The following is a 72089-nucleotide window of genomic DNA, read 5'->3' as shown; positions in this document are numbered from 1 at the left end:
CAGTGCTGTCAGCAGAACACAAATTGTCCTCCTGCTTCTGCTCCTTCCTTCCTGCCACAGACCACACATCTCCCCAGGTCTCTCTGAATCCCCCTCATTTACCATCTTTTAGTTCAAGTCAATAATCACTTAGGAATTGACTGCTCCTTGCCAAGCACTGTGCTAACCCCTTGGGAATGCAGAGAAAGGTTAAAAAAATAACCTCCCCTGCCCTCCATGCGTTCACAGTCTAATTGGGAGAAAACATCTCATCAGCTGTGTCCAAACCAGCTCTCTACAGTATGGAAGGGAGGCACCTGAGAGGGAAGGCTCTGGCATTTTCCTAACCTGGAAAAGCTTGTTTTCTGAAGGTGAGATTTTAGATGAGATGTGAAGGAAGCCAGGAGGCTCAGGTGAAGAGAGAGGATGAGAGACAGCCATTGGAAAGCCACAGACAAAGGAAGGTCAAGGATCAGCCAGGAGGCCAGTGTCCCTGGTCAGAGTGGAAAAGAGGACCAAAGTGTAAGAGAATGGAGGTTTGAGGCTGCTTTTATGGTGTCTGCTGTCTGCCAGGCACCATATAATTATTATCTCATTAGATCCTGTTGGGAGCATTTCCTCAGGATCCTTGCTAGGGACAGCCAGAATAAGGGAGCATGGTTACAGACAGGCAGTAAACTGTGGTTTATTTATCCACTCAATAGCGTGACACTCTTTAGACAGAAGTATGTATCTCCGAGTTCCACAGAGGACACAGAGACAGTCTCTCCTCCTGAGCTACATGACTCATACTTTGACGTCTTGTAGGCAAGTTTACAAAGAAATTTTGGGTTAGATCAGGTTGGAGAACAGAGGCAGAGAAAGGCATATTTGCATGTGTAGGTATGTGTATGTTTGTGTTTGTGTATATACACACATACACATACACACATCCATATAGACAGATGTAGAGACAGATTTATGCATGTGTATAAAAAATTATTTTATTATTAATATTATTATATTAATTAATTTTAAATATATTAACAATTTAATAATATTTTTCACCAATTATGCATCCAGACTATTTTCAGCATTTTATTTTACCAGAATTTGAGTTCCACATTTCTGTCTGTCCTTCATGCCCTCCACTCTTCCTAAAATGGGAAGCCATTTGATATAGGTTGTATAAGTGCTATCATGTAAAACATATTTCCATATTAATCACAGTTGTGAAAGAAAGAACAGATCAAAGGGGAAAAAAATACAAAAAAATAGAATAAAGTAAGTGCAAGAAGTATTCTTGGATCTGCACTCAGAGTCCATGAGTCCTTCATCTGCCTGTGGACAGGATTTTCCTTCTGGGGTCCTTTGTAGTTGCCTTAGATCACTGCGTTGCTGAGAAGAGCTGATATTCATCATTGGAAATCACACAATTTTGCTGACAGTGCGTACAGTGTTTTCCTGGTTCTTCTCATTTCACTTTGCATCAGTTTATACAAATCTTTCCAGGTTTTTCTGAAATCTGACTGTTCATCACATCTTATTGCATAAAAGTATTCCATTACATTTACATGCCACAGCATGTTCAGCCATTCCCCAGTTGATGGACATCTAAATTTCCAATATTTTGCCAACCACAAAAAGGGTTGCTCTAAAGATTTTGCCATATGCATGTCCTTTTCCTTTTTTTATGATCTCCTTGGAATACAGTCCTAGTAGTGTTATTGCTGGATCAAAGGGTATGCATGAGTTGGTTGCCTTCAGAAATAATTTCAAATCGTTCTCCAGCAGTGTTGGATCAATTCACAACTCCACCAACAGTGTACTAGTATTTCAATTTTCTCACATTCTACCCAACATTTATCATTTTCCTTTTTTTTAGTTATATTAGACCATCTGATAGGGGTGAGGTGGTACCTCAGAAAAGTTTTTATTTGGATTTCTTTCATCAGAAGTGATTTAGAGCATTTCTTCATGTGCCCATGGATGATTTTGAGTTCTTCATCTGAAAACTGCCTGTTCGTATCCTTTGACCATTTACCAACATGGGAATGACTTGTTGTAAATTTGACTCACTTCTCTATGTATTTGAGAAATGAGGTCTTTTTCAGAGACACTTGCCACAAAGATTGATTTGCACCTTTCTGCTTTCGTTGAAAGATATATTTTTAACAAAAGCAAAAAAAAAAAAAAGTGAATTTAGAATTATAGTTAGAAAGATCTGTTACAAAGGCCTTAAGCACAGTTACTTATACTAGTCTGAAGAAAACTGTAGCTGCTTGATTAATTAGGTAGTTAAGCAGCATTTGCTAAGCCCTTTGTGCCTTTTTAGAATAACAGGACAGGAAGGGAGTCCTATGGGTTTTCTCAAAGAGATTGAGAGGGTGTGGCATAAAAGTAACCAGGAAGTTGCAGCCAGGGGATAAGGGTTGGGCTGGTTGAGAGATCTCCCCAGATGGGATAGTCAGGCCTCTGGGTCAGCACCAACTCAAAGGGTTACTTCTTTCAACCAGGAGGTCTAGCAGGAGGAGGAGTCCAAGGCAGAACTTGCCCAGAAAGGTACAGTATGTGGAAAGCAGAAGAAGCCCCAAGAGCCTCAGCGGGTCGGCCCTTTTCTGGGAAGGTTCAAGAACTGCTCTCTGTCTCAGTCCTGAGACCCTAGGATCATTCTGTTCCTCCATTCAACTCTGATGGCCAGAAACTACAAGCCCTGCCTTCCTCTTTGCCCCTATTCCTGGTCTCCACCAAATGTAATGCCAGGGCATGGGATTGACCCTTCTTCTGCTTTGACCTTGTCCTGGTTTACCAACTTAAACCCCAGGGATCAAATTCTACCTGGGCTAAAATGGAAAATGTTGGTTTCCACTCAGAGTTCCTCCTCCCTCTTCTGTCTATCCACTTCCACTCCCCCTCTTTCATCCTACTGAGGGAGTGTATCCATAAAAGCTGGTTGCATCTTGAATTCCTTGCCGACCTAAGGTGATGAAGTACTCAATGTGTTTCTACATTGACAAAGTATAAATACCACCTTTTAATTCTCCTTGTCCTGAGTTTTGCCTTTTTAATGAAGGTGAAAGCCTGAATGGAGACTTTACCAGCTCCTAGGTACTTTTCTCAAAGAGTAAATTACCCTACATTTTAAAGCAAAATATACCCAGTTAAATAGAGAACAGTGTGGAAACATCATATCCACCCTCTTACAGCTTGTCACAAATTCACAGCATTCAGATAAAAAGAAAATTATGTTTTCTAATGGTACAATTAATTGCATATCCCTTTAAAATTTTTTTTTTCAAATTAAAAACATATGCAATGGTTCCCCAACTGAGAAAAGTTTGGAGCATAATAACAACATAAAAGATGGTACAATGCTAACATACGAAACAAAATCGCCAGTCAAATAACATCAATTCATCTGATTATCTTAGTTAGAATTATCTTAAATAGGAAAACCACTTTGCCCAATTATGCGTTTGACCCTCTAGGTTTGGTACATTCAGGGAGGAGCAAAGGGTAATTCTGATCCAGTTACATTGAATTCTTATTCTTTCAGCTCCCAAACACATTCCTTTAAATGCCATTTTTTTTTTTATTTTTAGTGTTCTACAAGCACTACCATAAAACTTAGATTTCTTTTCCTTTACCTACCCCATACCTCCCCTCTCCCTCCCCGAGATGGCATACAATTCTATGTAGGATCTACACATACTTTCCCACTAAATACATTTTCACTATAGTCATGCTGTGTAGAACAACTAAAATGAATGGGAGAAATCATATAACAAACCAAAACATAATACACACAAAAAAATGATCTGCTCCATTCTGCGTTTGACTTCCATAGTTCTTTCTCTGGATGTGGAGGGCATTTTGCCTTAGAAGACCATTATGAATTTTTTTAGGTCCTTGCACTGCTGTGAAGTTCCAAGTCTACCAGAAAAAACTCACACACTGTGGTTGTTGCTGTGCACAAAGTTCTCCTGGTTCTACTCCTTTCACTCAGCATGAGATCATATAAGTCTTTTCAGGCTTTCCAGGGACAACTCTACACCCCTTGCCAGCAGGAAAAAGTTTTAGAAACTGAGACCTTCGCCCCTTACCACAAAAGAATTTGGGTCTAATGTGTTTGAGGGGGGAATGATAACGTACAAGCCCAAGCCAAGACTTTTTTCCCTTGGGATCAGAAGGGCTTTTGTCCCATTAGTCTGAAAAAGGCCCCCAGAAAGTCTGGCCTTTGTGGGGGTGGCTCCTTGGATTCCCCTTCCGCTTGTGCCAGTGATGGTGTTCAGACTCTGGAAACCACTTTGAACTCCCTTTGAAGCTCCCCACCTGGCCTTTGCACATAGGTTCCCCCTGAATCTTGCCACTTAGCCTGACCTTTCATACTCAGATTTGCAGATAGGATCCCCCCTAATTTTGCCACTTAACCTGGCCTTTCATACTGACATTTGTAGCCAGTTCCTCCTGAATCTTTCACATTCAAATCGATTTCCCTTGGCTTAGCCAGGCCTTCCATTGTCTGTTACCTCTGGATTGCCCCACCTACATCCCACCCAAGCACGTCACTAGTCACCCCAGTCTCCTCAAGACCCTCCCTAAAGCCCTCCTCCCATCACTCAAGACTACCAGACCACCCCCCAAATCCCTCCTACACTCTTTTCTGTATTTAAGGTCCATGTTGCCTCCATGAAGGCACTCAGATTCAATCCACCTCAGACTCTGTCTAGTTAAGATTCTATCTGGCTGGCTTGTATTCCTCAAGCTGTACAAATGCTTACATTCCTTAAGAGAAAACCTAAGGTGGGAAATCTTTAGTAAACTTTATTTTCTTTGGCTTTAAGAAGACTTGTGTGGAATTCATTCAAGCAGGACCCGGCGTACCCCTCAACCTCATCACTAACACATGCTCTTAAATGCCGAATTGTAAGTCTACTTCACATTAAGGGTGGATCTGCCCTTGGCTGGTCAAATATCCCAATTGTCCTGCTGGGATCTGACTTGAAATGAGCCACATTCTAATTCAAACTAGGAGAAAGTACCAATCAAACTGCTGGCATTTGGTGAACAACCTCTATTCTCAAACTAAGTTCAGTTTGGCTGGGAATCCCTTGCTCACCTGGAAATCTCCAGCTTGCCTCTACCTTGTTCTCCCACTCTCAACGCCTAAAGTCCTGAATCTTACCTCCAATAAGAAATAAGGTGTGAGGGTCATGGGGGAGGAGGAGCCCTCAGAGAAGACCAGCCTGGGGGGTGGTGGTCCAGTTGGAACAGGAACTCTGGGGTGGAGTTTGGAGGCCTGGGGGGAGTCTAGGGCAGAAGAGGGATCATCCCAGTGGTCTAGGCTGTCCAGGTGTCAGAGGGCAGGTCTTTCCCCTTCTTTGTTATGCGCGGAGCGCACCTGGCTCTAGAGCAAACAGTGGCTGGAGGCTGAGTGGATTAGGAAGGCCTTTAGCATATGAGTACCTTACAACAAGACTTCATTCACACAGAAATCTGCAGCTAGCACAACTGACAAAGGGAGGCATCAAATAAAACAAAGATGAAACTAAATGGCTGAGTTACAACTGGGGAAGTGCAATCAACTAAAATCCCAAAGCATATTTTAAGAGAAGCAGGTGGTGTAGGCGCCTTACACCACCACTCCCTTAATCTTGCAAATAGATCTATACAGGTGGAAAATTGGTCACCTCCTCCCCACCCAAGTGTCCTGGGTTTGTGATATCAAAGTCCTCATTCAGCTGGCGAAAAAAGGATGCCTAGATGGGAAACTGTCAGCAGCAGTGTCTGCGGTTGTGATGAGGGCTGCCGCCTCTCTGGGCAGCAAGGTTAAAGCTGTCAGCAGCAGGCTCAGGTGGTGTATGATCCTTCTCCGGGGTCTCTGGGCTCTCCGGGGTCTCCGCCTCCTGCGTCTCCGTCGTCTCCGACCTCGGTTCCCACCTACGGATCCTTCTAATGGGAATCCACGCATCACCTTTTCCTGTGGAGACACAAACATACCCTCGACCCCCTATTAGTATCTTAAAATGTCTCATAGCTGGAGTATTATGCGCGCTCCTTGAGACAGCTGTATCAAGCTCTGATTGTATTAGGCCTCTTGATCTTAGCTGATTGTATTAGGCGACCTTTTCCCCTTCTTTGTTTAGCGAGGATCGCCTTTAAGGTAAAATTGATAAGAATGCATAGTGGCTCTTTACTTAGGTATAGCTGCTGCCAGGTGCTTACAAATACTTCATTAACATCTGTAAGGAACCTGACTTTCCCAGATTTTTTCTTTTTAACAAACACAGGAGCATTCCAGGGTGCTAATTGCTCCTTAACCAATAGTTGTAGTGCCTGGAGTTTTTCTGGAGTCAAGGCCCAAATCGGGGTGTCTGACTTCCAATTCAAGGGTGGGGACTCCAGTGCAACTGCAATGGCCCTTACTAAAAATTTGATAACCTCATCCCGAGGCGGCTGAAAGCCATTCCGGCAATCAAGACATAATCGGAGGCTGAGTACTGTAATTGATTTCCTGTAGCCTCAAACTGCCCTGTTCCTGTAAATTGCTGATAAGCCTGGGGGGCCTGAGCCCCTAGCCCACCGGTAGTGCTCTTTAGCCTCTGAGAAAATTCTGATACCCAAATCACATTCTGCCCAGGGGTAAGGCAGGCTCTGGCTAAGCTCTTCCAGTCATTAGGAGTCAGAACGAACTGACCACTGAGAGTTTCAAGCATGGCTATGACAAAGGGTGAATTAGGGCCGTGCTTGGTACAAGCCTCTTTAAGAGTCGCCACTCTCTTCCACTCTATGGGTATGTGGCTCCTTTGAACGCCACCGGGAACACTGGGGTCCGCTATTTCTAACACAGGAAATGTCCCTACATCTTCTCCATTCTCTATAGCCTTTCTTATTCCTTTTTCCAAACTGGACTGTGGCCCTGAACTGTCTAACCAATGGAGCAGGTTATAAGGAGGCGCGGAGGGAAGGCACGGCGTATTCTCCCCTGCCTCGCCTTTTCCATCCGCTAGATGGAGCTCCGGGTCTATTTTTTCTTTACGCTCCTTAACTTTCCGCTTAACTTTCTGCTTGCCTGGGTCCTCCGTCCCTCCCGTGTTCTCCCCTCCCCTCTCTCCGCTTCCACTCTTATTCCAATCCCGCCCTGGCCTCTCCGGCCCTTCCTTACAAAATTCTCGGAGGTCGTTTAACTCTATTGTGACCCCCGCCTCCCTGCCTTCCCTGTGAAGTTTCTCAGCCCAGACCTCCTGTTCCTCTGGCTTTATTACTGGCAATTGATTCCTCATCCCTGCCCTTTTCCCAGGGGTTTGGGAAGCTTCTCTCCCCTTTCTCTCCTTCCGAATCTAGGATTCGGGACTCGCTTCTTTCACAGCCCCTTCCGGGTGTACCCCAAAAGCACCCAGGGTTATCTACGCTCCCAATCCCTGTTGGGACGCCAACTGCCAAGCCTAGAGGCCTGTATTGGGCTACCCGAGTCTTTCTTACCTGTCCAGGTCTTCGGCTGGCCACGCCGGATGCACATATGAGAGAAAGGACGTTCCAGAGTCAAACAGGGGTTGAGCTTTATTACAGGGTTTCGGTTACAAGTGCAGGGGGTCTTCTTTCTTAGGACGAAGAGGGGGAGATTTCCTAAGAAGGCTAAGCTTAAGGGAATGGAAGTAGAAGTACAAGCGGGGAGAGAGGGGGAGGGGAGAGAGGAAAGAAAAGAAGCGGAGCCCTACTTTTCTCTTTGGCTCCACACGTGCTAAGAGCGAGCTTTCTGGCTTCCTCAATCCTACTTAATCTTCAGCCACACAGTTTGCATCTCAATACCATGCTGTTAGGTAACTAGGTGTGCTCCAATCCGGGACGACCTCGAGGGCAGGGAGACTCCACCCATCAGGTATCTCCGGGGGAGAGGCGGAAATACCCGAGCTAGCCGAGCTAGCTCGGTCTGACCTTCTCGAACCCCTGCTGTTCATGGAGGGCCTCGTAAGACTCTAAGATTTAGAAGTCCCACTTTTACCTGCCCGAGACTGTCCACACGGAATTGAGCTTCCAGTCCCAACAGGTCTTGGAGAGGAAAGTGAGAAAGGGTCCTGAGTGCCTGATCCTGAATGTGATTGGAGGAAAGGGCCCTTCCTGGGGGCCTCAGAGGCTGGGAGAAGCCTCCCAAAGTGGGCTGGCTGAAAACTGGAACTTGCGCTGAGATTGTTCTGCATTCTACCCTTGGAATTGATGTCCCTCTGCCTTATTTCTTCAGATCTCCGATCACACTGTCTTCTCTTGGACCTGAGATCTCTGCCTTCTGGAGGTGATCTCTTTGGGTGTAGGTGCCAGGTAGGTCTGAGCCAGCCCCCCACAGATCTGCTGGCTCTTCATCCCATTGGGTCTCATCCTCCCCCTCTGACCCTGTGGTGAGTCTAGCTGCAGGTCCCCCTGGAGCAATCCTTTCTCCCCAGCCAGGTTTCTGGACAAGCTTCCACTTGCTAGCTCTTTTCCAGACTCCCAATCCCTTCTCAGGAATCTGGTGCTACCCCCTGAACACCACATTTGAGATTTTGTCACCTTTTCACAAAATTCCCCTCAGGAACCCAGGAATCCTGTCTTGAGTAAAACATAAGTGAAAGGCTTGAGTCACCCTGGAAATGCCCCTGTGAAGGCCTGGATCTGCCTCCAAGGAGTAGGGCCCCATCATGCCTTTTTTCATTCAGAGATGGAGTGATTGTGTTGCCAGTGGAGGAGGGTGAGATTGTTTTGTTTTTCAATCTGCCTATTTGGTGGGGTCGAGACTGACTTTTATAGGGAAAAAAGGTAAAGATGCTATGAAGATTAGGGATAGGTTTGAGGGGTGGCAAATTGCCTGTGGTGATCCTGAGGTATTGGAGAAGGGGCCTGGATGAAGGTTAATAGCCTGGGGTGATTCCAAAGTGACCCACAATGAAGGGCTGGGCTGGGTGGGGACCACCATGACTTGCTATTGCAGGGATTATTTTGTACATAGGTGGTGGTGTGGAGGAAAGTTCTGGAGCTGGGTTGCCCTTTCAGCTTCCTGGTCCCATAGCTAGTCAAAAGGAAATCTCTGATTCAGGAGCCACTGAGGCTCTGACTCCTCTTATCCCATGTGGGATCCGAAGCCCCTTCTGCCTCTTGGTGATCTGAATGAGAACTGAGGAGAGGAAAAGGCATGGGAGAGGGTGGGACCATCTTTTTCAACCTGACCCTACCTCTTGGCTTTATTCTCTCTCCTGAGGACAGGGCTTCATCTCAAGTAAATCCCCATAGCCCAGCCTCCTGCCCTGGAATCCTCTCTCCCCAGCTCACTCTGCAGAAGTCCAAAGCCTGGCCCAATCTGGGACTGTAGGTGGAGTCAGAAGGAATGGCCCTTGGCAGCTGCAGACCCTCACTCCAGGTGAGTGCACTGTGTCCACGGATTTGACCCCCAAAGAATCAGGTTCCATAGATAAAGAGGCTTGTCTGTGAGGCTGGCAATCTCCTCCCTGTGGATTGGTTCTTTACCCAAACAGGCAGGACATTGAAAACGGTACTAATAACACCATCCTCTTCTCTGTCCTTTGAATTAACCTATGGCATATTGGCATCACAATCCCTCATCCCCAGTGGCTGCCCTTCTAAGACCTCTTCACTCATTCCTCTCTGTTCTGTAGGGGTCTTGTCTTTGCTCCTGTATCCATGGCTACCACCCCTATCCCACATGTCCATAGGACTGCTCCCCCCTCCTCACCTTTGCCTCTTTGGCTAAGTTCTCCCTTGCAGACCTGGAAAACAGGATGCTCTGCTTATCCTCCATGGTCTGATCTGCACAAATAGTTCACCTGTCAGTTCCACACTGTCCTGTAGTCAGCATCATCAAGGGCACTGTGAGGGGGCAGTGAGGGGTAACAGGAGTAAATGCTATGCACAGATGCTGAGGTGTTCCTGGCCTCCTGCATACTCTGGTCCTGTTTTTCTGGAAAATGTGGAAGCCGAAGAAGACAGGTTAAGTTGACTTCGGGCTCACATTCCCATGTTCTAAGACCTTTACCAGAACGGTTTGGACCATGACAAAGAAAAGAAGGCCTTCATTAGCTGTCACTTAATTAGCATTTGTTAAGGGCCTAGCACTTCCCTTGTTAGAGAGGATATAGGAAAGGACTGAGTAAGGGAACTATTCAAAATTCTGGGAGTTACCTTTTCCAGTGGGGTAAAGAAAGGGCTGTCCTAAAGGAGACACTCAGTTCTTATCAAACAGGTCTCGGGCTCAAAAGCAGAGACCCAGGAGAGTGAATTACTTTCTCCCTCAAATCTGCTTTTAACCATCTTCACAACAGCCCTATAGCGTAGGTGCTCTTCTTATCTTTATTTCACAGTTCAGGAAACAGAGGCCAACAGATTCAGTGAGTTGCCAGCCAGGGTCACATAACTAGTCAGTGTCTGAAGCAGCATTTGAACTCTGATCTCCCTGATCTTCTCCCATTCCATAGCTCCATCCACAATGTGTTTGTGTGCCCAGCTTCCCACAGCTCCTCCAATACTGACTGGTGCTGTTGTCATTGCTGTCAGTTTTGCAGAGTGTGAGATGAATTCTCAGTGCTGTGGTTTTCTTTTCTTAGTTTGGAGCATTTTTTCATATGGCTGGGAATACTTGGCAGTTGCTTCTGATAAATGGTTAAATGATCTGAACAAAAAATTATCTATTGGGGAATGGCTGTTTGTTACTTTCCAGTTGTTTTAGTCTTGTCTGACTCTTTTCGATACATTGGGGTTTTCTTGGCAGAGATACTGGAGTGTTTCCCCATTTCTTTCTCCAGCACGTTTTACTTAGGAACTGAGAAAACAGGGGGAAGTGACTTGCCCAGGGTCACATTGCTAGAAAATGTCTGAGGCTAAATTTGCACTCAGATCCTCCTCACTCCAGGCCTGGCACTATCTACTGTGTCTCCTAGCTGCCTTTGGCTTTTAGTCTTTTTTGAAAAAATTTCATTTTTCCTAATTACATATAAAAATATTTTTATTCCTAAATTTTGAGGTCACAGTTTTGTACCTGCCTCCTTCCTCTTACCCCTCCTACATACAGTAAACAATCCAAAACAGGTTCTACAAATGCAGTCATGTAAAGCATTTTCATATTTGTCATTTCATGGAGGGGAAAATGAACGAAAAAGAAAGCAGGTGAAAACTAGTATGCTTTACATCTCTATTCTGAATCAGTTCTTTCTGTGGAGGGGGAGAGCATTTTTGATCATGAATCCTTCAGATTGTCTTAGTTTATTACATAGCTGAGAATAGCTAAGTTGTCACTATTGTTCATCATACAGTATTGCTGTTACTTTGTAAAATGTCATCCTGCATCAGTTTATTCTGCATCAGTTCATTTTAGTCTTTCTAGGTTTTTCTGGTTCATAATGTTATTGCTGGGTCAAAGGATATCCACTTTATATAGCATTTTGACTATAGTTCCATGATGGGTGGATCAGTTCACAAATCCAGCAACAGAACGTTAGTGCCTCAATTTTCTTATTTCCCTGCAATATTTATCATTTCCCTTTTCTGGTTTATTACTCACTTTAATAGGTATGAGTTTGGTTTTAATTTGAGAGTTGTTTTACGTTGCATTTTTCTAATCAATACTCCTTTAGAGAATTTTTATGTATGATTATAAATAGCTTTGATTTCTTTGTTTGAAAACTGCCTATTGATATCCTTTGACCATTTATCAATTGGTTTGTGATTTGCATTCTTATAAATTTTGACTCAGTACCTTATCTAAATATTTGATATATTTATCAATTTTTTTTCGCAGTTATCAACTTTCCCTGTAATCTTGGTTGTATTGATTTTATTTCTGAAAAAAAAGAACAAAACAACTTAAATTAGTACAATCAAAATTACCTGTTTCACATCTATTAATGCATTTTATGATTAATTGTATTCATATTTGTAGTTATGATACCTGTATATATCCCTCCATCCTATTTCCCATTCTCACTCTCTTTCTTTGACCTTTTCCCCTCTCTCCTCACCAGTGTTTTGCTTCTGACCAGTGCCTTCTCCAGTTTACCCTTCTATCAGTCTCTCCCCTCCCCCCTTATCCAAGTCCCTTTCTACATCCCTGTAGGATGAGTTAGATATCTGTACCCATCTCAGCATGTATGTTATTTCCTCTTTGAACCAATTTTGATAAGAGAAAGGCTCAAGCCCTCCATTCCCACCTCCCCTGTGTTCCCCTTCACTGTAATAGCTCTTCTTTGCTTCTTTTCTGTGAGATAATTCACCCCCATGTACCTTTCCCTTCCTTCTTCTTAGAGTGTCATTCTCTTTCTCACTCCTTAGTTTTGTTTTCTTCAATATCACCCTATCACAATTAATGTATACTCTCAACGTATACTCTGTCTAATTGCCCTAATAGTCATAAAGTTCTTCAGAGTTCCAGGTATCCTCTTCCAGTGTAAGAATATAAACAATTTCACCTCATGGAGACTTTTGTTTTATCTTTCCTCCTTACCTTTGGATGTTTCTCTTGGGTCTTGTATTTCCAGACCCAATTTTTGTTCAGCTCTGGTCATTTCTTTAAGAATGCTTGAATATCCTCTATTTATTGAATGTTCATTTTTTCTTTCCCCTGAAGGATTTTATTCACTTTTTCTGGGTATGTGATTCTTCGTCACCATCTTAGTTCTTTTGTCCTGCTGAATATCATATTCAATACTCTCTGATTTTTTTTTATGTAAAAGTTCCTCATTTTTGTGTTAGCCTGACTGTAGCTCCATGACATGTGAATTGCTTCTTTCTGGCTGATTATGCTCTTTTTTTCCTTGACCTGGGAGCTCTGGAATTTGTGTATAATATTCCTGGGCATTTTCATTTCACATCTTTTTTAGGACGTGATTGGTGGATTCTTTCAATTTCTGTTTTACCCTTTGGCTCTTAAGATACCAGGTCTGTGCCAAGAAAATACCACATGGGGTCATGGAGGGTCAGACATGACTGAAGCAACTGAGCAGTAACAATGGCATCCATATAGAATGTAGAGTATTATATGAGATGTTGGTCTAGTCCTAATTTCCTTCCTGACTGCTTTCTACTTTTCTCAGCAGTTTTTTTTTTTAACCAAATAAGGAGTTTTACCTTAATCAGTCTATTTTTCACTTTACCAAACATGGAGTTACTGAGTTCTAATGATTCTGAGTCTCCCTTGTTTAATCTGTTCCATTCATCTCTTTTTGTCTCTTCCCTCAACACCACATGGTGTTGATAACTGGAGCTGTATAATATAGTTTGGTGTCTGGAAGTGCTCTTCCTTCCATATTCTTACTTCTTTTCATCACCCCCTTTGATATTATAGTAGTTCTTTTATTTTTCCAGATAAATGTTGTTATTTTATTCAGTCCTGTGAAATATGTCCTTCATAATTTTGTTGTTATCATTACTGATATTTTTCAGCCATGTCCAAGTCTACGTGTCCCCATTTGAGGTTTTCCTGGCAATGAGGCTGCAGTGGTTTTTATTTCTTCAGCTCATTTTTCAGGTGAGGAAACTGAGGCAAACAGAATTAAATAACCTGCCTGGGATCACATAGCTAGTAAGAGCCTGAAGCTGAATTATTATAGAATGAAAGCCTATATTGGTAATTTCTGCCCTTTTATGTATATTTGCAGGGTCTTTCTTCTCTAGTCCACAGTTATTTTTTGCAAGAATTCCAGTGGGTGCAAAGAAACAAATAACGTCTTCAGTTCTGATTTTCTTTTTAAAGATATTTGACAGCTTTTTTTATCATTGAACATCATTGTCCCTCATTGCTAAGTTATTTGCAGAATAAATCTCCCTGGGCTGCATACTGAGCTTCATTGCTCTCTAGAACACATTGTTCCATTTCTTCCTCATATCTAATGGGTTTGGAATAGTCTTGCTTATTTCATTTTTGTTTTCATTGCATTTGAAAGTTTTTCTCCTGATGACTCTTAGGAGTCTCTTAGCCTCAAAGACCCAGCATTCTCACAGAAGATGACAACACACACACACACACACACACACACACACACACACACACACACACACACAAACACGCACAAATGATAACCGTTTTGGAGTGAGGTGAAGGTGCCCCAGTTCAGGAGCTCAGAGCTCAGTCCCAGAAATGTTGAGCTAGGTGAGAAATGAAAAATCTGAAATGGGCTTTCTACTTCAGTAGAGGTTTGGAGTTCATAACCCCATCCTGTGGTAGGGAGAGATGAATGTGGAAGACTTGCAAAGGACAGAGGGTTTGAAGAGCTTTTGTTGGGTGTTAGTTAGACAATCAGGGATCAGTTATTGATAAATAAGAGGGCTGTCTTCCTGAAGGGAAAGCCATATGGTGAATACTCTGCAATGAAGAAGAGTAACTCTAGAGACCCTAGTGAAAAACAAGGATTATAAACTCTTGGGAATCTCAAAGACCAATAAACACCTTAATTGTTCCAAAGAAAAATAATAAAGGAAGTAAAAGGTTATATTTAGGTTAAAAATAGACCATGAGTCAGGTGTTTTAAAGAAGAAAACACAATAATAAAATATAAAGGATAATTTGGATGGAGAATTATTCCCAAATGTCAGAATCTGTGATAAATTGAATCATATCTTTATATGGAAATTTAAGGCCAACAAATTCCAAACATGTTGACCAAACATTCACTGTGCATGAATCAGATTGGAAATAAAAAGAACTGTTCCCAAGTATCTAGGCATTATCAGATTTGGCTCATCTCTTCTGTATATAGTCTGTTCTTTTGGCTTTTGTCCTCTCAAGTTTCCAGAGTTTTAGAGGTGTGTTTAAATCCTTTATTTCTTTTGAGAAATTCACAGGAAATTGTGAATATCTTTCTGATGAATTAGTTGAAATGCAAACTATAATAATTAAATTTTGATTTTTTTACATGTATGATGGAACCCTCCACAATTACTTTGACTTCTATGCAAGTAAATAGCAGCATATGAGTCTATTCTTTGATGTTTGTGGTAATTTGCCCTGACAGTAAGAAGAAAATACGGGTTTACCAAATGGATGAGGTAATCAAGGGAATCAATAAAAATAAAAATGAAGGTGTTCTAATCATACCAGGTTTCATACTGTATTATAAAGCCATAATTATCAAAACAATGTGGTACTAGCTAAAAATAAGTGATGGATCGATGGAATACATTAAGTATAAAGCATCTTATATTACATGACCCCGCTAACCTGGTATATGATTAACCCAAACATCCAAGAGTTTGGGGAAAAAGAACCTCCATATTTCAAAAAACTGCTGGAAAAATGGGAAAACACCATAGAAGAAACTAGGTATAGACCCACATCGCACACTGTATACCAAAATAAGGATGCATGATTTACACGTGAAAGGTAATACCATAAGAAATTGGGAGACCATGGAATCATGTATCCCACATATGGGTAAGTGAAGAATTTATGACCATACAAGTTCTAGAGAATAATACAAAATATAAAATCCATGATTTTGTTCATATAAAATTAAAAAGTTTTAGCACAAATAAAATCAATGCAACAGAAATTATAAGGAAAGCACAGAACCATTTTTTTTCAGCAAGTATCCCTGATAAAGGCTTCATTTCATAAATATATAGATAACTGATCCTAATTTATAAAAATATAAGTCATTTCCCAATTGATAAATGCTTAAAGGAGATGAACAGGCAGTTTTGAGAATATTCAATCAAACCTATGTGTAATCATGAAAACAATTCTCTGAATTTGTGTTAGAGACATGCTAAGTTAAAACAGCTCTAAGGTACCAACTCATACCTATCAGATTGGCTAATATGATGAAAATGGAAAATGAGGGAGGTTGGAAGAGATGTGGAAAAACTGGGACACTAATGCTCTGTTGGTGGAGTTATGAACTGATCCAGCTGTTGTGGAGAACAATTTGGAACTGTGCCCAAAGAGTTATAAAACTGTGCATACCCTTTGATCCAACGACACCACTGTTAGGTTTATAGGTCAAAGACATCAAAATAATGAGGAAAGGACCTATATGTAACAAATATATTTTCAGCAGCTCTTACTGTGTTGGCTAGGAATGGCAAAACTGAAGAGATGCCCATCAATTGGAGAATGGCTAAAAAATCTCTGGTATATGATTGTAATGGTGTATTATTGTGCTATAAGAAATGATAAGGAGGATGATTTCAGATAAACCTAGGCTTAAATGTACTGATGCAAAATGAAGTGAAGAGAAGCGGCAGAACATTATATACAGTAACAGCAATATGGTTCAATGAAGAACTGAATAACTTAACTATTCTCAGCAATACAATGATCCAAGAAAATGCTCAAAGGACCAATGCCAAAATCTACTATCTGCCTCCAGAGAAAGAACTGATATTATTCCATACAGGCTGGAGCATGCTATTTGTCACCTTTTTTTCTTACATTCTTTTTCTTTTTTTCCAAGTCTTTTTGTGCAAAGTAACTAATACTTAAAGTTTCATATACTTGCACATGTATAACGTATATCTGGTTGCTTACTATCTAAATTATCGGGGAAGGAATAGAGGAAAAGACGGATAGAATTTGGAACTCAAAACTTAAAAAAAAACAACAAACATTAAAAAAATGTAGTAGGGGGAAATAATTTTTCAGAAAATGTAAAAAAAACCCCAAAAACCTAGAGATTCTCCACCATTCAGCATGGCACAATCCACTGACTGCAGCAAATGGGGAAACTGTGGATCTTCTTTCAATCCCATGTGAGTTGTCTTAAGGAGACTCTGAAGGTCATCTGGCATAGTACTGAACACTGAGGTCCTTTCTTAACTTAGATTGTCAGTCATTTACTTTCTACTGCAGAGAGCACAACTCTGTTGGACTGGCCATGCTGAAATGCCAAAAGTATGTTTGCCTAAAAGAATATTTCATGGAGAACACATGCAAAGAAGGCCCTGACAGTGTGGTCAGAAGACATAATATAAGGACATTCCCAAGGTCTCTCTGAAAGAATTTTGTAATCAATGGTGAAACGTGGAAGACACTGAAAAAGGACCACCCAGCATAGCTTATCAACATCAAAGAACATGCTGTGCTGTGCAAGTAAAGCAGAATTGCAGTATTTAAAAATAGTGAGGTATGCAAATTAAGAGGCATCTCCACCCCAAATATTAACATGGACTATTTGTTCCCAACCAGTGGTAGAGCCTTGCAGCTTCTATTAGTCTGATCTTCCATGGTCAGACACATTCTACTTTAACCCTTACATACTGATGTCCTTTTGGTCTGCTTTGAATGCAAAGAACAACACAAATGAACAACTCTATAACTAAATAGTTTAATAATGAAATGATATATTATTGACAGATGAAAGCAGTCACAAAGAGAAGGCATAAGATGTTTTGGCCATGAAAGGTTATACCCAGGGCAGCTTCAAGACTCAATGTAATAACAGATAATTCTCCTTCACTTGGAAGTCTCATCTCAGTTCAGTCCAGATTGTCATTAGTATATCTTATCCTTTTCATGTTTTATCTAGATAACGTTGTTTTGGGTTGTCAGGAAATTAACTAGATATTTTTTCTTCTTCTCTTTTCTGTAATCAAACATCCTGCCCCTCACAGTCCAGAATGCATTGTAGTTGCCAGCTTCTCACAAATCTGACATGATATTATATATAACATTACTTTTATCAGTTCAAATAAGGAAGAAATTTCACACTTTTCTCCTTTTTCTCTTGAGATCCTTTAAAGTCACAGACAAAATGCACACATTGTCCCACATTCCCTAGAAACATTCCAGAGTAAATCATTCCTCAACTTTATTCCAACTGATCATATCAAATACTTTTCTCAATTTTTCAGTGAACTTTTAATGACTATGGACTTAAGTGTTGCCTCTAACTCATAAGGATATGACTTTTAGTCAGTCCCCTTTTTGGGCTTCAGTTTCCTCTTCTCACCTGATGAGGGTTAGACTGCCTGAATTCTGGAGTCTTTTTCAGGTCTAAATCTTGTGACTCTTGATGGTTTAGGAGCTGGTGACATTCCAGGATGTGTCTGTGGACTTCACCCCAGAGGAATGGGACCTCTTAGACCATCCTTAGAAGGAGTTTTACAAGGAGGTCATGCTGGAGAATGCCCACAACCTGCTCTCCTTGGGTAAGGACAATTCCCCTGGCCACTCTCAGTCTGCTACCAAAGGGAACATCTTTGTTCCTCAGTGTACTGACTTTGGAGCATTTATCAATTACTAGAAAGGGAAATGGTTTGACGTTATGTTTCTGAGATACACGATCCTTCTGCTGTATGATTTTCCTCTAAGGTTCATACCTTGTGTGAAGATAACATATATGTTTTCTTGCTCCTGTTGCTGTCTCATGCCAATTCTAGGTAGCTTGAGGTCAAAGATCAGGTCAGTGTTGAAGCATCTCAGATGTAGGGTTTATCCTCTGGATTATTTAGCCCAACCTCTCTCTGGACTTTAATTTTGTCTGCCAAATATCTGAAAAGTGCTCAGTCTACTTTTCTTTGTAACCTCTTCCTCTTTCAGATGGGCCAAGTATTTAGGATATCCTTCTCTTTGAGAAGCATCAATTTGTAACTCCCAGTTTCTGGTTGTGCCTAGTGTCACACATTTGTCCTTAATCTTCCTTTAAATTGCCTCCACTGCCCAGTATAGGTGGTGGGAAAGGACAGAGACCAATAAGCCTTCCTATTCACCTGCTGTTCCTCAGTTGTGGGGTTAAGTCCTTTCTTTACACTATTATATTATTGGCTGATACTGTTATCCACATCTGGCATTTGAGAAAACTGAAGCAAACAGAGATTGTGACTTTTCCGGAGACCCACAGTTAGTAACTCTCTGAGGCTGCATTTAAACCCTGACATTCCTCACTGTAGTCCCAGGCCTCTCTCCACTATACTACCACCTGCCTCTAATTTCTAGATAATGGAAATTCTGCAGTGGGTCCATCCTCCTATGAGGAAGGTGCACAGTGATCAAATTTTCTGATTCCCCCTTGGCTCCATGATCTTCTCCCCCACCTTTCCCCAAAGTCCTCAAAAATAAATGCTATGAAACCATGCTTAAGGACTTCTGGGAACCATCCTGTGGTCTTTGCTCTCATGCCCCCTACACATGATAGGAATAAAAGACTGGCCAAGAATTTGAATTTCATTAACTAAGATTCATTGACTTCCCCAAAAGGAGAATCTCACCATGAAAGGCAATAATTCCTTGAAGGAACAGTAACAAGGTTTGTATAGGTTTCATGGTTGGGTAGGAGACAAAAACAAAGGTGATCCATGAAGCTTTAATTTGCTGGAGCTCAATGATGATCTGGTGCATCCTTTTTTGGTTACTTGAATTACAGCCATTCATGGAAGAATAGGCCAGATGTGTGTGAACATGATGTAATTCTCAAAATGGAGCAACTTTTTATGTACACTGTTTTCCCTAAAGAGAACTAAATTCTAAGTACTTCTCCATGTTCATTCCTTTTCACACATCCTCAGGGCTTCCAGTTCCCAGAGAATATTTGGTTTCTTATTTGGAGGCGAGGGAAGCACCACAGATGCTGGAACAAGAAGGCCTGAGGAGCTACCGTGCAAGTGAGTGAGGTGAAAGCAGGTGTATGAGGGCTGTGACTTTGGGAGTTCTAGCAATGCAAGTGCTAGATTTGGGACAGGAATACCTGAGTTGGGTATTAAGAGATTTTTAGCTGTGTCACTCACTTAGAATTAATCCTAGGATGGCTGTTGTTGTCCTTCGTCTTTGAAGACGACCAAAATGTCATCACCATTGTAAATTTTCAGCGTGTCCAATGTGACCAGAATGTCCGCGTGAATATTTAGGGTGGATATCCCAAATTTGCACATCCTGCTTTTACTTTGTTCTGTCTCAATTTTTCTTTGCTCAAAGAGCATAGCACCTTTTCTTATGTGGGCACACCATGCTGAGCAGTCCTGTGCCAGTGTCTCCCATGTTGCACAGTCAAATCCAAAGTTCTTGAGAGAGAACTTGAGAGTGTCCTTGTATCATTTCTTCTGGCCACCATGTGATCACCTGCCCCATGCAAGTTCTCCATAAAATAAGTCTTTTTGGCAAGCATACACTTTGCATTCAAACAACAGGGCGTGGCCATCAAAGTTGCGCCCTCTGAAGCACAGTTTGAATACTTGGCAGTTCAGCTTGAGCAAGGACTTCAGTGTCTGGTACCTTATCCTGCCAGGTGTTCCTCACAATCTTCCTAAGACAGTTCAAATGGAAGTGATTCAGTTTCTTGGCATGGCACTGGAAGACTCTCCATATTTCACAAACATATAACAATGAGGTCAGCACAACAGCTCTGTAGACCTTCAGTTTGGTAGTCAGTGTAATACCTCTTCTCTTCAAACCTTTTCTTTGGAGCCATCCAAACATTGAGCTGGCTCCAGCAATGCATGCATTAACCTAATTGTCAATGTGTACATCCCTGGAAAGTATACCACCAAAGTAAGTTAATTTATCCACAACATTCAAAACTTCTCCATTTGTTGTAACTGAGGGTTCCACATATGGATGGTGTGGTGGTGGCTGATGGAGCACCTATGTTTTTTTTGCTGTTAATTATTAGGCCAAAGTTAGCACAGGCAGCAGAGAATTAATCCATACTTTGTTGCATCTCAGCTTCAGAGGCTACACTGAGAGCACAATCATCTGCAAACAGAAAATCATGCACCAACACTCCCCCTACTTTGGTCTTGGCTTATGACGTTTTCAAATTGAAGAATTTGCCATCAGTACAGTAGTTGACCTTGATGTTGTGTTCACCCTCACTGAAAGCATTTGTCAGCGTGACTGAAAACATCATGATAAAAAGCATAAGAGCAAGCACACAACCCTGTTTCACTCCATTGGTGACTGGGAAGGCAGAAGAGCTTTGTCCGTTATCCAGAACCTGGGCAAACATGATATCATGGAATTGACGTACAATATTGATGAAATTCTCCAGGCAACCAAATTTTGGCATAATTTTCCATAAGCCCTCACAACTAACAGTGTCAAAGTCTTTGGTCAGATCTAGAAACGTGTACAGACCTCTGATCTGCTCCTGGCATGTCTCTTGGAGTTGTCAGGCAGCAAATACCATATCAACTGTTCCTCAGCCCTTTCTGAAGGCACACTGGCTCTCAGGTGTATGCCCATCTTCCAGGTGAAGGATCAGCCTATTAAGAAGGACTCTAGCAAGAATTTTGCAGGAGCGATTGAGAGAGATTCCCCCTGTGATTGTCACAGAACAATCTATTCCCTTTACCCTTATAGAGATGGACAATGGAGGCATTCTTGAACTCCTGGGGGATAATCTCTTTTTGCCATATAACCTGGAAAATTTCAGTGAGCTTTTCTATGAGCAATGGTCCCCCTACCTTGTAAAGCTCAGCTGGAATAGAATCAGCACCAGGTGCTTTCCCACATGAAAGGAGCCTAATGGCCTTTCTAAATCTCTTCTTCAGTTGGAAGTTCAGCTAAAGAGGAATTGACTTCAACCTGAGGTAAATGGTCAATGACCTCAGCATTGATTAATGATGATCTGTTGAAAATACTACAGAAGTGTTCCTCCCATCTCTCTAGGATTATGTCCTTATCACTAGTCAGTGTGGCTCCATCAGCACTGAGTAGTTGTGATGCACCATAGGTTTTTGGTCCATAAATAGCTTTCAGAGAATGATAAAAGCTCTTTGGATTGTTACTATCAGTATAAAACTGAATTTCATCTGCCTTCTCACTGAGCCAGAAATCCTATATATCTCTAAGCTTTGCTTCTACTTTGCTTTTGATGGAATCAAATGTGGCCTTCTTAGAGGTAGATGAACTATCCTGCTGGCAAATCCTGCGGAGTTCTCGTTTTCCATTTAGCAGCTTCTGAATTTCCCCATCATTTTCATCAAACCAGTCTTGCTGTTTGCAAGTATTCTGACCCAGATAAGCAAATGCAGGGCTATACACCAAATCTCTGAGAGCTGCCCACTCCTTTTCTGCTCCACTGTTACCAACTGTGTGTTGGCTCAACTTTCCCTCCAAGTCAGCAGCAAACTCTTCATGCAATCCTAGGATATGCATTACCTAAATCATCAACCCATGTCCCTTCCTTGATCTCTAAGGCTCAATCTTTGGTCCCTTCTTGGAGAATTGTTGGTCAGTTTCATTGAATATGACAATCACTCTCAGTTTGGTGAATTGGGTATTAGAATTTCCCAGGTGTTTCATAGTAAGAGATTCTTCAGGAGCCTAAAATTAAATCTTTAGTCTTCACTGGATCTCATCAGGTCCCATCAGGATTAAAAGCAGAGAAAGTTCACTGCAAAACAAGATAAGGTGGCAAAAGGAAACAGTGACTGAGGTCCGAACCTGCATTTTGCAAGTAAGACAGAGACCAGAATATAGGGATTGAAGTAGAAAATGGGGCCTTCTGTCAGTCACAGTCCCTGGACGTCTGACAATAATTATGGATTAAACACCTTCAGTTTTCTAGGCACCTCACCAAGTTTTAGGAAGGATAAAAGCAGTCCCTGCTGTTAAGGAGCTGCCAGTCTGTCATAGAAACATGCAGTGGTTGAGAAGAAACAATGGATCAGGAACCTTGGTCTTAGCTGATCTAGGGAAAGGTGAGTGTTGGGGAGTGTAAAGCTATCTAGTTCAGTGGGATACCCTGGAATAAAGGGGAACTTAAGGAGTGAAATTAATAGTAGTTTAAGGAGAATTGAATTAAGGAAGATTCAAAGTCAAGAGAAGAATGAGAAAAAATCCAGGTACACCTCAGCCATATTGCAGAATCAATTCCTGAGCTCTGCAGTAAAGCAAATATTGCAATCAAGTGAGTCACCTGAATTTTTGTTTTTTCAGTGCATATAACAGTTATGTTTTTTTATATACTGTTGTCTATTACATGTACAATACTGTTTTGTTTTTTGAAAGTACATATTTTAATTTGAAAATATGTCACTGGTAATAAAAGCTACCTATGTCTGAGCCTTCAGTGAGCGCCAGTCTTCTTTCTGGTGGGGTGTCTGGTCCAGTGTTGCTGGCTGTTGACTTGTCAGAGTTGTGATTGCTCAAGGTTGGCTGCTGCCATGCCAGTTTTTAAAAATAAGCCTACAGAGCAGGTTACCACATTAACTGACTCTTCCCTTGAACTTAAAGGTCCATTGTAGGCTTATCGGTTGCACTAATTTCAATATTTTTGTGTCTCAGAGAATAGGGAGACCCAAAGAGAGGGATAATAAAGTCATGGATACAAAAATAAAACATTTTTTTTTCTAACCAAAGGTAGAACAAATGTAAGTGCCATGGAGAAGGTCCATCTAGTTCCCTAGACAGAACATGCCCACTTTCAGGGTTAGTGGTCTAATCTTACCTGCAGGGATACTTTTCAGGTCACTCAGCCATTCTGAGTTCACAGCTGGACTTAAGGTTGTTTTAAGAATGCTAGGTCTGCCAGTTTCACAGGTGTTTCTGAGGATCCAACGTACTTGTCTGTGAAGCTCTCTCTAAATCAAGTTATCCTGCAAATTTGAGATAATGGCATTTTCTAACAATTGTGATTGTGTCTTTTATGACTTCTTCACCTGGGGAAGTATCATGTAGATCAGTTCACTTTCTTGCAGTGGAGGGAAAGGTTTCTAATTATATGTCTGTGTCCATGTATCTCTATGAATGTTTTACTGTTTGTTTATTTGCAGAAGGAATGATTAGACCTGGAATGAAAGTGACTAATGAAAAGCGAAGGATTTCTGTGAAGGAAACACACCAAGGACACCTCATGAGTGATGGTCCCTGTGACTTCACTGGGAGAGATATCTGTGCTGTGAATCACCAAAACCACACAGGAGAAAAACCTTATGGTTGTCATGATTGTGGGAAAAACATGAGTCAACAGTCATTTTTGAATTACTGCCAAAAAATTCATACTGGAGAGAAACCACATGAGTCTCTTGAATGTGGTGTACCTTTTAGTGAATACTCATCCTTCCTTATTCATTACATTATTCACAGGGAGACAAAACCTCATGAATGTAGTTGGTGTGGAAAGACTGGGACTTGCAGCTGTAGTCTTGCTGTGCATCAGAGCATGGAGACTAGAGAGCAACCGTATGTATATGATAAATTTGGAAAGGCATTCCCACAGAGGTCCAGTCTTACTCAGCATCAGAGAATCCACAATGGTCAGACACCTTATGAATGTAATCAAAGTGCAAGGGCTTTCAGGCAAAACAACCAACTTGCTGTACATCAAAGAATCCACACTGGAGAGAAACCCTATGAATGTATTCAGTATGGAAAGGCTTTCACAAGAAGCTCCAATCTTGCTGCACATCAGAGAATCCACACTGGAGAGAAACCTTATGAATGTATTCAATGTGGAAAGGTTTTCAGTTTTAGCTCCAGTCTTGCTGTACATCACAGAAGCCACACTGGAGAGAAACCTTATAAATGTAATCAATGTGCAAAGACTTTCACATGCAGCTCCAGTCTTGCTGCACATCAGAGAATCCACACTGGAGAGAAACCCTATGAATATATTCAATGTGGAAAGTCTTTCAGAGAGAGGTCCAGTCTTACTGCACATCAGAGAATCCACACTGGAGAGAAACCTTATGAATGTATTCAATGTGGAAAGATTTTCAGTTTTAGCTCCAGTCTTGTTGTACATCACAGAAGCCACACTGGAGAGAAACCTTATAAATGTAATCAATGTGGAAAGACTTTCACAAGCAGCTCCATTCTTGCTGCACATCAGAGAATCCACACTGGAGAGAAACCTTATGAATGTATTCAATGTGGAAAGGCTTTCACAAGGAGCTCCAGTTTTACTGCACATCAGAGAATCCACACTGGAGAGAAACCTTATGAATGTATTCAATGTGGAAAGGTTTTCAGTTTTAGCTCCAGTCTTGCTGTACATCACAGAAGCCACACTGGAGAGAAACCTTATAAATGTAATCAATGTGGAAAGACTTTCACAAGCAGCTCCATTCTTGCTGCACATCAGAGAATCACACTGGAGAGAAACCTTATGAATGCAATCATTGTGGAAAATCTTTGAGTTCCAGCTTCAGTCTTCCTGTACATCAGAGAATCCACACTGGAGAGAAACCTTATGAATGTATTCAATGTGGAAAGGTTTTCAGTTTTAGCTCCAGTCTTGCTGTACATCACAGAAGCCACACTGGAGAGAAACCTTATAAATGTAATCAATGTGGAAAGACTTTCACAAGCAGCTCCATTCTTGCTGCACATCAGAGAATCCACACTGGAGAGAAACCTTATGAATGCAATCATTGTGGAAAATCTTTGAGTTCCAGCTTCAGTCTTGCCGTACATCAGAGAATCCACACTGGAGAGAAACCTTAGGAATGTAATCAATGTGGAAAGGCTTTCACAAGGAATTCCAATCTTGCTGCACATCAGAGAAACCTCATGAATGCAGTTAGTGTGGAAAGACTTTCACAAGGAGCTCCAGTCTTGCTGCACATCAGCGAATCCACACTGGAGAGAAACCTTAGGAATGTAATCAATGTGGAAAGGCTTTCAGAGAAAACTACAAACTTGATAGGCATCAGAGAATTCAAAGTGCAAAGAAACTATGTATGTGGAATCAATGTCCAAAGGCTTTCACTTGTAGCTGCACTCTTGCTGCACATTAGAGAATCCACAGTTGAGAGAAACCTTGTCAATATCATGAATGTGGAAAGGCTTTCAGATTAAAGCTCCAACTTCCTGTATACCAGCAAATACACACCGGAGAGAAACTAAATATGATAAAACCTTTTATGTACACTCTCAACTTACTGTACAATTCTGATGAAAACAACATGACATAATTTTGGGGTAATCATTTAGTGTTACTTACTGAATAATTAATTAAAAAATGGTCTTGTAGCTTTATCTTGTATGTTCATCCTTTGCCAAAGAAGATCATGTCATCAGAGAAATAATGACATGACTTGCACTTGACTTTGTTTTGAGTGAGCAAGGGCTGTGCAGGTCATCAGCCTCACTTCTCCTCTAGAGCCACCTGAATCCAGTGACCAGATATTTATCAGGATAACTGGAAATGACTCAGGGTGAGGCAACTGGGGTTAAGTGAAGTCACTTAACTTCAAGCCCAAGGTCACACAGCTAGTGAGTGTCAAGTGTCTGAGGTGAGATTTGAACTCATGTCCTCCTGACTCCTGCACTGGTGCTTTAAGCCATATCTTGTAAGTGAAAAGATGAATAATGGAGGCCTCTCAATACTTTATATGCTCTTAGATAAGTAGGTGTTGCCAACAAGCATCAATTAATTCTGATTGGTTAAACCTTGATGAGAATGAATATTATAATGAGGTGGACTTAGGTTAATGAAAAGCTGGGGGGACATGATTCTACTCAATCTTGGACAAAGAGACTTATTTCTATCCAGATCATCCTAACTTATGGCAATCTGCACCTGAGGGGCATCCACTTCCCCTCAGAACTGTCTGAGTGAAACAGAAGGGTCAGAATTTAATTGGACTAAAAGCTTTATATCTTTTGGTCAGATCTAAACTTTCCCACTTGGCTTAGTCTTGCCCAAGATTTCTTCTCATTGTCAGCCCTGCTCTTCAAAGGCCGGCTGAATCAGGGGTTGATTTCTGAATGAGGAAATTCAGGAAAATGAATTGAATTTATTTATCTCTGAAATTCCAAGGTTTCTGATGACTCTCTCCTAGGGTGAAGCCTGCCACTGGCTTCCTCACTTATCCTCACTCTGCTGCTGTAGTGAGAGACCTTTCCTGTTCACCCTCCAAAGCTGTGCTGACTGGTAATCTGCTTCACTGCTCCAAAATTGGTTCTAATCCATTATTACAAGATTGTTTGGAGGGGAAATTGGAAGAGCCCACATAAGTTAGTGCCTTATCTTGCCATGTTTGCCCCGGAAGTCCTCATGCCCAGTTTTGCAGGAAATAATTCCCTTCACAGCTCAAATTTTCTTAAAGAAATCTGTCTTTCCCATTCAGTTGTTTTCTTCTATTTCTTTGCATAGCTCATTTAAGAAAACCTTGAGGGGGCAGGGCCAAGGTGGTGCAGTAGAAGGACAGACCTATTCTAGCTCTCTCCGCATAGCCCATAAAATACCTGTAAAAAGTGACTCTAAACAAATTCTAGAGTAGCAAAAGCCACAACATGCCAGAGTGAAACAGATTTGTAAGCCAAGATAGCCTGGAAGGATTACAGGAATGGTGTATTGCACCTGTCTCAGAACAGAGCCCAGGACTGGAGCAGGCTTTAGGGAATGGAATCATGGGTTGCAGCTGTGGTTCCCAGATTTCTCACCCCACAAACTTCAAAGATCAGTAAAAAAGCTCTTTCATGTGAGTGAGAGGGGAGCACTGTCCAGCCCCAGCTTTGGCCCCAGGGCTACAGCAGCTACGGTGGCAGCAGCACAGTGTCCACTTTTGGAGTCCTCAGCCTAATGACCCTTGGGGAATCGGGCAGCTGATCTGGGTCTCAGTTCTGAGTGGTGGTCCTGGGGTGAGGAGGAGCTCTGACATGGTGGAGCTGATGGTGGCTGTGGAGAGGGAACCCTACTCACAGTTCCAGGGCAGAAAAGCATGCTTGTGGTTGCTTACAGACCAAAGCACAAGCCAGTAGAGGAGTAAACTACTCTCTCTTGATTGTGCCACCTTGGAGGAACTGAGAACTAACAAGTCCTTAGAGATATCTCAGAGAATAGCTGTACAAATCTTCTGAAGCCTAGGGAAGGATACCCTCCACTTGACAAAGGATTCAAAAGTCAAGTACCTGGCTGGGAAAATGCCTAAAAAAGGGAAAAAATAATACTATTTAGTTTACTTTCCTGGTGAAAAGGTATTTTGTTCCATTCTTTCAGTTTAGGAAGAACAAAGCATACCATCAGAGAAGACATCAAAGTCAAGACTTCTACATCCAAAACCTCAAAAAAAAAAAATATGCAGTGGTCTCAGGCCTTGGAAGAGCTCAAAAAGGATTTTGAAAATCAAGTAAGAGAGATGGAAGAAAAGGTGGGAAGAGAAAGGAGAGTGATGCAAGAAAATCATGAAAAGTGAGTCAACAGCTTGCTAAAGGAGACCCAAAAAAAATGCTGAAGCAAATAACACCTTTAAAAATAGACTAACTCAAATGGCAAAAGAGGTCCAAAAAGCCAATGAGGAGAAGAAAGCTTTAAAAAGCAGAATCTGTCAAATGAAAAGGAGGAGTTTCAAAAGCTCCCTGAAGAAAATAGTTCTTCAAAAATTAGAATGGAGCAGGTGGAAGCTAATGACTATGAGAAACCAAGATATTATAAAACAAAACCAGAAGAATAAAAAAATAGAAGAGAGTGTGAAATATCTCACTGAAAAAACAACTGATCTGAAAAATAGATCCAGGAGAGGTAATTTAAAAATTATTGGCCTACCTGAAAACTATGATCAAAAAAACAGCCTAGAAATCATCTTCCAAGAAATTATCAAGGAAAACTGTTCTGATATTCTAGAGCCAGAGGGTAAAATAGAAGTGGAAAGAATCCCCCAAATCACCTCCTGAAAGAGACTCCAAAAGAAAAACTCCTGGGAATGTTGTAGCCAAATTCTCCTGTTTCCAGGTCAAGGAGAAAATATTACATGCAGCCAGAAAGAAACAATTCATGTCCTGTGGAAATACAATCACGATAAAACAGAATTTAACAGCTTCTACATTAAGGGATGAAAGGGCTTTGAATGTGATATTCTAGAGATCAAAGGAGCTAGAATTACAACCAAGAATCTCCTATACAGCAAAACTGAGTATAATACTTCAGGGGAAAAAACGGAATTTCAGTGAAATAGAGGACTTCCAAGCATTCTTGTTGAAAAGACCAGAGCTTGAATAGATAACTTGACTTTCAAGAGAAACATGAAAAGGTAAACAGGAAAGAGAAGACTTAAGGAAGTCACTAAAGTTGAACTGTTTACATTCCTACATGGAAAGATGTTATTTGTAACTTATGAGACCTTTTTCAGTATTAGGGTAGTTAGAAGGAATATATAAAATGTATATGTAGATGAGTATGTGTCTATATATATGTATATACCCTAACTCTAAACATATATATTTATATATATATGTGTGTGTGTGTGTGTATACATATATACATACATACATATATATATATATATATGTTCACAAATAGGCAGAGAGCACATGGTGAACTGAATATCAAGGGAGAACACCTAAAAAAAAATTTCCTCTTGAATGGAACGTACTAGGAGTAAGAGAAAGGAAGACGTAGAACATAGCAAATCATCTCACATAAAGGAGGGAAGAAAGATGAGTGGGGAGATGAAAGGAAAATAAGTGAGTTTTACTATCATGGGATTTGGCTTAAGAAGGGAATAACACACATGAATATGGAAATCTATTTTACCCTGCAGGAAGGCAATGGAGAAGACCATAGGAGAGGGAAGATAATTGAAGGGACAGCAAATTGTGGAAAGGGATAATCAGAAGTAAACACTATGGTGGGAGGACAGGTCATGGGAGAGAGTGGAATAAATTGAGGGCAGGATAGAGGTAAATGTGGTTAGTCTTTTACAACATAACTATTATGGAAGCGATTTGATTGTTATACATGTGTGACCTATATTGAAATGCTTGTTTTCTCAGTGAGGATGGGGAGGGAATGAGAGAATAAGAAACTCAAAGCTTTAATAATGAATGGTAAAAATTTATTGTAGTATGTAGCTGGAAAGTAAGATATACAGGCAGTGGAATATAGAAATCTATTTTGCCCTACAGGAAAATAAAGGGGATGAGGGATGGAAGAAGGGTGGGTAGTAGAAGGGAGCTCAGACTGAAGGAAGGGGTGGACAGGTGCATGCTGTTCTGGGGTTGGGAAAGAGGGGGAGAAAAAAATTGAATTCAAATTCTTGTGGAAGTGAATGTTAAGAACTGAAAAATAAATTATATATTTTTAAAAATCGTATATCTCTCCATGATATTCTCTGGAATTCTGAATTCATTTGGGTATATATTTTCCCTTTCCCTTTCCTTCTTTCCTTAGCTATTTGTAAGACTTCATCACACTGCCATTTTGCTTTCTTGCTCTTTTTCTTTGGAATATATTCAGTTGCTGCAGAATTTCTGTGGTTCTTCACAAGCTCTCTACCAGATCTAGTCCCCTAAATCTAGGTAGCACTTCCAATTCTTATTGATAAGTAATGTCATTTGGATCTGAATTTTGCAATGAAGACCTCAAAATCTGAGTCTCAGTCAGCTCCAGGTCATGTTTAGACTGTATAGAATGTCACCACCTGCATCCTTTTCCATAGAAATTGTTTTGGGTTTTCATAGCACTGAGTAACTTTGGCCTCTTTGGAGTCAGTGGTTGGAACATAGACTTGCTACTGTGAGGGTGAATGGATCACTTTGGATTTGAACAGTTCTTGACTACACTTTGGAAAAATCTTGCTGGAGATAAAACTTAGGGATCTATTTAACAAGGTTAGGCCTCTTCCAGAAGACCTCATTGCATTTCCCAGTGTGAGACCTCATTAAACATCCAAAATTACTCCGATAAACCCCTATAAATTTCACTACTTTTCCCCCTGAAATCCTGATGTTTCTCAATATTTTCAATAATATTCCTTCATTATTCTTATACTGTAATTTCTTTAGTTATTCAAACATTTATGGGTATTCACTTTGTTTCTTCTTTGTTGGCACAAAAACTTCTGGTATAAATATTTTGATAACTGACTGCAATCAGTCTAGAGTATTAAAATTATAGCTAGAGAAAGTGATTTTCTATGTAAGATAATTTGGGAAATATATTCAACTGAGTTGATATCATTTGATTGGCCGCAAGTTTTTTTTAATCTCTCATCAAAACAATAAATTTTGTTTTAAATCTGTAATATTACTTTGGTTATGCTTCAAATTATTTTTTTGTGATTTTGGGGAATTATTTGATAAAAATCTTGTTAACTTCAAAAATGGTAGCTAAAGGGTAATGCATTTGTATCTTAGGAAATGAACTTTTTTGATGTGGATACTGTGAAATGAGCTTTTCTCTTAGAGAATATGGTTACAACATTTATGAAAATTATGAAATTCCACCTAGAGTAATATATATGGCAATTCCTACACCTTTGAACCAACTAAGTCTCAAATTCAAAATAGGACCCCTTCCTTGAGTCTAATTGACAGATCTTGGAGTGTAGAAAATAAGACAATGTTTCCAAGCCTCATTATCTGGGGATTCCAGATAATGTCAATTCAACAAGCCCCAATTCCATGCCAAGCTCTGTGTTAGGTGCTATAACAAGCAAGGTGAAACAGCTACCACCCACAAGGACCTCATATTCTAAAGGGTTGTCCATTAAGGAAAAAGAAAATAGAAGACAATTTCCAAACAATCACACCACACAGTACATAATAATGACTAAAAAAACCAGTGGATAGATTGTTGGCCTTAGAGTCAGTCAGATCTTGCCTCAGACACAAGCTAGTTTGCCTCACTTTTCTTTGTTGGAAAATGGAGGTGATAGTGTTGTGGACTAGGTGTGCCAGGAATCCTCAAATCCAATGGTACAGGGTGGGGTGTCTTCCTCAAAAGAATTTGATCACTCCAACTTTTCATTCCAAGTAGCAAGTTTATTGGATCACCAATAGAAGCCAGACAGACTCTTAGTGAGTCTATGCTTTTTGTGATGCCTGTACAAGCAGGGTAGATTTGAAGAATCTGTGCATTTGATGAGGTTGGAACTGATATTTTTGTGCAGAAAGACTGGGGAAAGATCTGGATGGAATCTGGCAGTGGCAAGTAGCCTGAGGTGGTCTGGAAGTAACAGAGACAGGAGCCTGAATAGGATTGAAGGAGTGCCAAGTAAGCTAAATAATTCAGGTGGGCTGTTGTGGACCAGATACTCCAGGGGAAGTCAGGGTCTGGGTTCCTGAAATATGTGGGAAACTTCAAGGTCTTCTCCTTTTAGGGGTCCAGATTTCCCCCATCACTAGGACCTACAGAGTAGGCTTGTTTTTAGGATCTGATGAGACAGGATTTGTAAACTTCCTGTGCCTGGCACAAAGCAGGTACTTTAAAAAAAAACAACAAATGTTTTTCCCCCTTATTTCCTACATATAAACTATGTACCAAGTAAATTGGAGGATATCAAAGGAATGTTGGGCCAAGGAATGCTTCCTGAAGAAAGCCAGTGAAATTAGGAGATTGAGACAAGGAGGGATTGCATTCAAAGCATGGAGAGGGAGGGCCAGTGGTGGGATCCAATGAAAATGTGGAGTCAGGAGATGGAGATTCACATGTGACAAACAACATGGACGCCAATATCACTGGATCCTGAGTACATGGAGAAGAACAAAGTGTGTGACACCTAGAAAACTAGTGTATGGAGAGAAATAGCTCTTCTCTGAGTTCCTGTGGTGGGTAACTGCTGCCAAAGAGATACTTCCTACAATGTAGAAATTATGGAGATAAAAACTTAGGCTTTGGTATTGTGCTCAAGGATAGGTTCAGGCCTCAGAAAAAAAAAACCTATGTGTACGTAACTGTGCTGAGTCTACTCTTTTCGTGTGATAAAGCTTGCCCTAAGGGCTCTAAGTACAGCAAAGAAAACATTTACACATTCTAGCTCTAACAATCCTTGTTGATGGATGTTGGAAAAAATATGAGGAACATGAAGAACACCTGTCCCTCCTTCCTCTGAACAGGAGAGAGCACAATTGCTCTTCTCCAAGTGACAGATTGTCCTTCATTCTCGAAGAGGACCAATGACATCCTGAAGATGATGTCTTGACTTTCAAGTGTGGGAAAAAGAAAGTTCTGTTTCCACAGTTTTGAGAGATCCAGGTTGTGACCTAGCCCAGTCAAGTTAGAGGTCAGAAACTTGTGCACAGGCTTGATGAGCTGTTTCAGAGAAAGCCTGTCAGAGATGAGAACATGAAGTCATGTGGCCAGGGGATAGTGGGGGCTGAGTCCAAACTTCAGAACAGTAATAAGAAGCTTCCATTAGTCTGAACAAGTTGTAGTATTCTTGTAGCCTTACTAGGAAGGTGCCCATTCATTCAAGAAAACAAACGTAGAAGGTATTCACTCTTCCTGAAGAGTGGGGGAGTCAGCTTTGGCCACAGTGTTCAGTTCCTCTGAAGTCTGTTTTAATAGATTTTCCTTAATACCCTTTTGTGTGTCAGGCACATCTCTAACACAAGTGAATTGGATTTCAGTGAGGCAGGGCTGAGCAAAATCACCAGCCTCCCTTTCTCCTCCAGAGCCATCTAGGTCCAGTGGCAAGACAGATCAGGATGACTGGAGATTGCTCCATATGCAGTGGGATACCTTGGCCTTTTTGAGCAAAAGTCTTTCCCAGGTTTCAGTATGTCTGAAGTAAGAGCCATCTAGTGATTTAAGGTTGGGTAAAAAAAGAAGCAAAATATGGTCTCATTGGCTATTCAAAAAAAGGAAAAAAAATCAGTCTGGGAGGGAAAGATCTTAAGATTTCTGACAAGAACAGAAATGATTGCTACTTACACTCACTCTGAGCCAACAAAACCCAAACAAGGCCCTATACAAGGCTTGAACTGGGTCTGATTATTGGCCAGCCAGTGAAAGCCAGAGTGATTTGGGTCATGTTGCTCCAACTGAACCCCAAAGGGCTTTATCAATGTGTGCTTTTACAGAGTTGTATTTCAAGAAATTTATGTTCCACATGAAAGTTTATGATTCCCCATTGGGAAGAAGGAAGGGAGAAAGAGAGGCTAGGTGGACATAAGAAAGGAAGGAGGACAAAAGAAAGAAGGAGGGAGGGAAGGAAGGAATTGAATTGCCCAAATAAAACTAAGGCTGCCCAGTTGGGTCCCCAGTGGGGCAGCTGCTAGTACTCACAGATTAATGCGTGTCCTTCCACTCAAAGAGGACCAAAGACATCAGAAAGCTGATGTCGTGACTTATGAGTGAACTGGATTTAAGTGAGGCAGGGCTGTATGAACTCATCAGCCTCACTGTCCTCCAGAGCCATCTGGGTCCAGTGGCAAGATACAGATCAGGAAGACTGGAGATGGCACTGGATGTAGTGGGAGATTTTGGCCTTTTAAGCAAAGGTCTTTCCCAGATGTCAGTTTGTCTGAGGGAGCATCCATTTTGTGACTAAGTGCTGCATGACCTAAGGGTGAATCTTATTTGCAGAAGTTCCTTAGTTCACAACCTTTAGATGCAAATAGGTTTTGCTATGCTCAGCAATATTTGGAATACGGGTAACCATGGATGAAAGCTAGGCATTGTCTTGTTTGATGAAGATGTCTGTTAATAAAAGAGATAATTTCAACATGATTCCAATCAGTTCAGTTCAATTCAAAATCAGGTGTTGAGCACTTGCTATATAACATGCAGTAGGTTAGATGTCCTGAGACTCCATTTTACCAAATTAGCCAAACTGAAGGAACCCTGAGGAGTTTCATCATTGCTAGACCTTGGCTTGGGCAGGCTCTTGTTAGATCCATTATCCTGGAATGGCCTCAGACTCCCAGCCTGGGCCTTGAAAGAGTCTCCAAAGTATCATAACCACTGAAGGGCACAGATTCTTGATGGGGGTGGGGGGGAACGACACAAAGCCCCTTCTAAATTCCAATCACTTTTACCTCTGTTCATAGGACCCCAAATGTCTAATGACTAGCTCTAGTTCTAACTGCTAAAGGCAACCTGAATTGTATTATATGTGGATGAAAAGAGTCCAAGAGTTAAATAGGAATCCTGAAGGGATTTTTGAGAGAGTGCCATGATCAGATTTCATGAATATCAATTTTGTCACCCTGTGGAAGAGGGAAAATCACAATGACTTCTGATGATTTGGTACCTTAGGAAACTAAAATGTTTTCTGTACTGTAGTTCTTCTGATCAGAGCACATGTAAATGCTCTGTGATCAGTCATACATTAGGAAGAGGTTAGATTCAATATATTCATCACTTCCTTCCAAGCCAGAGTTTCCTTTATTCTTTGCTAATTTGTTTTCATCATTTTGCCAACTCAGAGAGGCTTAGTAATCTGATCAAAGTCACATAGCTACTCAGTAGTAGAATTGACACCTAACCAGGCCACACCCAAGGGCCTGAGTATCCTTGGTGTGCTCAGCCTGATCTTTCCCCAAAACAGATTAAGAGATCTTCATGCCTCCCTCCTCTCTCTCTGTCCTCACTTTCTTTCCCAATATAGGTACATATGGCCATGGAAGACATAGCTGAAGTAAATGGATGATGCAGATATACTTATCAATGATACAAATAAATATGATTTAGATGATGCAACATGGAATAATGGATAGAAAAGTGCCTACATTTTGCAGATTTATTTGCATGCTGTCTTCCCATTAGATGATAAGCTTCTTGAGGACAAGGACACTGTTTTGCATATTTTCCTCTCTTCAGCAGTTAGCAGAGTGCATAGCACATAGTAGGCATTTAATCATTGTTTATTGATTTATTAATTGGCCTCAGACTCAAGAATTCCTGTATTTTTGATTTACACTGCTCGTGTGTTACTGAGTAAAATACTTAACCTCTCAAGGATGGAGGGACTTCCTACAAGGAGTCCTTCTAAAAAAGTTGCCAAGCTGCCTGGGAGAAGGTTTTGATTGGGAGCTTTTTACACACAACTCATTCTGCATGACACTGAGAGAGAGATAGGTAGTCAGACAGAGAGGGATGGGCGGACATATACACAAACAGATAGATCTATGTCTTTATCTCTACAGCCCTGACAAATAGTGAGTACAGGGGATTGAATTCAGGGCCAGGAGTCAGGAAGGCCTGAGTTCAGATCCTGCCTCATTTATTTACTAGTGATTCTGCTATGAACATGTCCCTTGATTACTCATTGTCTCAGTCTCCTCATCTGTACCTCCTATGGATGCTATTAGCTCACCTACTTCCTAGTGCCATTATGAGGATGAAATGAGATAAGGCACTCGATAAATGCTATATAATATTCCAACATTAATATCAATAGTAGTTATTATTAATATTACATTTTATCTGCCATGAAAATATTAGCACCTTATAAGCAGGACCTGTTCTCGTTTTTCATTTGCATCTGGAGGAGTTAACATTCTGCTTTGCCCATAAGTGAATGATTGCTTTGTCATTTATTCCTTCATTGTTGATTGGAGAGAGAGACTAGGCAGAGATTCCAATGAGGAGACTCTGGCCATCCCCTAAGACAGTAGTGATTAGCCAGAAGTGAATGATTCATTCTCCAGCTTCCTTGTCTCTGCCTCTGAGCCAATCACTCCCCCTTCACAGCCTTGGACCTTCTTCCTCTGAAAACTGCCTGTTTATGTCCTTTGACCATTGATCAATTGGGGAATGACTCGTATTCTTGTAAATTTGACTCAGTTCTCTATATATTTTAGAAATGAGGCCTTTATCACAGATACTAGTTACAAAAATTCTCAGTTATCTGCTTCCCTCCTAATCTTCAGTTGCTTGAGTTTGGTTGTGCAATAACTTCTCACTTTAATGTAATCAAGATAATCCATTTTGCACTTCATAATGGTTTCTATCTCTTGTTTAGCCAAAAATTCTTCCTTTCTCCATAAATCTGATAAATACATTATTCCTTGCTTCAGTAATTTGTTTGTATTATCAATCTTTATACCTAGATCATATACTCATTTGGACTTTATTCTTGTGTATGGTGTCAGGCATTGGTCTTTGCCTAGTTTCTGCCACATTGTTATCCAGTTTTCCCTGCAATTTTTGTCAAACAGTGAGTTCTTATCCCAGAAGCTGGGGTCCTTGGGTTTATCAAACAATTGATTGCTATAGTCATTGACTACTGTGTCTTCAGTACCTAACCCTATTCCACTGGTCTACCCTTCTGTTTCTTAGCCAGTAGCATGTTGTTTTGATAATTGCTGCTTTATAATAAAATTTGAGATCTGGTAGAGCTAGCCCACCTTCCCTAGCATTTCTTTTCATTAGTTCCCTTCATATTCTGGACCTTTTGTTCTTCCAGATGAATTTTGATATTATTTTTTTTCAGTTCTAGAAATTACCTGATAGTTTGACTGGTATGGCACTAAATAAGTAAATTAATTTAGCTATAATTGTCATTTTTATTATATTGGCTCAGCCTATCCATGAGCAACAGATGTGTTTCCACCTGCTTAGATTTGACTTTTGGGCAACTAAGTAGTGCAGTAGATAGAGCACCAGTGGAGGAGTCAGGAGGACCTGAGTTCACATCTTACCTCAGACACTTGACACTCACTAGCTATGTGACCTTGGGCAAGTCACTTAACCCCAATTGCCTCCTCCTGGGTCATCTGTAGTCATCCTGATGAATATCTGGTTACTGGATTCAGATGGCTCTGGAGGAGAAGTGAGGTTGATGACCTGCACAGGCCTCCCTCACTCAAAACACAGTCAATTGCAAGTCATGTCATTATTTCTCTGATGGCATGGTCTTCTTTGGCAGTGAAGAATGAACACACAGATCTGACTTTATTTGTGTGAAAAGTATCTTGTAGTTGTATTCATATAGTCCCTGGATTTGTTTTGGCAGGTAGACTCCCAAATATTTTATAGTGTCTGCCCTACCTTTGAATGGGAGTTCTCTTTCTATCTCTTCTGCTGTGGGGCTTTTTTACTAATGTATAAAAATGCAGAACATTTGGGTGGGTTTATTTTGCAACCTGCAACTTTGCCAAAGTTGTTTATTATTTCAAGTAGTTTTTTACTTGAATCTCCGGAATTCTCTAAGTATATCATCATATTATATGCAAAGAGTGATAACTTAGTTTCTTCTTTGCCTGTTCTAATTCCTTCAATTTCTTTTTCTTTTCTTATTGCTACAGCTAATATTTCTAGTACCAAACTGAATAATAGTGGTGATAATGGACATTCTTGTTTCATCCCTAATCTTATTGGAAATGCATATTGTTTATCTCCATTGTATATAATGCTTGCTGAAGGTTTTAGGTAGATGCTGCTTATTAATTTATGGAAAGTTTCATTTATTCCTATGCTCTTCAGTGTTTTTAATAGGAATGGGTTTTGTATTTTGTCAAAAGCTTTTTCTGCATCTCTTGAGATAATCATGTGGTTTCTGTTAGGTTTGTTGTTGATATGATCGATAATACTAATAGTTTTCCTAATACTGAACCAGCCCTGCATTCCTGGTATGAATCCTACCTGATCATAAAGTATTGTTCTCGTGATAAGATGCTGTATTGTTTTTGCTAAAATCTTATTTAAAATTTTTGCATCTATATTCATTAGAGAAATTGGTCTATAATTTTCTGTCTCTGTTTTGTCTCTTCCTGGTTTAGGTATCAAAACCATATTTATATCATAAAACAAATTTGGGAGGACTCCTTCCTCAATTTTCCCAAATAGTCTATCTCATTCAGATTGTCGAATTTATGGGCATAAAGTTGGGCAAAGTAATTTCTAATTATTGTTTAATTTCCTCCTCACTGGAGGTGAGTGCACCCCTTTCATTTTTGATATTGGTAGTTTGGTTTTCTTCTTTCTTTTTTAATCAAATTGACCAAATGTTTATCAATTTTATTGGTTTTTTCATAAAACCACCTCTTAGTTTTATTTATTAGTTCAGTAGTTTTGTTAATTTCAATTTTATTAATCTCTCCTTTGGTTTTCTGTATTTCTAATTTGGTATTTTCTTGGGGATTTGGTTTTTTTCGAGCTTTTCATGTGCATGCCCAATTTATTGATCTCCTCTTTCTCCAGATGAAGCCGTGCTTGAGCTGAGTCTTAAAGACAGTCCAAGATCCAGGTGTGTGTTAGGAGTGGGAAGAGTACAAGGGCTGGGGGACAGCCCATGCCCAGTCCCAGAGAGGAAAGGTAAAGTCATGTGTGTGTGTGTGTGTGTGTGTGTGTGTGTGTGTGTCTTTGTAGCTAGAATCTTGTCCCTGTCAGGCAATCATCAGGAAGAAGAATGATGTAGATGTCTTAAAGACTTTGGTCCTGTGATTATGAGTTAACAATACATGGGCCTGGAGAGTCTGTGTAGCCCAGGAATGCTCCTTTCTAGAATGAGTTCTAATATTTATCTGGTAAAGTGCTAACAGAATAAGTTGCTTTGCTTTGTGAGGAAGCAAATTTGAATCCTACTTTTACCTCTATCTTAATAATCACAGAAGTTTTCTGAGTCTCTATTTCTTCCACCACCAAGAGGGGCTAATAGGGGCCCCTACCTTTCTCGGGCTGTTGTGAGGGTCAAAAGACCTAATGGAGAGTGTTTGGTAAATTATACATTTCAGAACCATATTTGCATCAGAAAAAGAATTTGGAATTATTCCTTCTTCCTCAGTTTTCCCAAATACTTTATATAGTATTGGAATATAATGTTCTTTAAATGTTTAATAGAATTCTCTTTTGAGTCCATCTGGCCCTGGAGATTTTTTCCTAGGAAGTTCACTCATGGGGTTTTCAATTTCTTTTTCTGAGATGGGGTTATTTAAATATTCAATTTTCTCTTCTTGTAATCTGGGTAATTTATATTTTTTAAAATACTCGTCCATCTCATTGAGATTGTTGAATTTATGGGCATACAGTTGGGCAAAGTAATTTCTAATTATTGATTTAATTTCCTCCTCATTGGAGGTGAGTTCACTCTATTCATTTTTGATATTGGTAATTTGGCTTTCTTCCTTTTTTGTTAAATCAAATTGACTAAAATTTTATCAATTTTATTGGTTTTTTCATAAAACTAATTCTTAGTTTTATTTATTAGTTCAATAGTTTTCTTAATTTCAATTTTATTAATCTCTCCTTTTGTTTTCAGTATTTCCAATTTGGTATTTATTTGGGGATTTTCAATTTGTTCTTTTTCTAGCTTTTCAGTTGCATGCCCAATTCATTGATCTCCTTTTTTTCTATTTTATTCATGCATGCATTCAAAGATATAAAAGTTCCCCTAAGAACTGCTTTTGCAGTATCCCATAAGATTTAGTAGGTTGTCTCATTATTGTCATTCTCTTGAATGAAGTTGTTGATTGTTTCTGTAATTTGTTGTTGAACTCACTTATTCTTGAGGATTAGATTGTTTTGTTGCCGGGTTTTTGGTTTATATTTCCATGACCTTTCATTACATATAATTTTTATTGTATTATGATCTGAGAAGGATGCATTGATTATGGCTGCTTTTCTGAACTGAATTGTGAGGCTGTTATGCCCTAGTACATGGTCAATTTTTGTATATGTGCCATGTACTGTAGAGAAAAAGGTATATTCCTTTCTATCCCCATTCAATTTTCTCCAGAGATCTATCATATCTAACTTATCCAGAGTGTTATTCACGTCCTTAACTTCTTTCTTGTTTATGTTGAGGTTAGATTTATTAAGGTCAGAGAGGGGAGGGTGAGGTCCCCCACTAGCATAGTTTTGCTCTTTCTTCCTGTAACTCACTTAACTTGTCATCTAAGAATTTGGATGCTATACCACTTGGAGCATATATTTTTAATAATGAAACTGTGTCGCTGTCTAGGATGCAGTTTTTTTTCTTATCCCTTTTGATTAGATCTATTTCAGCTTTTACTTTGTTTGAGATTAGGATTGCTATCCCTGCTTTTTTTACATCAGCTGAAGCACAACATATTCTGCTCCAACCTTTCATCTTTACCCTGTGTATATGCCTCTGTTTCAAATGTGTTTCTTGTAAACAACATATTGTTGGATTACAGTTTTTAATCCATTCTGTTGTCCATCCCCATTTTATGGGAGAGTTCATCCCATTCACATTCACAGTTATGATTAATATCTGTGTCTTTCCCTCCATCCCCTTTCCTTCCATTTATGCTTTTAGTTCTCCCTTCTCCTTTCCCCTCCACAATAGAGTTTTAATTTTTGACCACTGCCTCCCTCAGTCTTCCCTCTCTTCTTTCAGCCCCGCTCCCTTTTCCCTTCCAACTTCTTCCCTCCTTTTTCTTTCCCCCTTCCCCTCTTCCTGCCTATACAGCTAGTTGTATTTCTATACTTAACTTAGTTTATTATTCCCTCTTTGAACTCAATGAGATGACAGTAACTCTCAAGCAATGCTCATCTCCCTCCCCTCTTTCCCTCTATTGTAATATATTTTGTGCCTCTACCTGTGATGTAATTTACCTTTTTTGACTCCTTTTCACACCTTCCATTAAAATCCCTTCACACTATTAAATCACATTTTTATCATGATATCTTTTACTTTATACCACTTCCTCTATCTGTGTATATCTCTTTTTTATATCATAATAAATATACAGTTCTCAAGATTAACAAATATCACCTTCCCTTATAGGGATGTAAACAGTTTGACCATATTGAATAACAAGTTGTTTTTTTCCCCTTGCTTACATTTTTATGCCTCTCTTGAGACTTGTGTTTGAAGATCAAATTTTCTATTGAGCTCTGACCTTTTCATCAGGAAGGTCTGGAAATCCCTTATTTCATTGAATGTCCATCTCCTTGCCTGAAATATTATGCTTGGCTTTGCTGGATAATTGATCCATGGCTGTAGTCTCAGCTCCTTTGCCTTATGGAACATCGTTTTCCAATTCCTCCAATCTTTTAATGTTGAAACTGCAAGGTACTGTGTGATCCTGCCTGTAGCTCCTTGATATCTGGCTACCTGCACTATTTTCTCCTTCACTTGATAGTTCTGGAATTTGGCAATGATATTCTTTGTTGTTTTTCATTTGGGATCCCTTTCAGAAGGTGAGTGGTAGATTCTTTCGATGACTATTTAGCCCTCTGAATCTAGGACTTCTGGGGAATTTTCCTTGATGAGTTCTTGGAAGATATCATCCAGGCTCTTTTTATCATCATGGCTTTCTGATAGACCAATAATCCTTAGATTTTCCCTTCTAGATCTATTTTCCAGGTGAGTTGTTTTTCCAATTAGATATTTTACATTTTCTTCAATTTTTTCATTCTTTAGATTCTGTTTGACTGTTTTTTGATGTCTTATAGAGCCATTAGTTTCTATTTGCACAATTCTAATTTTTATCAAATTGTTTTGTTCAGTTCACTTTTGTATTTCTTTTTTCATGTGTTGAATTGTTCCTTTTAAGGAGTTATTTTCTCCAGTTAGGTTTTGTACTTCTTTTTTCATTTGTCCAATTTTCCTTTTAAATTCTTCTGTGATTTCATTTTTCATATTTTGAAAATCATTGGTCAGTTTGTCTTCTGTTTCTCTACTTTGGCTTTTAAATCCTTCCTGAGCTCTTCCAAGAATGCTTGTTGTGCTTCAGACCAGTTCATATTCCCTTCTGAAGTTTCAGATGGGAATACAGTCTCAATGCTGACTTCTTTGGTATTTATGTTTTGGTCCTTGTCCCCATGGAAAGATCCTATGGTCTTTTCTGCTTTGCTTCTTACTCATGATGATCACCCTTTCCCTGGCTTTTAAAGTAGATATCTGCATCTGAGGCACAGGGGGCTCTGTCCCACAGTTCTTGTGCCTAAAATTTGAGACTTTCTATGTTGTGGGCCTCTGGTTCTTTCAGCTAGAGACTAAAATGCTCTAGCTTACCTGGTGCTGAGCTGTCTGGTGTTGGAAAGCAGAGGCCAGGTGACGTCTTTTTGGGTTTCCCCAGAGGTACCCTGGAGGTAGCTTGTTAAGTGTGGGGGAGGGGTGGTCTGGTCACAGACAGTCTCATCTGCTGAGCTAGAGCATAGGCAAGCTCAGTAGTTGGTGATCCCATCTGCAATAGTGTCTTCCTGATCCCCCTGGGGGGCTGAGGCACTCCTGGGGTCCTGGTGTTGGCACTTGCAGGCTTCACCAACCTGGGGCTCAGGATCTTCTCATGGTTTGCTGAGGTGGGGCTGTCTGGGAAAGCTCCAGTACTGCACTGATCCCTTTCAGCCACAGCAAGAGGGACCCTCCTTAGCAATATTCCAAGCCTCAAGGGCTAAGGGACTCTTTACTCTTCTGCTGCTCCCACTCTTCCAGGATTTTTCCAGGGAGATATTCTCTGGGCTCTTTAAGGTCAACAAGGGTACAGAAATAGCAGTTACCAATCACTCCGCCATCTTGGTTCCCAGGAGAAATCCTCTGCAAGTCATACTTTTTTCTGTATAGTTGTGAGATCTTGCTCAACTACTTTGCTCACCCTAGCCAGCTAGCTGACATCCACCATGACCATGAATGTCTAGACCTTTACCTCTTCTAGGTGACTTCTCTAGGCTATTTTGGGGTAGATTATTATTTTTTTTTGTAATTTTAACTTAGGTACAAAGTGAGAAAAGAAAGAAAATTGCCATGTACATAGTAGATCATAAGAGAAGATTCAATGTAAAACAATAAATTTCCATTTCAAGAAAACCTATTTGATAAATACTACATAATTTTTTAAAATACCCAGCTTTGTTTCCTTGCTATTCTTTTGTTATGTGCTGTGCACTTTTTCTTTGTGTTCCCCTTTCCTCCCTAAACACTGCAAAGAAGGCTGCAATGCTGCAATTGAATGTAGATAGGTAACTATATCTTTATGTACAAATATCATATATATACATATATATATACTTAGATATCTATAAGCATATATATATATTCACATATACTCTCATACCCATATATGTAAGGTCATATTATACTCATTTCCTCCTATCATCTGTTTCTCTGAAGGTGGATAGCATCTTCCTTCAAAAGTTCAAGTCTTTCCATATTTTTCAAAATCAACTAGCTCATTGTTTCCTATACCACATCAATACTCCATGAGAAAGAATAAACAAAAGAAAACACAAAAAATGGAGCAAATAGTATGCTTCAATATGCCTTTAGACTCCTTATTTCTTTCTTGGGATGAGGAAAACATTTTCCATTATGAGTCTTTTGGAATTATTGTGGGTCCTTGCATTGATGACGAGAACTAACTGTACTAAACCCAATCATCGTACAATATGGTTGTTATTGTTTACAATGTTCTCCTGGCTCTGCTCACTTCACTCAGCATCAGTTCATATAACTCTTTCCAGGTTTTTCTGAAGTTGGTCTTCTCATCATTTCTTATAGCAGAATACCATTCCATTACAGTCAGATACCACAACTTGTTTAGCCGTTCCTCAATTGATGGATATGCCCTCAATTTCCAGTTCTTGGCCACTACAAAAGGAGCTGCTATACATATTTTTGTACATGTGGATCCTTTTCCTGTTTTGATGATCTCCTTGCTCTATAGCCCAAGAAGTGGTACTGCTGGATCAAGGGGTATACACATTTTTATGGCACTTTGGGCATAATTCCCAATTACTCTCCAAAATGATTGGATCAGTTCACAACTCCACAAACACTGAGTTAGTGTTCCAATAATCCCACACTTTCTCTAGCTTTATAATTTTTCCTGTTTTGTCATGTTAGCCAATCTGATAGTTATTTCTCTAGTGAATAGTGATTTAGAACATTTTTCTCCCATGACTATAGGCAGCTTTAATTTCTTCATCTGAAAAGTGCCTGCTTATATCATCTGACCATTATTTAATTGGGGAATGACTTGTAGTCTTATAAATTTGACTCAATTCTCTATATATTTTAGAAATGAGGCCTTTATCAGAAACACTAGTAAAAATTCCCAGTTTTCTGCTTCTTTCCTTATTTTGGTTGTATTGACTTTCTTTGTGCAAAAACTTTTAAATTTAATGTAATTAAAATTATCTACTTTGTATTTGATAATATTCTTTATCTCTTGTTTGGTCATAAATTCATCTATTCTCCATAAATCTAATAGGTCAACTATTCCTTGTTCTCCTAATTTGCTTATAGAGTCACCCTTTATATCTAAATTTTGTACCATTTGAACTTCATTTTAGTATCCAGTGTCAGGCATTGGTCTATCCCTGGTTTCTGCCATACTATTTTCCAGCTTTCCCACCAGATTTTGTCAAATAGTGAGTTCTTCTACCCAGAAATTGGGGTCTTTGGGTTTATTACTATAAACCCAAGTAGATTACTATAGTCACTGACTACCATATCTTGTGTAGTAACTTATTCTAGTGATTCACTACTCTACTTAGCCAGTACCAAGTAGTTTTGATGATTGCTGCATTATAAAACAGTTTAAGAACTGATATGGCTGGGAAATCTTCCTCTGCATTTCTTTTCATGAATTCCCTTGATATTCTGAACTTTTTGTTCTTCCAAATGAATTTTCTTCTTATTTCTTCTAGATCTGTAACAAAATTTCTGGTAGGTTGATTGGTATGGCACTGCATAAGTAAATTAATTTTAGTTATAATTATCATTTTTATTATATTAGCTACCCATGAGCACCTAATAATTTTCCAATTCTTTAGATTCGACTTTATTTGTGTGAAAAGTGTTTTGTAATTGTGTTCATACAGTTCCTGTGTTTGTCTTGGCAGGTAGATTCCCAAATATTTTATAACATCCACAGCAATTTTAAATGGAATTTCTCTATCAATTGCTCTTGGACTTTTTTAGAAATATATAGAAAATCTGATGATTTATGTGGATTTATTTAATATTCTACAATTGTGCTAAAGTTGTTTATTTTTTCAAGTAGTTTTTACTTGATTCTCTGGGATTATCTAAGTATATCATCTTATCATCTGCAAAGAGTGATAGCTTGCTTCCTTCTTTGCCTATTCTAATTCCTGAAATTTCTTTTTCTTCTCTTATTGCTAAAGCTAATGTTTCTAGCACCACATGGAGTAACAGTGGGGATGATGGACATCCTTGTTTCACCCCTGAAAGATTATTAGTTCTAAAGAAGATGCCAAATTTCATAGGCAGACTTTTTTTTCCTTTCAGGGCTTATCACAGCAAATACTATCTGGATAAAGTGATTTCTGTGTTAATACCTGTTTCTATATATTCCCAGGTACTGCATTAGATAGAGGCCTACAGCTGGTTTCAGACAGACCTGATTTCAAATCCTGCCTTAAACCCTTACTGGCTGTGAAACCCTGAACATGTCACTTTCCCTGTGATTGACTCCATTTCCTCCTCTGTAAAATGGGTATAGTACCCCCTATCAGTGCACACCGCCTTCCTAGCTGAATTGTAATCATCAAATGATACGGCATTTGAATGTATTTTACAAAGATGAAAGCAATCAGCAAAAGACTGCTGTATCATCATCATTTTCTATGATTCCATTGCAGTCTCCGTTAGAATAAGAGCGCCTACACAAGCTGGACTGTGTCTGCTTTTTCATTTGTGTCCCCAGAACTTAGCACTCTGCCTTGTAGCCATCTTAAAGAGCCTTTTTCCCCACATATTCATTCACTTTTGATTGGAGAGAGGAAAGACTGGAGGCAGGTGGACCAAACGGTCTAGCAATCCTCCAGGACAAAAGCAATTGGCCAGAAGCCAATGACTCTCTCTAGTCTCCTTGTCTCTAAGCCAGTCATCCTCACCTTCCCAGCCTCACATTTGGCACACTCATTTGCCCAGATCCACACCTCTAGAAAGAGTAACTGGGAGGATACAGGATGGACCACAGGATGGGTCCTCATCTTTGGTGCCTGTCTATAATGGGAAAATAGGGAGTATGAATATGCAAAATATAAAAAACTCTCCATATAGAAGGTAGAAGAAAAACATTTATTTAGACACCAGAAAGCCAAAACTGTCATAGTGACCAAGAAGTTAATACACATGATAACCACAGGGGCAAAGCCATTTCCAAGCGTCCCCCCTCTCCTCAGTCAGGGACTTCTCACAAGCAAGCATTGACATGGCTGAGCCTTGCTGCCTGTACCTGCCTGACTCCTCTCCCCTGTGACCCTACTGAACTCATTCCCTGCTAGTTCTGCTCTACCTTTCCTGTTCTACTGGTTCAGCAAATCTCCTCCCACCACATGTGACTTAGGCTTCCAGGTGATGTAATGGGCCTATTAATGAATATGAAAGATTTTCCAACTCAAAGGACCATTACACTGGGTTCCAAGATCTTTCATATTCATTACGTAAGTTGTAGGGGCAACTGGTGTCAACAGAACTATCCAACAGTATAACAGGGATCACACAAAATGAGCACATAAAACAGTATCTTAGGGTGGTGTTTGAGCACAAGCACCCCATCATACCCCACCCCTGAACAAATGGGGTCCAAAATCTTGGGGTTAGGGGCAAAGAAAGGTCTCTTCTTCTGTAGCTACTTCCTGCTGTGATTGGTCGTAGAGCTGTCCCTACCCCAAGAGCTCCTGTTTGAGAGATCAGTTCTCTAGCTGGCATCTGGAGTTTGGTTGACTTCAGGTCCAGAGATGACATAGGACTGTCATGGATAGGGGGTGACATCTGGCTTAAGTCATCAGGCTTCTGCAGAAAACAAATTTGCAGAAAACAGATCTGACAAACAAGGTGAATAGACAAAAAGCCAAAAAGAAACAAGGAGACAATCACCAGAAGCAGGGTAGATACAGGGTCAGTCGTGCTTCTGGAGTCCATGAACCCATGATCATAGCCTCATTCACTTTTGTTTACTGTTTTCCAATTTGCAGTCCTGGGGTTATCATTCTAGAAAGCGGTATACCCTCTTTAAGCCGAGCTGGGGCCTGGACATCCCCCCATTCTCCCTGCAGGTGTGATGAACCTGAATGCAATGTTTCAGAAGGATCTGCAGGGGCAGCTTCTACCTCCCTGCTCAGTCTAAAATCAAGCCTCTTTCCTCAATTCCTTTTATATAGTTCATTAGTTGGAATGCCATCTATTCTTCCAAAATCTACCCCTGCTCTCAACAGAGCAGCAAACAACTCTTTTCTTGTCAATCCACTCTGACCCTGAATCCAATGGCTATTCATTCTTCTCTCTAGAGAAAACCTATCTTTTTCATTAATTCTTACCATCCAAGGTACTGATGGGGTGCTTGGGTGCATGTGCTTGGACCCCAATTCTAAAATCCCAATTCTCTTTAAAAATCCCATTTCTCTCTAGCCTCAAAACACTATCTCAGGCAGTCTCCCTCCAGATCAAGGACAGCCTGCCCGGGGAGGAACCATTATCTCCCTTCCTGCCACAGTAGCCAGCTGTACTTATACAATTTATCACTTAGAGCCAGCTGCACACTGACTGAACTGGCTGTGCAGGGGGTCATAATGACATTGACCACTCACTGACCAATCATATGTATCCTATACTTAGATCTATTTGTATTCCCTTTGCATTAATCTTGTCTAACAAGAGATTGATGAGAAAAGCCTGATTTTCCCTGGTCAGCCCTGATCATTGGTTGACTTCGTGACATTTCAGGCCTAAAGCCATACCTCCATGTACCCCTCCATCCCGGGCTATTTCCTGATGAATTTTGGGTAAATACGTGCACAGCAGATATCCAAAATGCATGTTCTTTAAGAACTGACCACTCCTTAACCACTCCCTAATCCAACCCCAAAACGCATAGTATATTTGGCACACATCTTACTATAGAATAATTTTTATAAACTTTATCTATAACTCCTTTAAATTGTTTCCCTAAGAACTTTTGCCTGCTAAAAAGCATAATAAATCTTTACCTTGACCTCAGCAATGCTTGAGCCGAGAATTCTTCTCCAGGTGACCTGCCCCTGGTATCCTAGTCCTTGTGGGGATCTCACACCCCCCCTTCCAGCCCTCATTAGTAAGGGTCTTTGAACAGGGGAATGTAATCCAGAAGCCAGCTTAACCTGTTTTTGATGAGGTTCAGACTCTGGGAACTTCGGTGAGCTCCCCTGGAATCTCCTCACTTAACCTGGCTTTTCATACTCAAATTGAGCTCTCCTAGTATCTCTCCACAGAACCTGGCTTTTCATACTCAAATCTGTGACCATAGTCTATTATCTCTCGATTGACCCACCTGCTTCCCACCCAAAACCCTCCAGAGTCTGCTATCTCCTGATAGCATCCAGCTGTTTCCAGCCTTTGACTCTCCTTGGACTTCTCCTCTAGACCCTTCCTAAACCCCTCCTCCCATCACCCTGGACTACCAGACACCCCTCCCCCAGATCCCTCCTATACTCTTTTCTGTAGTTAAGTCCCACCTTGCCTCCGTGAAGGCGCTCAGATGCAATCCAGCTCAGACTCTGTCCAGCTGAGGTTGTGTCTGGCCCGCTTGTGAATACAAGTGTTACAAATGCTTAGGCTCCTTAAGAGGCAACCTAATTTGGTGAATCTTTAATAAACTTTGTTTTCTTTGTCTTTAAGAAGGCTTGAGTCGAATTCATTCGAGCATGACCTGGACCGTCGGTATTTTGGGGTCTCCCAGCACCCCGGAACCTCATCACCTGCTCATAGTATTTGCTCCTTTCATCCTTCACTGCCCCCTCAGTTTGCCCTTGATGATGCCCAACTACAAGACAGTATGCACCAAAGAGATTAATTATTTGTGCAGATCAGACCCTGGAGGATAAGCAGAGCATCCTATCTTCCAGGTCTGCCAGAGAGAGCTTGGCCAAAGAGGTAAAGGGAAGAGGGGAGCAGTTCTATGGATATGTGGGGGAGGGGTGCTAGGCATAGAACAAAGACAAGACCTCCACAGAACAGAGAGGAATGAGTAAAGAGATCTTCCTTGTGACAGGGATCATGAGGGAAAGGTTAAAAAACACACATAGGAGGGCTGCAACTAGGGAATGGGGTAGTTAGTGATTGTGATGCCAATATGCCATGGATTAATTCAAAGAACAGAGGACTGTGATGTTGTTATTACTCTTTTCAATTTCTTGCCTATTTTTGTAAATAAACAGTCCATAAACTGGGGATTGCCAGCCTCACAGACAATCTTTTTTGTCTATGGAAATGACCTCTTTGGACGTCAAGTCTGTAGACAGAGTGCACTCACCTGGGGTGGGGTGTCTGCAGCTCCCAAGGACCATTCCTTCTGGCTCTGCACTCGCTGATTGGGGCAGGCTTTGGTCTTCTACACACTCAGCTGGGGAGAGAGATGGAGTCCTGGGCAGGAGGCTAGCCTACAGGGATTTACAGGGGGTAAGATCCTGCCCTCAGGATATAGAATGATGCCTAGAGGTAGGGGTCCTGCTTGAAAAAGATGGTCCCACCCTCTCCAATTCCTCTTCTTTTCTATTCCTTTTCCCCAGTCTGATTCATATCACCAAGAGGCAGAGGGGTTTGGAATCCCAGATGAGATAAGAGCAATCAGAGTCTCAACAGCTCCTGAATCAGAGATTTCCCTCTGACTGGCTATGGGACCTGAACAGCAAGAGAGCAGTCAAGCTCTGGAACTTTGCCCCACACCCCCACCTAGATACTGAATAATCCTTTCTATAGTCCTATCAAGGTGGTCACCACCTAGCCCAACCCCTCATTGTATATTACCTAGGAATCACCCAAGGTTGCTTAATCTTCATCCAGGCCCCTTCTCCTTTACACCAGGATCACCACAGGCCATTTGCCACCCCTCAATCCCATCCCTAATTTTCATGCCATCTTTACTCTTTCCCTATAAAAGTCAGCCTTGACCAGACCAAGTGGGCAGATTAAAAAAACAAAACAAAACAATCTCACCCTCCTCTACTGGCAACACAATAAGCCTTGTCTCTGAATGAAAAAAAGACTTGAGGGTCCCGATACCTAGGAGGAAGATCCGGGCCTTCACACTGGCACTTCCAGGTTCACTCAAGCCTTTTACTTTTGTTTCACTCAAGACAGGATTCCTGGGTCCCTGCAGGTAAGGTGTGAATTTTGTTAAAAAGTGACATCATCTTAAATTGGGGTATTGAGGGGGTAGCCCCAGATTTTTGAGAAGTGATTGGGAGTCTGGAAAAGAATTAGCAGTAGGAAATTTGTCCAGGAACCAGGCTGGGGAGGGAGGATTGCTCCACGTTGAGTGGAATAGGTTTAGTGAAGACTTCTCAGATTGTAATTCTTCTCCCAGGGGTGAGGTAAGACCGAGAGGCTCAAGGTTACAATATTTTTAGAGTGGAATAATTCCATATAAGGATATTAAACTGTGTAGTACATTAGGGTCTCAGTGACTGGGTGAAACTTACATAATTTTTTGATGTCTTCATTTCAAAAGGGATTGGTTAGATTTCGCATCTAGAATGTAAGATCATACTCTCAGCCAATGAGGATAATGGTCAGTGGAGGCAGGTGGGTCTTGAGTTAGGGTCTATAAATATCACTGCTTCTCCTTTATCTTCAGTTTTCCTACTCCAAGTGAACTGGTATAGGATTGTCCCGCTTCTTGAGAAGCAAATAAATTAACTTTCTATCATCACTTTGAGAGGCCTCTGAGTAATTAATTAAGTAGGGATCCGAGCCATCCCACACAATGTGGACCAGGAGCTAGACTCACCACAGGATCAGATGAAGAGTATGAGACCCAATGATATGAACAGCCAGCAGGTCTGTGAAGGGCTGGCTCAGACCTACCTGGCACCTGCACCTACAGAAGTGGCCTCCAGAAGGCAGAGATCTCAGGTCCAAGAGAAGACAGTGTGATCTGAGATCTGAGGGAAGAAGGCAGAGGGAGCTCCAGTCCAAGGGTAGAAGACAGAGAGATCTCAGCTCCAGGGAAGAAGTCAGAGCAATCTCAGCAGAAGTTCCAGTTTTGAGCCTGCCTACTCTGGGAGGCTCCTCCCAGCCTGGTGTTCCTTCCTTTCAGATGAGGGAGAACAAAGCTTACCATCAGGAAAAGACACAGAAGTCAAGGCTTCTGTATCCCAAACATCCAGAATAAATATTCAACGGGCTCAGGCCATGGAAGAGCTCAAAAAGTATTTTGAAAATCAAGTTAGAGAGGTGGAGGAAAAACTGGGAAGAGAAATGAGAGAGATGCAAAAAAAGCATGAAAAGCAGGTCAACACCTTGCTAAAGGAGACTCAAAAAAATGCTGAAGAAAATAACACCTTGAAAAATAGGCTAACTCAATTGGCAAAAGAGGTTCAAAAAGCCAATGAGGGGAAGAATGCTTTCAAAAGCAGAATTAGCCAAATGGAAAAGGAGGTTCAAAAAGCTCACTGAAGAAAACAGTTCTTTCAAAATTAGAATGGAACAGATGGAGGCTAATGACTTTATGAGAAACCAAGAAATCACAAAACAAAACCAAAAGAATGACAAAATGGAAGATAATGTGAAATATCTCATTGGAAAAACAACTGACCTGGAAAATAGATCCAGGAGAGACAATTTAAAAATTATGGGACTATCTGAAAGGTATGATCAAAAAAAGAGCCTAGACATCATCTTTCATGAAATTATCAAGGAAAACTGCCCTGAGATTCTAGAACCAGAGGGCAAAATAAATATTCAAGGAATCCACAGATCACCGCCTGAAAGAGATCCAAAAAGAGAAACTCCTAGGAACATTGTGGCCAAATTCCAGAGTTCCCAGGTCAAGGAGAAAATATTGCAAGCAGCTACAAAGAAACAATTCAAATATTGTGGAAATACAATCAGGATAACACAAGATCTAGAAGCTTCTACATTAAGGGATCAAAGGGCGTGGAATAGGATATTCCAGAAGTCAAAGGAACTAGGACTAAAACCAAGAATCACCTACACAGCAAAACTGACTATAACACTTCAGGGGGAAAAATGGGCTTTCAATGAAATTGGGGACTTTCAAGTATTCTTGATGAAAAAACCAGAGCTGAAAAAAAAATTTGACTTTCAAACACAAGAATGAAGAGAAGCATGTAAAGGTAAACAGGAAAGAGAAATCATAAGGGACTTACTAAAGTTGAACTGTTTACATTCCTACATGGAAAGACCATATTTGTAACTCTTGAAACTTTTCAGTATGTGGGTAGTTGGTGGGATTACACACACACACACACGCACACACATGTACACACAGAGACAAAAAGCACAGAGTGAATTGAATAGGATGGGATCATATCTTAAAAAAATGAAATTAAGGGGTGAGAGAGAAATATATTGGGAGAAAAAGGGAGAAATAGAGTGGGGCAAATTATCTCATAAAAGAGGCAAGTAAAAGACTTTTCAGTGGAGGGAAAAAGGGGGGAGGTGGGAGAAAAAACATGAAGTTTACTCTCATCACATTCCACTAAAGGAAGGAATAAAATGCACACTCATTTTGGTACGAAAACATATCTTACAATACAGGAAAGTGGAGGAGAAGTGGATAAGCAGGGTGGGGGGGATGATAGAAGGGAGGGCAATGGGAGGAGGGAGCAATTTGAAGTCAACACTTAGGGAGGGACAGGATCAAAAGAGAGAATAGAAGCAATGGGGGGCAGGATAGGATGGAGGGAAATATAGTTAGTCTTACAGAACACGACTGTTATGGAAGTCATTTGCAAAACTACACAGATATGGCCTATATTGAATTGCTTGCCTTCCCAAAGGGAATGGGTGGGAAGGGAGGGATGAAGAGAAGTTGCAACTCAAAGTTTTAGGAACAACTGCTGAGTACTGTTCTTGCTACTAGGAAATAAGAAATACAGGCAATGGGTATAGAAAGTTATCTGACCCTACAGGACAAAAGAGAAGATAGGGACAAGGGAAGGGAGGGATGATAGAAGAGAAGGCAGATTAGTGATAGGGGTAATTAGAATGCTCGGTGTTTTGGGGTGGGGGAGGGGACAAATGGGGAGAAAATTTGGAACCCAAAATTTTGTGAAAATGAATGTTAAAAGTCAAATAAATAAATGTAAAAAAAAGAAACAGTAAAACATATATATATACACATATATATGTATATATATATATATATATATATATATATATATATATATATATATATATATATATACAGAGACACATGTACACACATATATAACTATAATCCTTTCCCTCCATTGCAAGAAAGTAAACTAACTAATCTCTATACTACTTCTCCAGGTAAAAAGAAAAGTCTTCACATTTAAATGGACAGAATAATTTGAAAATGCTGTTATCTAAAGAACATCACACATAATCACATCAGATCATAAACACCTGTGATACTGGCAGACCCAGCATTCTTCTTACATTCTTAAGTAAGGTCATGGGTTCAGAATGACTGAATGACCTGACCAATATCCCTGCAGCTGAGACTAGACCTCAATCCATGCAAGTGGGCATGTTCCATCTAAAGAAGTAGATAGCCTTTCTCCATTGTACTTACTATTGCTTGGTTGTTTTTAAGAAACAATGATTTCTACGTTTGACTTTTCTCTCCCTCTCTTTGGGTCATCCTTTTTCTTTGAGACACAAAAATATTGAAATTAGCGCAATTCATAACCCTAAAATGGGGCTTGAAGTTCAAGGGAGAAGAGTCAATAAATGTGTCAAACTTCACTGTTGCCTTATTTTATGAAATTGCCATGGCAACTTGAGCCATTTGAACAACCACCAACTTGATCAGTCAGCAGTCATCAACATTGGGCCAAAGCCTCCACAAGTAGGAAGTTTAAGACTCACTGAAGGCTTAGATGATAGTGTGCCTTTATTATCAATAAAATATTTTTAAATTAAAACATATTTTTTAAAAGAAAATAGTATTATGCATGTAATAGACAACAGTATATTGTGAACATAACTTTTATAGACACTGAAGAAACAGAAATTCTGATGACTCACTTGATTGCAATATTCACTTTACTATGGAGCTTTGTAATTGACCCTGTAACATCTCTGAAGTATATCTGAAATTTTTCTCATTCTTGTTTTCATTTTGATTTTTTCCCTAATTCTGCTCTCCTTCTACCATTACCAGCTTCACTTCTTGAGGTCCCTCATATGTCATTCTATCCCATTGCACTAGATGTCTTTCCACTCCCAAACACTCTCCTTTCTCTGGATGAGCTGAGACCAAGGTTTCTGATCTCTTGCTTCTTGTCAACCATCTCCATGTTTCTATGCCAGATTGAGAGCTCTTGACACCAAGGATTGGCTTTTCCCTTCCTAAAACTTAGTGAGTTGCCTAGAAAACTGGAGGTACTTAATACATGTTCATTGACTGACTGACACCAGGCCAGAGCTTCTACCTCAATCCCTGTATTCTGGTCTCTGTCTTATTAGGCAAATTCAGATTCTTGCCTCAGCCCTGTCTCTTTCTCTTTCTTGCACCTTATTTCCTAGTAGAATGACTTTTAATTATTTCTAACCCTGATGGGACCTAACCTGACCTGTAGCAGAAGATTGCAGAGACTTCTTTTGTGGCTCCTGAAGCATCTCCTACTATGGGACATCAGGGAATTCCTACTTCCCTGTTCCCCAAGTGGAAAGTGCCTGTCAACTCAATGAATCTGGTCTTGAATTGATTTCAAGTAATGAAACAGCCTTTACTAGTACTTAGATGCTACTGAAAAGAGAGAAAATCATAAAACCAGACAGCTTGGGTCCACTACAAATGAAGGCATGTAATTTCAGAGTGGAATTCCCTGTGGCAAGGATATCATTTGCCATCTCCCTAACTTACTCTCTTGTGGTAGCTAGGTGGTGCAGTGAATAGAGTACTGCTTAGGAAGACTCAAGTTCAAATCCAACCTCAGACACTTAATAGCTTTGTGACCCTGGGCAAGTCACTTGGACCTCTTGCCCTAGATTTCCTCACCTGTAAAATGAGCCTGAAAAGGAAATGGCAAATCACTCCAATGGATTTGCCGAGGAAACCCAAATGGGATGATGAAAAGTCAGAAAGGACTGAAAACCACATGACTGACTCCCTACCTCATTCACCACAGCAATTTTTCCAATTATTTTCATTCTTTCCCAACTCTTCCTTATTGATTGCTCCCACTTTCCACCCCCCACTCTTCTCAGTAGAGAAATGTGCCTTCTATTTTTTTCTTTGAAATAATTGGATACTTATCAAGAACTATCTTATGCTCCTCATCTGTCATACATTAAGTGGTATTATTTTTTCCTTTTTGATATCACCAACAGAGGACATGGTCTTCGTTCTGCTAGTTAAGCAAACTCCTTTCCATGTGTAAATCATCCCACTTCAGGACATCATCTTCCTCAGTATGGTGCCCTTCCAGCATTCTCTTTTTTCACCACTTTCCCATCTCTCCCACACTGATCCCTTCCCTACTGACACAAGTGCCAGGGTCACTTCGTCCATTCGATCCAAGAGATATTTTCCAAGATCTTTTTTCCATTTCTTGGCTGAAAAGTTGGAGATGTCCAGTTACAACTGGTGTCTCCAATTCTTTTCCTCTGCTTTCTCTGCAATTCTCAGCAGCCTAGCTCCCAATTTCATCGTTCAGCTGAAACTCCTCTCTCCAAAACTACCAAAAATTTAAAAGTTGCTAAATCCGCTTGCCTTTTTTTCATCCTCATCCTTCTTGCCTGTAGCTTTTGACAGTCAATCAATATCCCTCTGTCTATCTCCCCCCTCGCTGTTTTACTGACACTCCTCTTATTGTTCCCCAAATAGAGTCCATTCTATTTCCCCCAATCCTCCATCTTCCTCCTTTCAGAATTTTCTCCAAGGCATCCTCCCAAAAGGGCAGACTCACAAATGAGATGTCATACATGTCTCACTGACTCTCAAACACACACTCCTGACCCCCATATTCAATCTGCTACAAATTCCTATGACTCATCTCAGGTAGCATCTCTCCCATACACCCCCTTCTCTGCCAACACTGCCACTGTCTTGTTTCAGGCCTCAAATACCTCCCATCTGAGGCAATGCAAGAACCTTCTACTTGCTCCAGCTACCTCAAATCTCTCCCCACTCCAGTCATTCCTCCACACACTTATCAAAGATTGTCTTCCTAAACTTCTTGATTGATCAGGTCACCGTGTCCTCAACATCCTCCTGTGGCTCCCCAGGAAAAGGATCAAATAAAAATCATCTCTAAGGCTATTAATCACCTACCCTTTTTTTTTACCTACCCCTCTCCTACTCTTCTAATTTCCTTTCACCCACCAAACATGCTATTATCCGGTGGTATAGGCCTCTGTTCTGTCCCATCAACATACAGGACACTCCACCTCTTGAGTGAGATTTCCATGCCAGCTGCCATGAAGCCCCATCTAGAGCCCACCTCCACAATAAAGTCTTTCCAGTCCTTTTTCACTGTAATGCCTTCACTCTCTCAGTGAGTACCAATTTGTCATTTGCATAGTAAGTTTCTATATTGCTGGGGACATGTACCCTGCTCAACCAGTCTGTGAACTCTAGAAGAGCAGGGGATGTTCCTTGTATCTCTTTATATCCATGGTGCTCAGCAGAGGGTTTGACCCATAGCAGAAACTTATTAAATGTTCACTGACTTGAAAAAAGCCTAAGAAAGGGTCCATATTGGAAAGCCTAACCCCCTTTTTCCCTTTCAAGGAAGATCCATGACCCCAAATTCAAAACAATGAATTTTTAAAAAATCATATATTTATCAGTAGAAGAGAGCTTAATGACCACGGTGTCCAACTTCCTTATTTTACAGAAGAGAATACCGAGAGTCAGTGGGGTTAAGTGATTTGTCCACGGACCCACTGCCAAAAGTGCCTGAAAAAGAATTTTAAATCAAGAGTTCCTGCCTCCATGCCTAGCACTTACCTTGCCACAAGAATCATAGCTCTCATATAACTGCTTTTACCTCACTCACCTGGACAGCAGTTCCTCAGATTTTCTTGTTCCAGATTCCATGGTGATTCCCTTTCCTTAATATAAGAAATCAATTATTCTCTGGGAATTGGAAGCCCTGAGCATGAGAAAACAGGGATGAGCATGGAGAAAAATTTATAAGTTAGTTCTCTTTAGGGAAAAGAGTGTACATACGAAGTTACTCCATTTTGAGAATCACTCCATGATGTTCAGAATATCTGGCTTATTTTTCCATTAATGGTCATAATGCAAGTAACCAATAGAGAATGTGCCAGATCTGCCTTGAGCTCAGGCAAATCAGTCTTTGATATATCAGCTTTGGTTCTGTCTCCTACTCAACTCCTCACTCCCTGAAACCCATAAAAATTTTGTTACTGTTCGTTCAGGGATTCATTGCCTCTTCTGGTGAGATTCTCCTATTGGGGAACACAATGAACCATATTTAGTCAAATTCTGTTTCTTGGTGAGTCTGCTATTCCTGCCATTGATGGGGGCATGAGTTCAAGGAGCACAGGATGGTTCCCAGATTTCTTTAAGCTTGGTTTCCATAGCATTTATATTGGGAAACATTGGGCAGAGGTGTGGGAGAAGATCATGGAGCCAATTTGGAATCAGAAAATTGGATCTTGTTGCATCTTCTTCATAGGAGTATGGTCTCATTGCATAGTTTCCATTATCTAGAAATTAGAGGCAGCCTGTTATACAGTGGAGAGAACCCTGGGCCTGGAGTAAGGAATATCAGGGTTTAAATCTAGCCTCAGACCATTTTCTAGCTGTGTACCTCTGGAAAATTCACTTAATCTGTTTCCTTCAGTTATGTCAAATGGAGATAATAATATCCCCTAATAACATAATATTTAAAGAAAACACTTAGAACAGCACCTGTTGGAAATCAGTTGAATACAAAGGCTTATCCCCTTCTTTCCTTTCTCACTATCTGTACTGGAATGTGAAGAGAATGTAAGGGAGATTAAGGACAAATGTATCATACTAGGCACAGCTAGGAACTATGAGGTATAAATTGTTGCTTCTCAAATAGAAGGATATCCTAAATACTTGGCACTTCCCAAAGAGGAATGAGATGCAAAGAAAAGTCAGCTGAACAGTTTTCAGAGTCCTGGAAGGCAAAATTCCTGACCAAGGAAAGGTTAGATATTTGGGATTAGTTCTATGTCTGAGATGCTTCAACACTGATCTGATCTTTGACTTCAAGAAACCTAGAATTGGCAAGAGACAGCTTCAGAAGCAACAAGGAAACTGTCATGCTATCTTCACATAATAAATATACTGAACTTTTATAGGAAAACCAGGCAGCAGGAGGACCCTGTCTCTTGGACATTGGAGATCAGCATATTTTTCCTTCTAGTAATTAACAAATGCTCCAAAACCAGCACACTGAGGGAAAATGATATGCCCTTTGAAAGTAGACTGAAATTGGCCAGGAAAAATGTCCTTACCCAAAAAGAGTAGATTGTGGGTATTCTCCAGCATGACCTCCTTGTAAAACTCCTTCTGAGGATGGTCTAAGAGGTCCCATTCCTCTGGGGTGAAGTCCACAGACACATGCTGGAATGTCACCAGCTCCTAAACCATCGAGAGTTCCAAGATTTTGACATGAAAAAGACTCCAGAATTCAGGCAGTCTAACCCTCATCAAGTGAGAAGAGAAAACTGAAGCACAAAAAGAGGACTGACCTAGAAGTCTTATCCTAGTTTAGTGAGAATCAACATTTAAAACCATAGTCATTAAGAGCTTAATGAAAAATTGAGAAAAGTATTTGATATGAACAGTTGGAATAAAGTTGAGGAATGTCTTACTATGTAATCTGTCTCTCTGTGGAATCCGTGACAAAGTATGTTTTATTTGTGAGATAGAAGGGTCTCTGGAGGACAAAGAAAGACAATGTGAAATTTCTTCCATATCAGAAGTGATAAAAGCAAGGTTGTGAGAAGTGCAAGTACAATGTATTCTGGGGGACTGGGGTGGGTGCAGAATGTTTGATTATAGAAAACAGAGGAAAGAAAAAGAAAAGATCTACTTAATTTCCTGAAAGCCTGAAACACAATCTTGTCTAGATAAAACATGAAAAGGATTCATAAGCCATACCAATTACAATCTGGAGTGAACTGAAAGATATTAAACTTTCCAGCCAAGTGAAGGGGAGTTATATATTGTTACACTTAGGGCTTGATGTATGGCTATGATGGATCATGGTCAAAACATCTTATGCTTTCACTTTATGATGCTTTCATTTGTCAATAACATATATTTCCTTATGAAAATGTTTAGTTACATAATTGGTCATTTTTGTTGTTCTTTGTGCTCAAAGCAGACCAAAATGACATCACTATGTCAGGGTGGAAGTACAATATTTCTGACCATGGATGATCAGGCATTACTACAGGATAGAAGGCTCTACCACAGGTTGTGAAGAAATAGTCCATGTGAACATTTAGTGGAGAGATGGCTCTGAATTTGCACATCTCACTACTCTTTTGAACTACTGCAATTCTGTTTAGCTAGCACAGCACAGTATGGCAAGTTCTTTGATGTGGGCAGGCCACCCTGCATCGTCTTTTGCCAGTGTCTCCCATGTCTCACAATTGATTACAAAATTCTTCGCAGAGACCTTAAGAACGTCCTTGTGTCACTTCTTCCGACAACCTTGGGAGTGCCTTTTTTGCTTGTGTTCTCTGTGAAATAGTCTTTTAAGAAAATATACTTTTGGCATTTGAACCACATGACCAGTCCATCAGAGTTGTGCTCTCTGCAGCAGAAGGTGAATGCATGGCAATCTAACTTGAGAAACAACCTCAGTGTCCAGTACCTTATCTTGCCAGGGGACCTTCACACTTTTCATAAGACAATTCAAATGGAAGTGATTCAGTTTCCTGGCATGGTGCTGGTATACTGTTCAGCTTTCACAGACATGCAACAATGAGGTCAGCACAATAGCTCTGTACACCTTCAGTTTGGTATGCAGCCCAAAACCTCTCTTCTCTCACACTTTCCTTGGGAACCTCTCAAACACTAAGCTATGTCTGGCAGGGCAGGTATCTAGTGTTAAAATGAGTTATCTGAAATAGAAAATAATCTGAGGTACAAAATTCGCTAGGGAACAATGATTTAATTGTAAGAGTTGACAGGTTATCTTTAAGTAAGGTGTACTAATTTCTCAGCAATTTGTGACAAAGATGTGATTTACAGAGCTTATTTTTACAACAGAAGAGGAATCCAGTTGGACAAGGCAGGTCATCTGACTACTTATTCCTGCCAGGTTTTCTTGATCCAGAATCATTCTGTCTCTCTCAACTTGCCTGTCAATGTGACAATACCCCAGAAGTTCCTGCTGAATTTTGCAACCAAAAGTATTATTTTAAAGGAGTCTATAATTTGAAGAAAGACTGGAAAAGAGGAACTTGTGCTTTGTACTGAACACTCATGCCCCATGTTCCAGCTGCCAGAAAGGCAAGCCTAAATTTAGAAGATTACACTACTCCATGTAGAGTTAATGTCTTGCTGGAGAAAATGTAAAAAGGAGCTTATCCACTAAACTGAACAAAGGAACTTAGGCTTTTGTCAACCTCTTTACTCTAGCAGCCAGAAAGGGGAATTTAGCCTTAGAAAACAGTTGGATAATGCCATGATTATTTTAGTCCCATGAAGATATTTGTCTTATTATAAAGTATCTGCTACTAAATGATAAAGTCTTATCAATCTATATTAAATCTATAGAAAATGCAGTCTTACAAAAATATCTATATTAATTTGGCTTAGCTGTTAGGGTTAGCTTTTCCCAAATAAGGGAATTTAATCCTACAATGAACCTAAAAATAAATCAAAGTAATTAAATACTAACCGACTTAAAGGTTATTTGTTTCCACAACCTCATCACCTCTGTGTCGTTACTGGAAAGTGTGCTGTCTACAACAGATATGCTGGAAGTAGGAACACAGAAGGCCATGCTTGTGAGCTTCCCATTCAGCTCAGGTATGAGCTAGCAGTGGAAGCAGGGATAATGTTTTGGGCAGCACCACTCCCATCATGCCACAGCTTACGAGAGGGGCCATCTACTGTCTTCTGGGTAGCAGTAATGGATTGTAGCCATGAGTCATTCCACAATGCCAAAGTTGTCATGAATGACCTTGGCCAAGGGGGTCAAGCAGTTGGTAGTGCAGGAAGCATTACTAACAATCTTAAGGGAATTATCATATTTCTCATGGTTCACTCCCAACACGAACATTGGGGCATCAGCAGAAGGGTCAGAGATGATGACCCTCTTGGCTGCACCCTTCAAGTGAGCACCAGCCTTTTCCATGGTGGTAAAGACTCCAGTGGACTCTACAACATACTCGGCTCCAGCATCTCCCCATTTGATATTGGTGGGATCCCTCTTCTGGAAGATGGTAATGGCTTTTCCATTGATCACCAGCTTCCCATTCTCAGCCTTGACTGTGCCCTTGAACTTGTCATGAGTAGAGTCATATTGAAACATACAAAACATGTAGCTGAGGTCAATGAAGGGGTCTTTGATGGCCATGATGTCTACCCCACCTGAGGTGAATGCAGCCCTGGTCAGCAGGCACCCAGTACAGCCAAATCCTTTGACTCCAGCCTTCACCATCTTGTTTCTGGGATGCAACTGAAGTAGCAGATTCTGGCACCTGAGCTTGGGAGAAAAGCTGAAAGCCTATTTTCTTTATTTTTTAAACATTTTTTGAAAATATATTTTGTTTTCCCACCAATTACATATTAATTTAATTAGATGCTTGTTGTTTTATAAAATTTTGATTATATTCCTCCTTCCTTCTATTCCCTCCTCCCTAATTTAGGTAGTAAGGAATAAGGTATAGGTTATCCTTGGGCAATAATGTAAAACATTTCTGTATTAATTATTTTGTGTAGAGAGACATGGAGAAAAGAACATAAGAAACATGGTAAAAAATAGCATGCTCCAGTCTCTATGCAAACAATATCAGTTCTTTCTCTGGAGGCAGAGAGTATGGTTTGTCATTAGTCCTTTTTGATTTTCTTGGATCCATGTATAGCTAAATCACTCACAGTTCTTCATTGAACAATATTGTTGTTGTTGTTGCTGTATTTAATGTTCTCCTGGTTCTCTTAACTTCATTTTGCATCAGTTCAACTCTTTCCAGGTTTTTCTGAAATCGTCCTCCTTATCATTTCTTACAGCACAATAACATTTTCTAACAATCACGTACTACAGATTGTTTAGACATTCTCCAATTGATGGGCAACTCTTCAATATCCCATTCCTAGCCTCTATAAAGAGAGCTGCTATAAAAAATATTTTCATACACATAGATCCTTTCATCGTTATTTTGCTGTCTTTGGGCTATAAACCTAAAAGTGGTATTGTTGGATGAAAGGTTATGCACACTTTTATAGCCCTTTGGGCATAATTCCAAATTGCTCTCCAAAATGATTGGATCAGTTTGTCATTCCACAAACAGTGAATTAGACTCCCAGCTTTTCCACATCCCCTCCAACCTCCATCAATTTCCTTTTTTATCATATTAGTCAATCTGGTGGGTATGAGTTGGTGCCTCAGAGTTGTTTTAATTTGCATTTCTCTAACCAATACTGATTTAGAGCATTTTTCATATTATTATAAATAAAAACTCCACTTTATATACTTAGACCACTCATCAGTTTTGTGTGTGTGTGTGTGTGTTTGTGTGTGTGTTCATCTTTCATTGCTGAAGAAGACCATGCCATCAGAGAAAGGATGACATGACTTGCACTTGACTTTGTTTTGAGTTAGGGAGAGCTATGCAGGTCACCAACCTCACTTCTCCTCCAGAGTCATCTGAATCCAGTGACCAAATATTCATCAGGATGACTGGAGATGACCCAGTATGAGGCAATTGGGGGTAAGTGATTTGCTCAAGGTCACACAATTAGTGAGTGTCAAGTGTCTGAGGTGAGATTTGAACTCAGGTCTCCTGACTTCTGCACTGGTGTTCCATCCACTGCACTGCCTAGGTGCCCCATTTATCAATTGAGAATGGACTTGTATCTTTATAAATTACACTCAGTCCTGTATATACTTAAGAAATGATGCCTTTATCAGAGATGCTTGTTGGAAAAAAAATTCCCCAATTCTCTGCTTTCCTTGTAATTGTGGTTGCAATGGTTTTGTTTGTGCTAAAAGTTTTAAATTTTATATGATCAAAATTATGGATTTTACATTTTATATTGTTCTCTATCACTTGTTTGGTTATCAATTCTTTCCTTATCCATAGATAGGACAAATAAATTATCCTTTACATGTGAATCATGTACCCATTTTGACCATATTTGGTATACAGTGTGAGATATTGGTACCTAGTTTCAGCTACAGTGTTTTCCAGTTTTCTCAGAAGCTTTTGTGAAATAATGAATTTTTGTTCCAAAAGTCTGGATCTTTGGTTTTATCATATTCCTGATTACTAGGATCATTTACTATAAGGTAAATCATACTTAATCTATTCCAATGATCCATCACTTTATTTCTTAGCCATTACCATGTTGTTTTCATAACTATGACTTTATAATACAGTTTGAGATCTGGTATGATTAGAACACCTTCCTTCATCTTTTTTATATATTCCCTTGATATCCTTGACTTTCCAGAAAACTTGTATTTTCTTGGTGTTATTTTCCAGCCAAAATTGACACAAGCATCAGATAATTGGTTCATATGCTGCTACTTAGTTACACAGAAGTAAGAGTAATTGTGGAGGGTTCCTTCACACATTAAAATATGCAAAATTTAATTAATATAGGTTGTATTTCACTTAATTCATGACAAAGATATTAAATTTCCTCAAGAGAAACAAAGGATCCAAACATATCTCGAGAACTTTGGAAGCTTGGGAGGACAAAACTCAAGAGAATGGACCATATACAGAAGTTGGCCAGATCTGAAAATGACTTGATATTGGAAGAAGCTACCAATATTTCCAGTCTGCTACATGCACAATGTGTGTTTGGCCAATGTTCTTGGAATTTGATGGTCTTCCATTTCCATCATTGGGATATGATTCAATTTATCAGATATTGTGATATTTGGTAACAGTTATCAATAATATGCACAAAATTGTCCTTTATTTTTTCATCATTGAGATCTCTTCTTTAAAACACTGGAATCATGGTCTATTTGTTAACACCTCATTTTCAACTTCTTTTATTCTATGATTTTACTTTGGAACAATTTAGGTATTTATTGATCTTTGAGAATCTCAAGAGTTTATAATTCTTATTTTTCATTGGGGTCTCAAGACACTGTTCTTCATTATATAGTATTCATCAAATGCGCTTTGATTGTAGTAAGGCATTCCTCTTATTGAATAATAACTGATATCTGATTCCCTAACTCATACCCAACAGAAAGCTCTTTCCTTTGCAAGCCTCCCACATCCATCTCTCACCACCACAGGATGGGTTATGAACTTGAAACCTCCATTTAAAGAGAAAGCTCATTTCAGAAATCTCATTTGTCACCTGGCTCAATATCTTTGGGACTTCTCTGAGCCCCGGACCTGGGGTACCTCCTCTTCACTCAAACCCACTTTCTTCATTGTGTGTGAGTGTCATCTTCCTCAGTTAGACTGCCAGGTCTTTGAGGCAAGAAAGTTCTAAAAGCCATCAAGAGAAAGAATTTCAAATAGGAAACTGAATGGAAAGCACAGAAAAATATACAAGATTATTCCAAACCCACTAGAAATGAGGAGGAAATAGAAGAATGTGTTCTAGAGATCAGTGAAGCTCAGGAGGCAGCTCAGGAAGATTTATCCTTCTAATATGATCTTAGTGGTGTCATACAAAAAGTGGATGTTCCATGACAAAATAGAGTCAAATGTTTTTAGAAAGAAAGTCAGAACTGAATACATTATTTGTTTCTTTGCACTCCAAGGAATTTTTGCAAAAATTAACCATGGACTAAGGCAGAAAAATACTTCAACAAGTGTAAAAAGGTAGAAATTATCAATGTCTCCTTTCATCCCATAATAAAATAAGAATGAAAATTGGTTCAAAGTCAACAAAAAATTCAAACTCAAAAGGAGACTTAATGATATTTACACATTTAATATTATCATAATGATATTATGGAGGCAGTTGGGGCGGGGGAGGTGTAGAGTGAACATAATGTTTGACCTGGAGTCAGGACAATCTGAGTTCAAAGTCAGCTGCAGACCCTTACTAGTTGTTTAATCCTATTCAGGTCTTTTAACTCTGTTTGCCTCAGTTTCCTCATCTGAAAAATGAGCTGGAGAAAGAAAGAAAAAAAACTTTCCAATATCTTTGTCAACAAAATCCCAAAATGAGGTCACAAAGAGTTGGACATGACTGATCAACCTCAATAGTAATAACAACAAAATTATGAAGGGGATATTTTACAGGGCTGAAGAAAATAACAAAATTCACTTGGAAAAATAAAAGACCTACAATAATACCAAGAGCAATGATGAAAGGAAGTCAGGATACAGGAGGAAGAGACATCAAACAATAGTATACAGCATTAGTGATCAAAACCATGTGGTATTGGAAAAATAGAGAGAGAGAGAAAGGAAACAGATTAAACAAGGGAGATTCAGAATCTTTAGAACTCAGTGACTTCTCATTTGATGAAGTAGAAAAAAGACTGATTAAGGTTATACTCCTTATCTGGTTTAAAAAATGCTGAGAAAAGTGGAAAGCCATCAGGAAGAAAATTAGGATTGCACCAAAATTTTACACAATACTCTACAATCCATTCCACACAGATGTTATTGCTCTTGGTCAGTTGCTTCAGTCATGTCTCATCCTCCATAACTCCATTTGGTATTTTCTTGGGAAAGAAATTATCAAAGAAAGCAGAACTGATTTCCTAAGTCACAGGGTAAAACAGAAATGGAAAGAATCCACCAATTGCCTCCTAAAGAAGATCCAAAATGAAAACATCCAGGAATATTGCAGCCAAATTCGAGAGTTCCCAGTTCAAGGAGAAAAGAGTACAAGCAGGGAGAAAAAAAACAATTCAAATGTCATGGAGCCACAGTCAAGCTAATACAAAAGTGCGTAGCTTTGACATTAAAAAATCAGAGGGTATGGAATATGATATTCAGCAAGACCAAGGAACTAGGATTACAACCAAGCATCATATACCTAGAAAAGCTGAGTGTAATCTTGTAGGGGAGAAAAATAGACATTCAATAGATAGAGGAGAATCAAGTATTCCTAAGGAAAAGACCAGAGCCAAACAAAAATCTGATCTTAAAATACAATATACAAGAGAAATATCAAAAGGCAAACAGGAAGGAGAAATCATAAGAAATTAAATAAGGTTAAATTGTTTATATTCCTACACTGGAAGATGATATCTATACCTTTTAAGACCATTATGACTATCAGAACAATTAAAAGGAGTATACATTGCCAGGCCTAGAGGCCTGAGGGCTACCCGAGTCTTCTTACCTTACCTCTCGCAGGTCTTCGGCTGGCCAAACCGGATAATCGTATGAGAAAAGAGACCTCCCAGAGTCGAACAAGGGTTAAGCTTTATTCAGGGTCCCGGTTACAAGTGCAGGGGAATTCTTCCTTAGGAGTGAGCGAGGAATCTCCCAAGGAGGCAAAGATCTTACAATAAGAGATTGGAAACAGAAGTAGAAGTGGGGAGAGAGGGGGAGGGGAGAAGAGAGGAAAAGCGGAGCCTTCTGTCCTCTAAAGGCCCCTCCCTCGCTAAGCGAGCCTTCAGGCTTTCCTGACCTAATTAAGCTCTCCCGGCCGTGTAGTTTGCACCTGAATACCGTGCCTGTTAGATAACAATAGGTGTGCCCAGATCTGGGACAGCCTCGAGAGCGGGGATGCTCCTCCCATCACGTATCTCACGGGAAGAGGCGGAAATACACGAGATAGCTCGGTCTCACTCCTCGATTCCCTGGTGATTTATGGGGGGCCTCATGAGAACTCCAAGGTTTAGAAGTTCCCACCTTTACCCGCCCGAGACTGTCCACATGGAATTGAGCTTCCAACCCCAGCACACATTGACAGGATACAATAACTATGACGGGATGACATTTAAGAAAATAAAATTAAGGAGTGAGAAAGAGAATTGCACTCCCAGAAGAAGGAAGGGAATGGGAGAAGGGGGTCAATTGTCTCACATGAAAGAGGCAAAAAAGAGATATTTCACTGAGCAGGAAGAAAGGGGATGTGGGAATGGAGAGTTTGAGCCTTCTTCTTATCAAAATTAGCTCTAAGAGGGAACATACCTGCTTAGATGGGTGTAGAAATCTTTGATCCTATAAAGAAGTAAAAAGGGACAAAGATAAGAGGGGGGAACTGATGGAAGGGCAAGCTGGGGCAGACATTGGTCAGAAGCAAAATACTGGTAAAAAAAAAGGGAGGAGAAGTGAGAGGGAGAGAATAAGGGGAAACAGGATGGACGGACATATAACAGTTATCATAATTGTAAATATGAATTGAATGAACTCTGTAACCTGTATTGCTAGATGTAAAATTGAAAATTTTGATTGTATTAAATATAAAGGTTTTTTTCAGAAAGAAAACAAATGAAATCAAGATTAGAAGACAAGCTGACAACTAGAGAAAAAAATTACAGCAATTAAATCTGAGAAAGGCCTCATTTCTCAAATATTTAGAGAACTGAGTCAAAGTTATAAGAATACAAGTCACAACCCAAATGATAAATGGTCAAAGGACATGAATAGCAATTTTCAGACAAAGAAATCAGTTATTTATAGTCATATAAAAATTCTCTAAATCAAAATTGAGTAGAGAAATGCAAATTAAAGCAGTTCTAGGTTACTAACTCATACCTATTAAATTCAATAATAAAACAGAAAAGGAAAATGATAAATATTGCAGGGAGGTAGGAAAACTGTGACACTAACACACTATTCTTGGATTTGTGAACTGATCCAACAATTATGGAGAGCAATTTGGAACTATATTCAAAAGGATATAAAATTGTGCATACCCTTTGACCCAGCAGTAACACCACTAAGTTGGTATCCAATGGTGGCAAAACTTGGAAATTGAAGAGAAGTTCATTAACTGTGGAATGCTTTTACAAGTTGTGGTATATGACTGCAATGGAAAACGACTGTGTTTTAGGAAATGACAAGCAAGATGATTTCAGAAATACCTAGAGAAACTTACATGAACAGATGCAGAGTGATGTAAGTATCAGAAAAGCACTGTACAAAGTAACGGGAACATTGTGTGATGAACAAGAGCGAATAAGTTAGCTATTGTCAGTGATACCATTATCTAAGACAATTCCAAGGACTCATGATGAAAAATGCTCTCCCCTCCATAGAAAGAATTGAGTCAGAATATAGACCTAAAGCAAACCACTTTTCATTTTCTTTCTTTTTGGTTCAAGTTTTCTTTCACAAAATGACCAATATAGAAATGCTTTACGTGACTGCATATGTATAACCTCTCTCTGATTGCTTACCGTATGCAGGAGGGATAAGAGAGACAGGTAGAGAATTGTGACTTCAAAATTTAGGAACAAAAAATATTTTCAAATGTACTTGGAGGTAAAATGAAATATTAATTGAAAACATACTTGTAGCCAATGAGAGTTAGGTGTAGACAGAGCACCAAACCTGGAGTCAGGAGGATCTGAGTTCTAATGCAGCCACAGACACTTAATAGCAATGTGACCCTAGTCAAGTCACTTCACCCTGTTTGCCTCAGTTCCTTCTGTGTAAGATGCACTGGAGGAAGAAATGGTGAAACACTCCAGTATCTCTGCCAAGAAAACCCCACTGAATCACAAGGGGACAGATACTACTAAAACAACAAATAGAAGTTCCCCAATAAATGGTCAAAGGATATGAACAAAAAATTCTCAGAAAGAACTGCCAAGTGCTCCCAACAGTATGAAAAAAATGTCCCCAAGAACTAGTAAGAGAAAAGTAAACCAGAACAACACTGAGGTTTTATCTCATACTCTGCAAAATAGACAAAAATGACAAAAAAAATAGTACCAGTCAATGTTGGAGGAGTTGTGGGAAGATGGGCAGACTAATATAAGGTGGATGGAGCTATGAAATGATAGAAGACCATGAAGATCTGAGTTCAAATCCAGCCTCAGACACTGACTAGTTATGGGACACAGGTTGGTAACTCATTGAATCTGTTGACCTCAATTTCCTGAAATATGAAATAATGATAATGAGTACTCCGGCCATATAGGGCTGTTGTAAACAGGGTCATAAATGGATTTTGGGGAGAAAGTAAGTCACTCCACTGTGTCTTTGTCTTTTATCCTGATGCCTCTTTGACAAGACCTGAGTGTCTCCTTCAGTACCACCTCCTTTCTAACAAATGAAAAGAAAATTCCCAGAACTTTGAATAGTTTCCCAAATTCAGCCCTTTCCCCATATCCTCCCAAGGGAAGTACTAGGCCCTTAACAAATACTCATTAATTAGCAGCTAAAGAAAGTATTATTTTATTTGTTCCAGTCCAATCAGCTCTGGTAAGGGCTTTGAACATGTGAATGTGACCCAGAAGCCAACTAAACCTGTGTTCTTGAACTGCCATATTTTCCAGAAACACAGGACCAGAGTGTGCAGGAGGCCAGGAGCACCTCCAGCCCTTGCTCATTGTATTTGATCCTTTCACCCCTCACTGCCCCCTCAGTGTGCCCTTGAGAGTCAAACCAGCTACAAGACAGGGGCCCAGTCAGTATGAACCAGACAGATTAACCACTTATGCAGATCAGACCATGGTAGATAAGCAGAACATCCTGTCTTCCAGGTGTGGCAGGGAGAGCTTGGCCAAAGCAACAAAAGAGGAGGGGGAGAGCACTTCCATGGATATGTGGGGGAGGGTTGTTAGGTATGGATAAAAGAGCAAAGACAGGACCCCTACAGAATAGAATGGAATGAGTGAAGAGGTCTTTCTTGTGACAGGGATCATGAAGGAAAACTTTAAAAAAACACACATTGGAAGGCTGCAAATGAGGGTGAGGGGTAATAAGTGACTGTGATGCCAACGTGCCAAGAAGTAATTCAAAAAACAGAGAACAGGATGCTGTGGTTACTACTGTTTTCAATTTCCTGCCTATTTTCGTAAAGAAATAATTCAAAGGTAGGGGACTGCCAGTCTCCTAGACGATGCTCTTTGTTTACAGAAATGACTTCTTTTGTTGACGTTGATCAAGTCTGCTAGAAAAGAGTTCACTCACCTGGGGTGGGGGTCTACAGCTCCCAGGGGCCATTTCCTCTACCTCCAAACTCCCTGTTCTGGGCCAGACCTTGGTCTTCTACAGAATGAGCTGGGGAGGGAGAAGGATCCCAGGGCAGGAGGTTGGCCTACAGGATTTGTAGGGGGTGAGGCCCTGACCTCAGGGCAGAGAATGAAAACTAGAGGTAGGCTCCTACTGGGAAAAGAACTTTCACCTTCCTTCCCACCATCCTCTTTAAGAGAACCCAGAGGCAGAAGAGGCTTGGGATCCCAGATGGGATGAGATCAGTCAGAGCCTCAATGGTTCCTGAAACAGAGATCTTCCTCTGACTGTCTATGGGACTTAGACACCAAAAGGGCAACTCAGCTCTTGAACAATCCCCCACCTAGATGCTCAATAATCCTTTCAAATGTCTTTCATTATGGTCCTTTACTCTTACATTTCAAGGTTCATTCAGGCCTCTCACTTGTCTTTCACTCAAGACAGGAATTCTGGGTCCCTGTGGGGCCCTGGGAAGAGATGAAAAAATCTTAAATCTGGAGGTGTGATTCAGGACTTTTGGGAAGTGATTGGGAGTTAGGAAAAGAGTTAGTAGCAGTAAGCTTGTCCAGTAACCAGGGTAGGGAGGGAGGATTGCTCCAGGTGAACCTGGAGTTGTATTCACCAGAGGGTCAGAGCAGGAGGATGAGATCCAATTATATGAACAGTCGGCAGAAGCCAGCAGGTCTATGAGGGGTGGCTCAGACCTACCTGGGACCTACACCCACAATGCTGGCATCCTGAAGATAGAGATCTAAGGTCCAAGTGACAGCAGTGTGGTCTCAGCTTCTGGGAAAAAGGCAGAGAGAGCTCAACTCCAGGGAGGGCACAGAAAATTCAGTTGCAAGAGGAGCAGTAAAGCAATCTCAGCAGAACTTCCAGTTTTCAGGCAGCCCCATCTGAGAGAGTCCTCCCAGCCTCTGAGCCACCAGAAACGGCTGTTTTCTCCAATCACACCAGGGTCAGGCACTCAGGACCCTTTTTCCCTCTCCTCCCCAGCCCTACCCTCCATCACTTGGACAGCCTTGACCATTGGGATGGCCCCTCTTCTGCCCTAGGACTCTTTTAAGGCCTCCAAACTCCATCCCAGAGCACCTATTCCAACTGGGCCACCCTCCACCAGGCTGGTCATCTCTGAGAGCTCCTTCTCCCCATCATGCAGTATACCACCTGATTTCTTATTGGAGGAAAGATTCAGAACTTTAGGAGATAGGAGGGGAGAACTAGAAAGAGGCAAGCTGAAGATTTCCAGGCAAGCTGGGGATTCACAGCCAAACAGAGCTTAGTTAGAGAATGGAGGTTGCTCACCAAATGTTAGCAGTTTGATGAGCACATTTCTCCTAGTTTGAATTAGAACGTGACTCATTTCAAGTGAGATCCCAGCAAGATAATTGGGATGTTTCACCAGCTAAGGGAAGATTAATCCTTAATGGAAAGTATGCTTAAAATTTAGCCTT

The 72089-nt window shown here is 40.3% G+C and overlaps 1 protein-coding gene, 1 long non-coding RNA gene and 1 pseudogene across 3 annotated transcripts; 1 reads left to right on the top strand and 2 right to left on the bottom strand.

Moving 5' to 3' along the window:
* Positions 1 to 23720: 23720 nt before the first annotated feature.
* Positions 23721 to 25947, top strand: LOC140520107 (uncharacterized). The gene is given in 2 exon segments (XM_072633787.1): positions 23721 to 24951; positions 24954 to 25947. Coding segments are annotated over 2 exon segments (1944 nt in total). The 3' UTR covers positions 25667 to 25947.
* A 20523-nt stretch (positions 25948 to 46470) lies between these two features.
* On the bottom strand, positions 46471 to 50536 carry LOC140522160 (uncharacterized). Of its 2 annotated transcripts, XR_011973235.1 has the most exons (3): positions 50452 to 50536; positions 49703 to 49829; positions 46471 to 47208 (listed from the first exon to the last, which is right to left on the bottom strand). It is a non-coding gene; the product is annotated as an uncharacterized lncRNA (long non-coding RNA). The 2 variants fall into 2 exon arrangements; XR_011973234.1 differs by lacking the exons at positions 49703 to 49829; positions 50452 to 50536 and adding an exon at positions 48402 to 48684.
* Positions 50537 to 57775: 7239 nt separating this feature from the next.
* Positions 57776 to 62009, bottom strand: LOC140520101 (glyceraldehyde-3-phosphate dehydrogenase pseudogene; annotated as a pseudogene).
* Between the last annotated feature and the right edge of the window lie 10080 nt (positions 62010 to 72089).

This window comes from Notamacropus eugenii, chromosome 1, assembly GCF_028372415.1.
Source record: "Notamacropus eugenii isolate mMacEug1 chromosome 1, mMacEug1.pri_v2, whole genome shotgun sequence".
Lineage (NCBI taxonomy): Eukaryota > Metazoa > Chordata > Mammalia > Diprotodontia > Macropodidae > Notamacropus > Notamacropus eugenii.
Note: the sequence above shows the minus strand (reverse complement) of the source record. Positions and strands in the feature narration are given on the sequence as shown.